Genomic DNA, 72,089 nt, shown 5'->3' on the forward strand with positions numbered 1-72,089 from the left:
AGGATACCAATGGCACAGAGAGGGGAGAAACAGAAACAAGAATAAATAGAAATATTAAACTGATTATCAGCAAATAAAATTAATCAGTAATTAAGGTGCTGGGTGGCTCAGTCAGTTGAGTGTCTGACTTTGGCTTAGGTCATGATCTCATGGTTCGTGGGTTCAAGTCCTGTGTCAGGCTCTACACTGTCAGCATTTGGGTTCTCTGACTCCCTCTCTCTCTGCCCCTGCCCCACTTGTGCTCACTCAAAAATAAAAATTAAAAATTAATTTAATTGAATGAGTAATTAAAATACTACCTATAAGACAGGAGTCCAGGACCAGACAACTTCACAGCTGAATTTTGCCCAACATTTAAGAAGATTTAATACCTATTCTTCTCAAAATATTACCAAAAATAGAAGAGGAAGGAAGGCTTCCAAATTCATTCTGAGTCCAGCATTACCCTGATACCAAACCCAGATAATGAAACTACCAAAAAAGAGACCTACAGGCCAACAACTTTTATGAACATAGATGTAAAAGTCCTCAACAAAATATTAGCAAACCAAATCCAACAGTATATTTTCAAAATCATTCACCACAATCAAGTGAGATTTATTTCTGGGATGCAAGAGTGGTTCAATATTTGCAAATCAATCAATGTTATACATCATATCAAGTAGAGAACAATTAAAAACCATATTATGATTTCAATAGATGAAGACAAAGCATTTGACAAAGTACAACATGTATTCAAGATAAAAACTCTCAACAAAGTAGGTATAAAGAGAACATATCTCAACATAAGAATGGCAAGTATGAAAAACCTCCAGCTAACATCATATTCAATGGAGTAAATAGGAGAGTTTTCTCCTGAGGTCAGGAAGAAAACAAAGATGTCCACTCTCACCAATTCTATTCAATATAGTACTAAAAGTGTGGGCGACAACAATCAAAGAACAAAAGGAAAAAAAGTCATCCAAATTGGTGAGGAAATAGTAAAACTTACTTAATTTGCAGATGATGAGGTCCTACCTATAGAAAGCATAAAAGACTCCACAAAAAATACTACTAGACCTCATAAATGACTTCAGTAAGGTAACAGGATGCATAATGAATGTACACAAATCCACTGCACTTCTATCCTCTCAAAGTGAAGCAGCAGAAAGAGCAATTATGAAAAGAATTCCATTTACAATTGCACCAGAAACCATAATATACCTAGGAGTAAACTTAACCAAGGAAGTGAAAGACCAGTACTCTGAAAACTGTAAAAAGAAGAGGATGAAAAAATTGAAGATGACACAAAGAAATGGAAACATATTCCACATTCATTGATTGGAAAAACAAATATTATTAAAACGTCCAGCTACCCAAATGAATATACACATTTTAATAAAATCTCTACCAAAATGCCAACAATAGTTTTCACAGAATGAGAATAAAAACACTTAAAATTTGTATGGAACCACAAATAGCTGAAGTAATCTTTAAAAAGAAAAACAAAACTGTAATTATCACAATTCCAGATTTCAATTTATACTACAAAATCTTAATAATCAAAACAGTATGGGACTGATACAAAAATAGACACATACATCAATGGAACAGAATAGAAATTACAGAAATAAACCCACAATTGTATGGTCAATTGATCTTTGACAAAGGGAGTAAGAATATTTAATGAGAAAAAGACAATCCTTCAACAAATGCTGCTGGAAAAGTGGATAGCTACATGGAAAAAAATGAAAATAAACTACTGTTTTTCACCATACACAAAAATAAACTCAAAATGGATTAAAGGCCTAAATATTACACCTAAAATCATAAAAATCCTAGAAAAGTGTTCAAGCAGTAATGACATTGCCTGTAGCAAAATTTTTCTAGATATGTCTCCTGAAGCAAAAGAATTAAAAGCGAAAATAAACTTTTGTAACTACATCATAATAGAAAGCTTTTGCACAGCAAAGGAAATAATCAATAAAACTAAAAGGCAACCTACAGAATGGGAGAAATTGTTTGTAAATGACCTGTCTGATAAAGGGTTAGTGTACAAAATATGTAAAGAACTTATGCACTTCAACATCTAAAAATTAAATAACCCAGTTTTTTAAATGGACAGAAGGCATGAACAGACATTTCTCCAAAGAAGACACACAGATGGCCAACAGACACATGAAAAGATTCTCAACATCACTCATCATTAGGGAAATGAAAATCAAACCACCATACAGCAGAAAGAGAAATTAAGAAATAATCCCACTTACAGTTTCACCAAAAATAATGAGACACATAGGATTACACCTAACCAAAAAGGTGAAAGATCTGTAGTCTGAAACTATAAAACATTGATGTTAGAAATTTAAGACAACACAAAGAATGGGAAGACATCCCATGTTCATGGATTGGAAGAAAAAACATTGCTAAAATATCTATACCACCCTAAGCAATCTACCCATGTAGTGGAATCCCTATCAAAACACCAACAGCATTTTTCACAGAACTACAACAAACAATCCTAAAATTTATAAGGAACAACAAAAGATCCCAAATATACAAATAAATCTTGAAACAGAAAGACAATGCTGTAAATATCCCAATTCCAGACTTCAAGTTATTTTACAAACCTGAAATGATCAAAACAGTATGGTACTGGTACAAATATAGACACGTAGATCAATGGAACAGATCAGAAATCCCAGAAATAAGCCACAACTGCATGGTCAACTAATCTTTGACAAAGGGAGCAAGAATATGTAATGGGAAAAAGACAATGTCTTCAACAAATGGTGCTGGGGAAACAGGACAGCTACATGCAAAAGAAAGAAACTAAACCACTGCCTTTCATCATACACAAAAATAAACTCAAGATGGATTAAAGACCTAAATGTCACACCTGAAATCATAAAAATCTTAGAAGAGAGTTTATGCAGTAATGTCTGTGACATTGTCTGCATCAAAATTTTTCTAGATATGCCTCCTGAAGCATAGGAAATAAAAGCAAAAATAAACTTTTGGAACTACATCATAATAGAAAGCTTCAGCACAGCAAAGGAAACAATCGATAAAACTAAAAGGCAGCCTACAGAATAGGAGAAGTTGTTTGTAAATAACCTATCTGATAAAGGATTAGTATACAAAATATATAAAGAACTTTTCCACTTTAACACCCCAAATTAAATAATCCAAGCTTTAAGATGGACAGAAGGCACGAACAGACATTTCTCCAAAGAAGACATACAGATGACCAACAGACACATGAAAAGATTCTCAACCTCACTCATCATCAGGGAAATGAAAATAAAGCCACAATACAGCAGAAAAAGAAATGAAGCAACCAACCCCACTTATAGTTTCACCAAAAATAATAAGACACCTAGGAATAAACCTAATCAGGAAGGTGAAAGATATGTAGGCTGAAAACTATAAGACCCTAATGTAAGAAATTGAAGATGACACAAAGAAATGGGAAGACATCCCATGTTCATGAATTGGAAGAAAAAATATTGCTAAAATATGTATACCATCCCAAACACTCTACACATTTAATAGAATACCTATCAAAATACTAACAGTATTTTTCAGAGAACTAGAACAAACAATCCTAAATTTTTTTTAACATTTATTTTTGAGAGAGAAAGAGACAATGGGAGGAGGTGAGAGATAGAGAGAAAGGAAGACATAGAATCCAAATCAGGCTTCAGGCTCTGAACTGTCAGCACGGAGCTCAACGTGGGGCTCACTCTAACCATGAGATCATGACTTGAGCCCAAGTCAGGCACTTAACTGACTGAGCCAACCAGGTGTCCCTATAATCCTAAGATTTATAAGGAATGACAAAAGATCCCAAACAGACAAATAAATCTTGAAACAGAAAAGCAATGGAGGAAATATCCCAATTCTAGATTTCAAGTTATATTACAAAGCTATAGTGATCAAAACAGTATGGTACCAGTACAAAAATAGACACATAGATCAATGGAACAGAATAGAAATCCCAGAAATAAACCCACAAATGCATGGTCAACTAATCTTTACAATTCAGGAAAGAATATCCAATAGGAAAAATACAGTCTCTTCAACAAATGGTGTTGGCAAAACCGGGCAGCTGCTTAAAAAAAAAAATGACACTGGACCACTTTGTCTCACCATACACAAAATAAACTCAAAACGAATGACAGACCTAAATGTGGGACATGAATCCATAAAAGTCCTAGAAGAGAGCACAGGAAGTAATTTTTCTGACATCAGCAGTATCCATATTTTTCTAGACATGCCTCCTGAGGTAAGAGAAATAAAAGCAAAATTAAACTTTGGGACTACATCAAAATAAAAATCTTCTGCACAGTGAAATAAACAATTAAAACTAAAAGGCAACCTACAGAATGGGAGAAGATATTTGCAAATGATATATCTGATAAAGGGTTATTATCCAAAATAAATAAAGAACTTATAGAACTCAATACCCCAAAAAACAAATAATCTAATTAGGAAATGAGCAGAAGTCATGAACAGACATTTCTCCAAAGAAGAAATACAGATGAGTGACAGACACATGAAGAGATGCTCAACATCACTCATCATCAAGAAAATGAAATCCAAACTACATTGAGATATCACCTCACACCTTTCAGAATGGCTAAAATGAACACAGGAGACGAGTGTTGGCAAGAATGTGGATAAAAGAGAACTGTTGGTGGGAATGAAAACTGGTACAGCCACTCTGGAAAACAGTGTGGAGGTTCCTCAAAAAATTAAAAATAGATCTACCCTATGACCCAGCAATAGCACTGCTAGGAATTTACCCAAAGGATATAGGAGTGCTGATGCATAGGGGCACTTGTACCCCCTTCTTTATAGCAGCACTTTCAACAATAGCTGAATTATGATTTGAGGATTAACACAATCTGCACAACCTGAACCACAGAACTCAGCCAGTGCATAGTGCAGAGAGACGAACTGGGGAAGAGAGAAGCCATAGAGGGCAGGGAGCTGTTTTTGCTTGCACAGAAAGGACGCAGACAGGGGGGAGAGTATGGGAAAATCAACCCCCCCCCCACAAGCAGCTGGAGGGATAGTGGAAAAGTGGAAATAGCTTCAGGGACTGAACTAAAAAGGGAGAAAGGAGAAAGGAGAGGGTTTAAATTCCATTATGACTCTATAAACAGAAGGAGCACGGAGTCTGAATCTCCGCAGCTCGATACCTGGCAGTGAGCAGGTATGAAGCAGGGTGAATCTCCAGGAGCAGAGCGAAGTCTGGGGGTCTTCAGGCCACACTGGGAGAGGTGGTTCCCTGCTGTTAGGACATCTGGTAGAGGCTGTGTGGCCCCCTACAGGCAAAGGTCCCAGCAGACCTCAGAGAACAACTACATTCGCTGTTGCTGGAACAAGAATGTTAAGGGTGAAGCCTTGTTCCAGATGTGCATTGTGATTTTCCATAATCCTTGAAACACTGCTGCTACACATCATGTAAACCTTTTCTGAGGTGGGCTGGCACCCAGAGGCAGTCTCTGGGCATCAGCAGCAGCTTGGTTCTGTGAACATTCCTGGGTGCAGTGAGCACCTGTCCATTGCTCAGTGAGACCCTCCCACAGAGGGGCAGAACGAGTCAAAGCCACAGTCCCTCAGAAATAAGGGGTTGGAAAAAACAGCGGCATCTGAGATAAAACTCAGGAGGGAGGTGCTGCCTGGGGCTTGGTCACGGACAGTGAAAAAATAGGGAGTGTACACAGGCTGAAGACAAAGGACGGATGTGCAATTGCTGATCTTGGAGAACAGAGTTCCAATACTAGAGACTGGGTAGCTGGGTGACGCCATTGTCACCTCTCCCACACATGTGCATAGATGCTCGTAGGCACCACAACAATCCACCTGAGTAAGCTAAGCAGCACTATCTAGGGGAGAACGGAGCCGTTACACTAAGCCCCACTCAACTGGGCCAACCTCACTCTTCAGGAACACAAATCTGTCTGCCTACTTAGTTTACAAACTATAAAGTACTTCATAGTTAGACTTCTAGGGGAAAACGAAGTAATTTCAGTTGTATTTCAGTCTGTTCACTGGTCCATCTGTTCTATTTCTATTTCTTTTTCTTTTTCCTCTTTTTCACTTCTTTCATTTTTCTTGTATACAGAAAGAGAAAAATTTATTTTTATTTTCAATTTTTATTAAAAATATTTTTCTTTAATTTTTTCTACTATATTTTAGACTTTTTTGTAATTTTTTTCAAATTCTATTTCACTTCCATCATTTCATTCTATACTATTTCAGTGTATTCATTTTTTCAAATTTTCAAATGATTCCCCCCACCTTTTTTTTCTCTAATCAAGCCTCTTTCAACAGCCAGACCAAAATACACGTAGGATCCAGCATCATTTATATGATTTGTGTGTGTGTGTGTGTGTGTGTGTGTGTGTGTGTGTGTGTGTGTTGTTTTTAATTTTTAATTTTTTAATTAAAAAATTTTACCTCATTAATTCCTTTTCTCCCTTGAATGATGAAACAAAATAATTCACCCCAAAAGTAAGTGGAGGAAGGAACAATAGCCAGGGGCTTAACCAACACAGATACAAGCAAGATGTTGAACCAGAATTTAGACTCACTATAATAAGAATACTGGCTGGAGTCAATAATAGATTAGAATCCCTTTCTGTGGAGATAAAAGAAGTAAAAGCTAGTCAGGATGAAATGAAAAATGCTATAACTGAGCTGCATCTCAAATGGATGCCACAGTGGCAAGGATGGATGAGACAGAGGGAATCAGTGATATAGAGGACAAACTTATGGAGAATAAGGAAGCAGAAAAAAAAGAGGGAGACTAAGGCAAAAGAGCACAATTTAAGAATTAGATAAATCAGTGATTCACTAAAAAGAAACAACATCAGAATCATAGGGGTCCCAGATGATGATGAAGAGGGAAAAAGGGGTAGAAGGGTTATGTGAGCAAATCATAGCAGAAAACTTTCCTAACCTGGGGGAAGACACAGACATCAAAATCCAGGAAGCAAGAGGACTCCCATTAGATTCAACAAAAAATGACCATCAACAAGGCATATCATAGTCAAAAACACAAAATACTCAGGCAAGGAAAGGATCATGAAAGCATCAAGGGAAAAAAAGTCCTTAACCTACAAGGGAAGACAGATCAAGTTTGCAGCAGACCTATCCACAGAAACCTGGCAGGCCAGATCAACTTGGATTTTTTCCCAGGAGACAAAGTTAGCTTAATATGTCAAAATCAATTGTGAAATTCACCATTTGATATAATAATGAAGAAAAAAACCACAAGACCACATCAGGAAATACAGAAAAATCAGTGGAAAAAAAAATCACACACTTTCATGGTAAACACTCTCAGCAAACCAAGAACAGAAAGAAGTTTTCTGAACCTGATAGAGGACATCAATAAAACACAGCTAATAACATCATTATTGGTAAAAGAGTAAATACTTTCCCCTTAAGATTTCAAACAAGGCAGCACTTTCAACAATAGCCAAATTATGGGAAGAGCCTAAATGTCCTTCAACTGATGAATGGATAAAGAAGTTGTGGTTTATATATACAATGAAATACTATGTGGCAATGAGAAAGAATGAAATCTAGCCTTTTGTAGCAATGTGTGGATGGAATGGGAGAGTGTATGCTAAGTGAAATAAGTCAGGCAGTGAAAGACAGATACTATATGTTTTCACTCATATGTGGATCCTGAGAAACTTAACAGAAGACCATGGGGGAGGGGAAGGGGAAAAAAAAGTTAGAGATGGAGGGAGCCAAACCATAAGAGACTCTTAAAAATGAGAATAAACTGAGGGTTGATGGGGGGGTGGGAGAGAGGGAAAAGTGGGTGGTGGGCATTGAGGAGGGTACTTGTTGGGATGAGCACTGGGTGTTGTATGGAAACCAGTTTGACAATAAATTTCATTTAAAAAGATTGAAACAAGGCAAGAATTTCTACTCCCAGTTCTTCCACTTGTTAGTAACCTAGAGTTCATAGGTGGTGACACGGAAAGATAAAGGAATAGGCATAGCAATTGGAGAAGTGGAAATAAAAGTCTCTATTTGTGGATGACATGATCATGTACTTAAAACATACTAAGTGGTCTATGTAAAAGCTACCAAAAATAATATTTGAATTTATCACAGTCATAGGATACAATGTCAAATAAAAAAAAACTCAATTCTGGAGAAGGAGTTAAAATGGTGGAGCTGTAGGGGGATCCTGGGCTTGCCTCATCTCTCCAACACAGATAGATCAACATCAAATCATTTTTAAAACTAGGAAATTGATGAGAAGATTAAGAGAACAATCTGCATAACTAGAGGGAGAAAATGAGGCAGGTATAGTGCAAAGTGCAGAGTTGGGGGAGAAAAAAGCTGTGGTGCCATGGAAGGGAGGGAGCCCTTTTCTCGAAGAGGAGAAGGAAAGAGGGGGAGAGAGAGCAATGTCTTAGGTTCATGCAAGAAAAGCACTCCCCCAAAACCATTGATTGGGGACTTGAGAGAAACTGACTATGGCAAGTTTTTGCAAATAGTGGAGCTGAATTTGGAAGATTTTTGAGGTCTGCACCATTCGCCAGTCATTCTGGGTGAGCAGCTGTGCTCCTGGGGAGGAGGGTAAAGGCCTGGAGGTGGACAGTGGACAGCATGGTGTGTGGATCCCCCGGGTTGCACTGGGAAAGAATGGTTCTGCTTCCTGCTATGCATTTGGAAGAGGTTATATTGCCTCTGCAACAACAAAAAAACCTCTATGGCACCTCTGAGCAGTTGTTCAACAGCAGGAGACAGAAGCACATGCAGAAAGCATATAACCTCGTTACAACTTTTTGCTGTGCTTCACCATAAACTCCAGGCCCCTGCATGGCCCTGTGACTGCTTTTCAGGTACAGGAAGCACCAGGAACAGCAATGCAGGCCTCTCCTCTGGAGTAATGGAGCAGGCCTGTGACTTGCCAGGTCCTTTATAATTTGGAGGTTTGAATATCAGCAATAAAACACAGAACAGCTATGGTGCTAAGCATGTTGATATTCTAGGCAGAGAAAGGTTGAGGGCAGGGATCTTATGGAAGCCTGAGACACAGAGGGGAGATAGTTCACTGGTCTGTGAGGATTCCCTGAACAGCAGTGGGTGCAAGCTCCCCTCCCAGGAACAAGAGAGCAGGGTGACACCATCTTCCCCTGACACAACAGAACAGCCAGGATTAAGTGAGCAACACAGTACCTTCAGTTGAGGCTGGAGACACTTCCAACATACAGCATCCCACTGTGCCCTGAAAGAGCATCTTTACTAGGGAAGACCTGACTGTGAGTCAGCACAGTGGGCCTCTACCTCCAGAGGACCAACACAAGCCCCCCATCTCCACATGCACCAAGTCTACAGATCATTCAGTGTTCCAAATCGTCAGCTTCAGTTCTGGTGTAAATAGGACTAGGCTTTCCTTTTTTCTTCTTTTCTTTTATTTCTTTTCTATTTTATTCTTTCTTTTCATTCAGAATCAAGTTTAGTTTTTTGTCAGTGTGGGATTTTTTTTTTTGTTCTTTCTCCCTTTCTCTCTCTCTTTTTTTTTTTTTTGAAAAGGACTTTTTAAAACTAGGCTTATTTTAACAAACAAATCAAAGCATAACTAATTGAAGACCCAAACACTCCCCACTGCAAGCAAGGAGGAAACCTGCAGAGAACTGACCTGGGGGAAAGAGCAGCCAATCACAATAGAAGAGTGCACACAACATATACCAGAAACACTTCGTGAAGTGCCAGGCTCTGAACACTGTATGACCCCTTCTTAATATAGCATTACTCTCAGGTGCAGGAAACATAACAATCTTTCATAACATGCAAAAGACAGAAATCTAGACAAAATGACAAGACAGGGTGATTCTCCCCAAAAAAGAGATAAAAAAGAAACCACAGCCAGGGATTTGCTCAAAACAGATATACGCAATATATCTGAACAAGAATTTAGAACAATAGTAATAAGAACACTAGCTGGGACGGCAAAAGGCATAGAAGACACCAGAGAAACCATTGCTGCAGAGATAAAACACCTGAAAAATAGGCTCCCCAAAAAGCTATAACAGAGATGCAAAACTGATGGGATGTAATCACAATGAGGATGGAAGAAGTACAGGAACAAATAGATGACAGAAGATAACGTTATGGAAAATACTAAAGCTGAAATATAAGAGGGAAAAGAACTATTAAACACAAATATAGACTTAGAAAATTCAATGATTTCATGAAACACAATTATATCCATATCATAGCAGTCCCAGAATAAGAAGAGCAGGAAAAAGGGGCAGAAGGCTTATCCGAACAAATTATAGCTGAGAACATCCCTAATATGGGGAAGGAAACAAACATTCAAGTTCAAGAGGCACAGAGAACTCCCCTCAAAATAAAAAAAAACAAAAACAGATCAACATCAAGATATTTCATAGTGAAATTTGATAAATGCAAATATAAACAGAGAATTCTGGAAGCAGCTAGGGACAAAAGGTCCTTAACCTACAAGGGTAGAGACATAAGGTTAGTAGCAGACCTGTCCACAGAAACTTGGCACACCGGAAGTGAGTGGCATGGTATATTCAACATGCTAAACAGGAAAAAAAATATGCCACCAAAAATTCTTTATCTAGCAAAGCTGTCACTCAGAAGAGATGGAGAGATAGAGTTTCCAAGACAAGAAAAACTAAAGGAGTTCATGAACTCTAAACCATATCTGCAAAGATTATTTAAGGGGAATCTTTGAGCAGGAAACAGAGACCTAGAGCAACAATATAGAAAGGAACAGACAATCTACAGGAAGAGCTACTTTACTGGTAATACAATGGCACTAAATTCATATCAATAATTACACTAAATGTAAATGGACTCAATGCTCCAATCTAAAGACATAGGGTATCACCATGGATTTTTTTTAAAAAAGACTGATTCATATGCTGCTTCTAAGAGATTCATGTTATATTCAAAGACACCTCGACATCGAAAGTGAGGGGTTAGAGAACAATTTATCATGCTAATGGACACCAAAAGAAAGTTGGAGTAGCCATGCTTATATCAGACAATCAAAGACTGTATTAAGAGATGAACAAGTGCATTCTGTGATAATTAATGGGTCTATTCTACAAGAATATCTAAAAATTGTAAATATTTATGTGCCTAACTTGAGAGCAGGAAAACGTATAAATCAATTAATAACATGCTTAAAGAAATTCATTAATAATAATACTATAATAGTAGGGAACTTTAACACCCCAGTTACAACAATGGACAGATAACTGAAGGAGAAAATCAACAAGGAAACAATGGCTCTGAATGACACACTGGACCAGATGGACTTAACAGATATATTCAGAACATTTCATCCTAAAGCAGAAGAATACACATTCTTGTCTAGTGCCCATGGAACATTCTCCAGAATAGATCACATACTGAGTCACAGTCAGCCATCAACACACACAAAAAGATTCAAATCATACCATGCTTATTTTCAGATCACAATGCTATGAAATTTGAAGTGACCACAAAAACATAGAGTTTAAAGAACATTCTATTAAAGAGTGAATGGGTTAACCAGAAATTTAAACATACATGGAAGCAAATGAATATAAAAACACAACAGTCCAAAACCTTTGGGATGCAGCAAAGGTGGTCATAAGAGGGAAATATATACCAATCCAGGCTTTCCTAAAGAAGGAAGAAATGTCTCAAATACACAACCTAACCTCACACCTACAGGATCTGGAAAAATAACAGCAAATAAAGCCCAAAACCAGCAGAAATGGAAATAGTAGAGATTAGAACAGAAATAAGTGATATACAACTTTAAAAAAAAAAACAGTGGAACAGATCAATAAATGAGGAACTAGTTTGTTAAAAGACTTAAAATAATTTACAAACCCCAGCCTTATCAAAAAGAAAAGAGAAAGACCGAAATAAAATCCCATATAAAATAGGAGAAATAACAACCAACACCACAAATACAAACAACAGGAATATTATAAGCAATTATACGCCAAAAAAGTGGGCAATATGGAATAAATAGATAAATTCCTAGAACATAAACACTACAAAACTGGAAAAGGAAGACAGAAAATTTGAACACTCATAACCATCAAAGACATTGAATCACTAAACAAAATCTCCAAACACAAAACAAAACTCCAAAAACAAAAGTCCAGGGCCAGATGGCTTCCCAGGGAATTCTACCAAACCTTTAAACAAGAGTTACTGCTTATTCTTCAGAAACTGTTAAAAAAAAGAAATGTAAGGAAAACTTCAAAACTCATTCTATGAGGCCAGCAGTACCTTGATTCCCAAAACAAAGACCCTACTAAAAACCAGAAATATATACCAATATCCCTGATGATCATCAAAGCAAAAATTTTAAACAAGATTCTAGAAAATCTACATAAAAGAACCTTACATTAAAGTACATCAAATGTACATTAAAAGAATTATTTACCATGATCAAGTGGGATTTATTCTGGGGTGCAGGGGAGGTACAATATCTGCAAATCAATAAATGTAAAATGCCACATTAATAAAAGAAAGGATAAAATCCATATGATGCTCTCAATAGATGCATAAAAAGCATTTGACAAAGTAGAACATCCTTTCTTGTTAAAAACACTAAGTAAGTAGGGATATAAGGAACGTACCTGAACATCATAAAAGCCATATATGAAACACCCACAGCTAATATCATCCTCAGTGGGGGGAAACTGAGAGCTTTTCTCCTAAGGTCAAGAACATGACAGGGATGTCCATTCTAACCACTGTTGTTCAACATACTACTGGAAGTCTTCACCTCAGCAATTAGACAACACAAAGAAATAAAAGGCATCCAAATAGTCGAGGAGGAAGTCAAACTTTCTCTTTGCAGATGACATGATATTCTACGTGGAAAACCTGAAAGACTCTACCAAAACAATGCTAGAAATGATACATGAATTCAGCAAAATCACAGGATATAAAATCAACATACAGAAATCAGTTTCATTTCTGTATACCAATAATGAAGCAGCAGAAAGAGAAATCAAGGAATAAATCACATTTAGAATTGCACCAAAAATCATAAAATCCCTAGGAATAAACCTAACCAAAGATATCACAGATATGTTATATGTCTATATTACCCAAAGCAATCTACACATTCAATGCAATCCTTATCAAAGTAACACCAATATTCTTTACAGAGTGAGAACAATCTAATTTAAAATGTGTATCGAACCACAAAACACCCCGAATAGCCAAAGTAATGTTGAAAAAGAAAAGCAAAGTGGGAGGCATCACAATTCTGGACTTCAAGCTGTATTATAAAGCTGTAGTCATTAAGGCAGTATGGTACTGACACCAAAAAAAAAAAACCAAAAAAAACAAAAACACATTGATCAATGGAACAGAATAGAGAACCTAGAAGTGGATCCATGACTATATGGTAAACTAATCTTTGACAAAACAGGAAACAGTACTCAGTGGAAAAAAGACAGTCTCTTCAACAAGTGGTGTTGATAAATCTGGACAGCAACATGCAGAAGAATGTACCTGAACCGCTTTCTTACACCATACACAAAAATAAATTCAAAGTGGAGGAAAGACCTAAATGTGAGACTGAAAACCACCAACATTTAAGAGAAGAACTCAGGCAGTAACATCTTTGACCTTGGCCATAGCAACGTCTTATTAGACATGTTAGAAAAAACAAAAGCAAAAATGAACTATCAAAACCTCATCAAGACAAAAATCTTCACACTAAAGGAAACAATCAGCAAAACTAAAAGGCAACCAAAGGAATGGGAGAAGATGTTCGCAAATGACATAGGATCAAGGGCTATCCAAATATCCAAATATCCAAATATCCAAATATCCAAATATAAAGAATCTCAAACTCAACACCTAAAAAACAAACAACCTAGTTAAGAAATAGGCAGAAGACATGATTGGACAATTTTTCAAAGAAGACATCCAAATGGCCAACAAACACATGAAAAACTTCTCAACATCACTCATCATCAGGGAAATACAAATAAAATCCACAATGAGATAGCACCTCACACCTTTCAGAATGACTAAAATTAACAATTCAGTAAACAACAGATGTTGGCAAGGATGTAGAGAAAAGGGAAACCCTCTTACACTGTTGGTGGTAATGCAAACTGATGCAGCCATTCTGGAAAACAGTATAGAGATTCCTCAGAAAGTTAAAGATAGAACTACCCTATGACCCAGCCATTGCAAAACTAAGTATTTATCCAAAGATACAGAAATACAGATTTGAAGGGGCACATGCACCCCAACATTTATAGTAGAACTATGTCAACAATAGCCAACATTTTTTTATTAAAAAATTTTAATATTTATTTATTTTTGAGAGAGAGACAGAGCATGAGTAGGGGAGAAGCAGAGAGAGGGAGACATAGAATCTGAAGCAGGTTCAAGGCTCTGAGCTGTCAGCACAGAGCCCAATGTGGGACTCAAACTAACAGACTGTGAGATCATGGCCTGAGCTAAAGTTAGACGCTTAACTGACTGAGCCACCCAGGCACCCCAACAATAGCCAAATTTTGAAAAGACCCCAAATGTGCACTGAGTGATGAATGGATAAAGAACTGGTGTATATATATACAAGGGAATATCACTCGGCCATTAAAAAGAATGAAATCTTGCCATTTGCAATGACATAATACACTACTGTGTATTATACTAAGCAAAATAAGTCAGTCAAATAAGACCAATAATATATGATGTTACCCATATGCGAAATTTAAGAAACAAAACGATCATCATATGGTGAGGGATAAAAATAAAATAACATAAAAACAGAAAGGGAGGCAAACATTAAAGGATTCTTAACTGTAGCAAACATACTGAGGGTTGCTGGAGGGGAGGGGAGTGGGAATGGGCTAAACGGATGATGGGCATTAGGGAGGGTACCTGTTGTGATGAGCACTGGGTGTTATATGTAAGTGATTAATCACTAAATTCTACCTTTGAAACCAATACTACACTCTATGTCAACTAACTTGAATTTAAATAAAATCTTGAAAGAAAAAAATAAAAATAAAAATATTAAACAAAATGAGATACTCAATTTTATTTCCATGCCATTCACAATGATATTTGGATACATTGGCATCCAAAAACGGGATGAATTTGCAAGATTTGTGCAAGATCTGTACAATACAAAATTCAAATGATTCTGAGAGAAATTAAGATGTAAATAATTGGAGATATAAGCCTTGTTCACGAATCAGAAGATCTAATATTGCCAAGATGTCAATTGTTCCCAAATTGGTCTATAAATGCAATGCAATCCAGATCAAAATGCCAACAGGCTTCTTTGTAGAAATAACACACTGTATTTCACTAAGGTTAGAAACTTACCCTTTAAAACACACGATTATAAAAGTCATACCATAGCCTAGAAGAATATACTTACAAAACATCTGACAAAGGACTTGAGTCAAGAATATATATCATTTAAAAACTCAATAAAGAAGGTGAATGACCCCATACAAAAGGGTAAAATATTTTAATTAAAACTTCACAAAATAAGATATATCAAGTACAAGAAAGGTTAGTGAACATCCCCAGTCCTCAAGGAAATGCAAATAAAAACACAAAAGAAAGGAACCTCGTGCACTGTAGGTCAGAATGCAAACTGGCACAGCCACTGTGGAAAACCCTATGGAGTTCCCTTAAAAAATAGACTTACCACATGATCCAGTAATTCCACTACTGGGTATTCACCCAAAGAAAATAAAAACACTAAATCAAAAAGATATATACATAACCCTGTGTTTACAGCAGCATTATTTACAGTAGCCAAAGTAAGAAAGCAACTAAAGTATCCATCAATAGATGTATGATGTGGTTGGTATAGAAAGATTAGATATAGATAGATGATAGATTTAGATGGTATAGATAGATTAGATATATAGATATAGATGATGTAGATATAGATATATAGATAGATATAGATATAGATATAGATATAGATATAGATATAGATATAGATTAGATATAGATAAAGATATAGGTTAGATATAGATGTAGATGATATAGATATAGATATGCCACATATAGTTACGGGAAATTGCTCAGCCATGAAAAAGAATGAAAATACCATTAAAAGAAAGAATGAAACTGTCATTTATGATAACGTGGATGGACCTAGAGAGTATTATGCTAACTGAAATAAGTCAGACAAAGACAAATACCATTCAATTTCAGTCACATGTAGATACTAAGAGACAAAACAAATGAACAAACTAAAGAAGAAAGAGAGAAACCGTACAAACACACTCTTAAATACAGAGGACAAACTAGTTGTTGTCAGGGGGGAGGTAGGTGGGGATGGATGAAATAGATAAAAAAAGATTAAGAGACACAAACTTCCAGTTATAAAATAAATAAGCCATGGATATAAAAAGTACAGCATAAGAAATATGGTCAATAAGATTGTAATAACATTGTTTGGTGACAGATGATGACTACACATCTTAATGAGCATTGAATAATGTATAGAATTGTTGAATCATTATGATGTACACCTGAAACTAATATAATATTGTATGTTCATTATGCTTTAATTTAAAAAAACAAAAACAAAAACAAAAAAAAACCACAATGAGATACAACTATAAACCTACTAGAAAAGCTAAAAAAATAAAGATTGACAATACGAGGTGTTACACAGGATGTGGGCAGTTGGAACTCACATATACTACTCTTTGCAGTGATCATGGTACAGACACTGTGAAAACATTCTGACAGTTTCTAATAAATGTGAACGTATACTAAGGACATGATCCATCAATTCTACTATGCACTTACCCACGTTAAATGAAAATTACATGCCCACACAAACACTTGTCTACTAGTTTTCATAATAGTATTACTCATATTAGCCAAAAAGTACTCCCAAAAGACTATTATCAGATAAATGGATATAATGTGTGTTATTCATACAATGGAATTCTAGCCATCACTTAAAAGGAAGGAGCTACTGACACATGCATAAATTTCAAAGACATCTTGCCAAGTGAAAGAAGCCAAACTCAAAGATTACACACTGTATCATTACATTTATATGACATTCTAAAAAAAAAAAATCAAAACTATAGTGAAAGAAAACTGATCGCTGCTTAAGGCTGTAGATGGATGAAGAGAATTAATTGCAAAAGAGCACAGTGTTCTTTCGGGAGTCATGGAAACGTTCTGTGTCTTCAATGTGTGATATTTACATAATTATACGTTTGTCAAAACTCATTGAACTGTACATTTAAATGGATGGATTTTATTGTATGTAAATTATACTTCAATAGACCCGAAAAAGACAGCCATTTATCTGTTGAAAGGCCAGAGTGGGGGAGCCTGGGTGGCTCAGTGAGCTGAGCGTCCAACTCCTTGTTTTAGCTCAGGTCATGATCTCCTGGTTTCATGAATTCACCTCAGGCTCTGCACTGACACTGTGGAGCTGCTTGCAATTCTATCTCTCTCTGTCTTTCTCTCTGTCTATCCCCTTTTCATGCTGTCTTTGAAAATAAGTAACTAAACATTTTTTTAATAAAAGAAAGGCTGGAGCGCTACATGAGGTATTCCAAATGGTAATATTTCCAGGGAGGCATGAGGAGTCCATGTTTTCATATTTTATAAAGTTTGTGTGATAAGTGAAGAGATCCCATCACATGACTTAATATTAAAATTATTATTTAATAAAAATTCTGTTACATGCATGAGCTTGTTGTGGATGGGTTCATGGGATTCTACCTTCTATCAGTGTTCATGTCTAGTAAGAGATTAAAAAGAGGATGAAAGAAGAAAACAAAATACACAGAAAGGGTCCAAGCACAGAAGACCACGTAATGGTAATGCATTCAGGAACTTAGGGGAGATCCTGCACTTTATTTTCTTAATTTTATAATTCACTTAATAGGATCTAGATCAATTACATCTAGATCTTAAAAGAGGTGATAAACTACAACTTTAACATCTGAATTATAGCTATAAAAGTAATGAGTTTCTTTTTTTCTTCTTTTGAAATTTATTTATTTAAATGCAAGGTAGTTAACATTTAGTATAATAATAATTTCAGGAATAAAGTTTAGTGACTCATCCCCTACCTATAACACCCAGTGCTCATCCTAACAAGTGAACTCCTTAATGCCCATCACCCACTTAGCCCATACCCCCACCCACCTTCCTCCAGCAACCCTCAGTTTGTTCTCTGTATTTAAGAGTCTCTTATGGTTTGCCTCCCTTTCTGCTTTTATCTTATTTTTCCTTCCCTTCACCAATGTTCATCTGTTTTGTTTCTTAAATTCCACATATGAGTGAAATCCTATGATTTTGCCTTTCTCTGACTGATGAGTATCTAAGAGACCACCTTAAAATAAATTGTCCCCACTGTCCCTGTATATAAGCTGACTTACTTCAACCGAACATGTCTTCCAATATGAAATAGAATATGCAAAGTAAGTTTATTTCAAGTGATGGTGGGGGAGTGATATATGTAATACATGAAGTCATTACAAGAAAAGTATCATATATTAATACTAAGTAATTGAAAAATATGTATGTTTATTTTTGTAGTATCCATGCTAATGACAAATATTCATATTAAATTAAGTTTTAAAAGCAAAATTAACATGCACCAATCAATTCTTTTAATCAACAATTTGTTCAGATAATTAAGACATCCCTTGGATGAATCATATTATTTTTTCAGAGCCTAGTTCTATCTGCTTCAGATATTAAATGTTCTAATATTACTTCACCTAGTTGTTCAATTTATGAATTCCCATTAGCTGGCAGTCTATAAATCACAATTTTAAAAGTTATTCTAACTAAGGTATACATTTTCAAGTGTCTTTAAAAGTAGAAAATGAAGAGAAGTCTACTGGTACTGTATTACTTAAGAGTGTCTCCCACTCATGACTCATCAGTATTATTATCTACCATTAAGAGTGATAAATTAAAGGATATTGGCCAAGTTTCTTTTTAACATTAAAAAATAATTCTAGTCAACAAGGAATAATGATGTTTAAAAAGAAAAGTTTTGATGTACCTTCAGTATGGCATTAATAAAGCCCAATTAAAACAAATTAAACACATATTCTGTTTTGTTTGGTTTTCTTGAATAGTATCATCCTCCTACAGGAATTAAGAATAGGCGTTTATTGTTCAAGATTCATGGCCAAACTCTTTGTTTTAAATTTTATTTATTTATTTATTTATTTATTTATTTTAATATTTTTAACAGAGACAGTGGGGGAGGGGGAGAAAGAGAGAGACCAAGGATCCAAAGTTGGCTCTGAACTGAGAGCAGAGAGTCCAATGTCGGGCTCAAACTCATAAATTGTGAGTTCATGACCTGTGCCAGAGTTGGACACTTAACCAACTGAGCCCCCCAGGTGTCCCTTGTTTTAAATTTAAAAAGCTACCATAAATTATTAGCACTGTTCCCAGTGACACATTAATTCAAATCAAGATACTTCATTTTTTACCTTACATTGTTATTTCCCCCACCAGAAAATGAATTCAACTCAGGCAAAAAGAGTTTTATTCACCTATTTTAGCAAAATCTGACATCTAGAAGATATTTAGGTATTGAAGTAAATGAATAAATGAATGAGTAGATGCATAATTGGATGGGTGAACAAATGAACCATTTTGAACAGATATTTCTTTATGCTGTTCGATGTGACAAGCATATAGACCCATAGAATAAAACACTCATATAATATAGTATCTTGAAAAAAGTATGCTTAAACCAAAGAAGTGTCATACATCGTTTTACCATTTAACTAAATTGAATGCCTGTCAATGACCAAAAACTCCATTCATCTATGTCTTTGCAATAGTGCCCCCATATTTTTGTAAATACTAATGCTTAGTCCATAATTTAGCATATTATTTTTGTTTTATTTATTTTAGAAGTTTTCATTTATTTATTTATGGAGAAAGAGAGAGCCAGTGGAGGACACACAGGGAGAAAGAATCCTAAGCAGGCTCCATGCTGTTGGCACAGACTCAGATGCGGGGCTTGAATTCACAAACCATGAGATTATGACCTGAGCCAAAGTAAAGATTCCAACATTTAATCAACATGAGTGATCCAGGCACACCTTAGCATATTATTTTTAAAACATAGCCCCTAGGATGTGACTGGGTGGCTCAATTGGTTAAGCATTCAACTCTTGATTTTAGCTCAGGTTATGATCTCATGGTTTCATGAGTTCCACCCCGACATCAGGCTCTGTGCTCTGTGAAGCCTGCTAGGGATTCTCTCTCTCCCTCCCCCTCTTGTGATTTCTGTCTCTCTCCAAATGAATAAAGTTAAAAAAAACAGTTTCTAATTTCTATGGACACTAAATATGGAATTATTAAAAATGAAGTGTTACAAATCAAAAATTTATCTCTAGATAATATTTCAGAATTAGCCAATAAAAACAACCCAAGTTTAAGGCTGGGTTTTAGACTAAAATAAGTATCAAAGAAGCAGGGAAACACCCTCCAAGATGGATCAGACTCTGAACGAAAGTTGCAGCACAAAAATTGTGATCTCTCTGTCATATCTCCCAATCTAGACCCACTTGTCTCCTTGCTGCTTCTCGTACATCTTTGTTTCTGAGAGTGTAGATTAGAGGGTTGAGGCTAGGTGTGACAACAGTATAAAAGAGGGCAATGAACTTGCCTTGATCTTGAGAACTTTCTGATGGTGGCTGCAGATATATGCACGTGGCTGGAATGAAAAAGAGGGACACAACCATAAGATGGGCTCCACATGTCCCAAAGACTCTCTGAAGTCCAGCTGATGACTGCATCCTCAGCACAGCCCAGGCAATGGCGCCATAAGAACTGAGAATGAGGATGAGTGGTATGAGAACAAAAATGGAGCTCGTGATCAGGAGGGTCAGCTCATTAGCATGGGTATCAACACACGATAATCGCAGCAGTGCTGGAACTTCACAGAAGAAATGGTCCACTTGGCGATGTCCACAGAGGGGGACCCAGAAGGTAAAGGAGGAATGAAGTGCTGAGTTGGTAAAGCCACTGACCCAGGAAGCCACAGCCAACAGGTGGCAGAAACGAGGGTTCATGATCACAGTGTAATGCAGGGGTCTACAGACAGCTGCATAACGGTCATAGGACATGACCACCAGGAGGACACACTCTGTGGTTCCCAGTGCGAGGGCAAAGTAAAGTTGAGTCATGCAACCGGCATAAGAGATGGTCTTTTCTGGGCCCCAGAGATTGACCAGCAACTGAGGGATGGAGCTGGTGGTGTAGCAGAGATCCAGAAAAGAGAGGTTTGAGAGGAAAAAGTACATGGGAGTGTGGAGATGGGCATCCAGGTATGACAAGACAATAATAAAAAGGTTGCCTATCAATGTCATCAAGTAGAACATCAAGATAAGCACAAAGAGAACTACTTCCAGATGAGGCCAATGAGAAAAACCCAGTAGAACAAAGTAGCCTTCAGAACTTGCATTTTTTCCCATCATCATTGTTTCTAATACCCGGAGGAAGAATCATAAACTCAAAGGCTGCCCACTCATCATCAAACACCTGTCAGTAGACTGGAGAAGACCTATGCCATTTCCAAATATACTCTTGTTACAGTAACATTTTTATAGTTTTATTTTTATGTTTCATGCATATATTTTTCCTGTTGTGGATAAAATCAATAAGTTTTCAAGTGAATGAGTTCTTTTTTATAAATCCCTAAGTTAGTGTTGGATAAAGATTAAATATTAAGTTCCATAGCCAAGAAGACAATTTTCATAGAAAATATTTTTTAACAAAAAACAAAAGACTTTTCAATGTATTCCTCTTTTATGTATTTTCAGGCTATTTCCAATTTGTTGTTACAGAGAAAGGAATATCTCTACTTTTAATAATCTTATATATAAATGAGTGCTTACCATGAGATGAAAACAACTCAGTAGCAACTTTAAAATGTTAATATTGAGTGAAAAAATTAACTTGAATTACGTTATGATTACAGGAAGAACAAAATATTCTTATTCATTCATGTATTCTAATGACTTATTTATAGACAAAGAAGAAATAGCATGCAACTGGAAGTATAAACAAAGATACAAATGTGCACACATACAACCCCAAAATGAGTATTCACACAATGAGCTGAACTGAAGGTCTTAATCCTAATTTAGAAGTGAAATAGCCTGGGGGATTAAGTGATAGAATACTTCCAACCATAAATGAGACTGGAACTAATTTTGAAAAACCTAAATGAAATCACAGAATTGAAGAATACTACAGAAGGAGCAAGAAGAAAAGGGAGGGTGTATAGATCAGAAAAGTATACGGGAAGCAGTGGTGCTTGAGACTGAATGTGTGTGAATCCTAAGGTGTGAGGCCTGGAAACAGCGTGGAAAGAGTTTCCACAAAATTTCACATGCTTTCGGACAGCAGCTAAGACACTGACATCTGAGTCATAATTTATAATTATTCCACATTTTTATGCTTTCTATAATTCCAAATAGAACCTCTAAATAGAAAATTCATTGATTTTAAATAGGCAAAGATATGTGAATATTGGATAAAATTCAATCATAAGTTTATCTTGTGGTTGTTCTTTTGTGAAAAATAAAGTTATGGAACTCCAATGTGCATTAATAAATTGGTTTTCAGTTGCTTATTTTCTCTTGTGTGTTACCAATCTTTCATAGAAAAAATTAACACTTTACTATATAGTTGTTGCTAAAAGACATAGTCTCCCACATTTATATGTTCCCAGATAGCTTTGCCCTGCTATGTCTCCCCTCACTCTCTGACAGAAGACAGCAATCACAAGTTCATCCAACACAGACCCACATGCAGTCTTTTGAAGAATTTTTACTAGCTCAAATATTGTAATCCTAGAACTTGAAAAAGACACAAAGGATGTCTAATTGGTCAAGTTGCAGCTGGAAAGATAGAAAACTGAATGTGACCTAAGATTGTTAAGATCGATTCACAAATATATCTATACACCATTTTATATTATTCGTAATGTAAGTGTCATTAACCTCATGATGGATGGGGGAAATTTTCCAAGGGATTTCTTTTTTATTTCCCTAAAATGAGAGGTAAAACACCACCAAATATTTTAACTCAAATGCTATGGGTATTTCCTCTGAGGTAGGCACAACTGTCTTGCCTTACAAAGAAAGCTGCCTGAATTCCTTACTACAATAATTAAAAGAAAGGAGCAGTTGTGTGACATTTCTTTAATTGCTATACCAGCCATTGAGATAAAGGACAAACTAACCAGAATTCATAAAAAGAAAAATTCGGAAATTTATGGCTTGATTTTCTTCTAAGTGGAAAAGAGGGAATGAAGACCCTATCAAAGGTAGCTTTAGAATTGTGGAATAAAATATCTCTCTATGCCTTTAAATCAAACATTATAGGGAAAATGGGTGGCATAGCACTCTCTTCTCACCCCAGTGTCACTAACAGGCATTCTCCTAATTCCTTTCATGTCTGTGACTTTGAACTGAACCTAGCTCTTATGCAGTGCTCTCTCAGCTTTTCCATACTGACCTTCCTGTAGTTGTCCACTCTCCCCACTGTTCTCTTTGTGGTCTATGCTTTACCATTTACAAACCAACCAGCTCTCTAGCTGTTATGCAACCTGAGAACATCGACCTAACTGCCTTCCTGTACCAACTGTGCTAATGTTCAAAATCTAACCATGGAAAGCAGAGTCTAAACCAAACTGTGGCTATCATCGTCACATAAAAGAAAGCCTGGGCTTGTCCAGAAGATGTGCTTTGAGCAGAATGCAAGAATTCTTTAGGGCATTTAAGGTATCATGGGATGGAACCCTTATCCCAGAGTAAATAGGGCCTTTAAGGAAACAAAAAGAATAATGTGACCTTCTTTTCTTGACTGACACCATGGGGAAGACAAATCCCAAAATTGCAATTAATACCCTTCAAGGAACTTTCCAGGTTAGAACAGTGTGATGTTCATAAGAAAAAATATGTTTACAGAAATTCCTTCAACTTGATGCTGTCCTTGTACTAGGATGCCACAGAACTTATCACCAACCAACAAGGAAAAAGTTGTCTTGTCAATCTGGGTTCTGCTGATTCACCTGATTTTTTTCCTGCTCCCCATGGCGGTAAAGCCCAAATTTACCAGACAACTGGCTTGAAGTAGGGGAGATTCAGGAGCCGTGAAACAGAAAGATGGAATGCATTAAAACTCACCTTTTCCCTATTAACCTGGTACTCTTTGAGAGTTGACCAACACCATTTATGCCTTCCTGATTGTCTTTTAAACTCAATTCCAAGTTTATGCCTGCAAAAGTTTAGAAAATCTATGTAAGAGCATTTAGAGCCCTAAATCCACTCCTTCCCTCAGCTTAGAGGATAGCTGCCCTGTCTATTCTCACTCCAAAAGAACTCTGGTGTTTCATTCTCTGGAGAGGTCTCTGAACTGCAGGTTGCTAGCTACGTACCTTAATTAAACCCCAAATACCCCAAATCTAGCCCTAACCCTAACCCCAAACCATAATTCCTAACCCCTAATTCAAATCCTAACCTAAACCTAACCCTCTAGAGAGGTCTTTGAACTATAGGATACCAGGCACATGCTATCACTCTGGTGCTAACACTAACATTTTCCCTAAATCTGGCCCTAAACCTTACCCTAATCCTAGATATGAGGGTGGAAATGCAGTATATATATACAATGGAATATTACTCAACTATAAAAAAGAATGGAATCTTGCCATTTACAATGACATGAATGGAGCTAGATAGTATTATGCTATGCAAAGTAAGCCAGTCAGAGAAAGACTAATGCCACATGATTTCAAACATATCTGGAATTTAAAAAACAAAACCAACAAGCAAAGGGGAAAACAGAGAGGCAAACCAAGAAACAGATTCTTAACTATAGAGAACAAACAGGGATAACAGAGGGAAGGTGGGAGTGGTGGGGTGGGTTAAATCAGTGACAGGAATTAAGGAGAATACTTTTTGTGATGAGCACTTGGTGTTGTACAGAAGTGTTGAATCACTACATTCTACACCTGAAACTATTATAACACTGTATGTTAACTAACTGGAATTTAAACAAAAACTTTAAAAATGGAAAATAATCCAAATATCACTCAGACCTTTTATACTGAACATTAAAATGATCTCTACCAGTTTTGTTTATTATTTCAAAAAATGTTCCATTAACAACTTTCCTTGAGTTCCTGTTAAAAACCCTGTGTTAGGAAGGGATTTTCATTTCCTAATAACTAATCACACTGCTAATTCTGTGGTCTGTTTTCTGTATTGCATGTCAACTATTCTGAGTCTAGCAAGAATCACAGACATTCATTTAAAAGTCTTAAGTTTGTATCTCCTTTATTCCCTTCAATCTCTAGCAGTGTTTTGGTTCTACAATGAGCCAAATTTATCTCGCTTGCCTTTCACATTTGAACTCTGTCTGTGAACATTTGGCTTTATATACTGGCTTCCAATTGTACACTGGTTCTTACATGCCCTCCCTAATAAAGATAGCAAACACTTCTAGTGCACTTAATAGGAGTTAGACTATTTTAAACATTTTACATATATTGACTCTTTTGATTCCCACTGTTACCCTAAAAGGAAGGCTAGTCTAATTATCGACTTCTCGAGATGAGGAAATTGAGGTTCAGAGAACTTAAGTCACTCACCCACTACCACAATGTGAGCAGGGAAGGCAGCATTTAAAACGAAGTATGCTGCCCCCAAAGTTAGAACTCTTTGTTGCTTTGATGTAATATTAAAGTTCAGCCACACACATTTTGCAAATATATGTGAGAGATAAACCACTGCCATACAAAGCCATGTTCCATTAACCTAAACCATTAGAGTCTCTTGTGATTTTATAGAGAAAATATGTTATATTCTGTTTGTATAAGGATAGAAAAGTGCAATATATTTTATGTATGTTACATTAAGATTACACAATATTAATCTCAAAATTTATTTTATTATAGAATTTAATCATTTTAAAAAATATTTTAAAACTTCCAAACTCATTCTATGAGGCCATGATTACCTTGATTCAAAACCAAAGACCCCACTAAAAAGAATTACAGACCAATATCTCTGATGAACATCAATGCACAAATTCTCAACAAGATACTAGCAAACCATTTCCAACAATACATGAAAACAATTATTCACCATTATCAATGGTATTTATTCCTGGGCTGCAGGGATGTTTCAACATTTACAAATATTAATGTGACACATCACATTAATAAAATAAAGGTTAAGAACCACATGATCCTCTCAATAGATGCAGAAAAAGATTTGACAAAATACAGCATCCTTTCTGGATAAAAACCCTCAAGAAAGTGGGGATATAAAGAACATACCACAACATGATAAAGGTCATATACAAAAGACCCACAGCTAATATCATTCTCAGTGGGAAAAATCTGAGAGCTTTCCCCCTCAGGCCAGGAACACGACAAGGATATCCACTCTCACCACTTTTATTCAACATACTACTGGAAGTCTTGGCCTCAGCAATCAGACAACAACAATGAAAGTAATAAAAGGCATCCAAATCCAGCAAGGATAAGGTCAAACATTTACTCTTTGCAGATCACATGATACTCCACCTAGAAAACCTGAAAGACTCCACCAAAATCTGATCTAATGGATACATGAATACAGCAAAGTAGCAGGATATAAAATCAACATAGAGAAATCAGTTCTATTTATATAAGCAGTAGAAAGAGAAATAAAGGAATTGATCCATTTAAAATTACACCAGATCAGGGGTGCCTGAGTGGCTCATTCAGTTAAGCATCTGATATTTGGTTTCGGCTCAGATCATGGTCTTGCATTTCGTGGGTTCGAGCCCTGCAGCAGGCTCTGTCCTGCCAGTGCAGATTCTGCTTGGGATTCTCCTTCTCCATCTCTCTCTGCCCCTCCCCCACTTGCTAACTCTGTCTCTATTGAAATAAATAAATACATGTAAAAACAATTTAAAAAAATAAAAATAAAATTACACCAAAACCCATAAAATATCTAGTACTAAACCTAACCAAAGAGGTAAAAGATATGTACTCTGAAAACTCTAGAAAGATTATGAAAGAAATTGAAGAAGGCAAAAATAAATGGAAAAACAGTCCATGCTCATGGATTGGAAAAACAAATATTGTTAAAAGGTCAATGCTACCCAAACCAATCTATGCATTCAATGCAATCCCTATCAAAATACCACCAGCATTCTTCACAGAGCTAGAACAAGCAAACCTAAAATTTGTATGGAACCATAGAAGACCCCAAATAGCCAAAGTAATGTTGAAGAAGAAAACCAGTTAGAGGCATCACAATTCCAGATTTCAGCTGTTTTTTAAAACTGTAATCATCAAAAGAATGAAATCTTGCCATTTGCAACAATGTAGATGGAGCTAGAATGAATTGTGCTAAGCGAAATAAGTCAGTCAGAGAAAGACAAATATCATATGATTTCACTCATATGTGGAATTTACAAAACAAAACAGGTGAATATAAAAAAGGGAAAGAAAAATAGGGCAAAAACATATAGGGAGGTAAAGCATAAGATACTCTTATATACAGAGATCTAAGGTTTGCTGGAAGGCTTGGGGGAATGGGTTAAATGGGTGATGGCATTAAGGAAGGCACTTGTTAGGGTTATCACTGGGTGTTATATGTAAGTATGAATCACTATATTCTAGTTCTGAAACCATTATTACACTCTAAGTTAGGTAACCTGGATTCAAATTTTTAAAAATTGTATATTTTATACAGTTTTATATACATATATGACACTTATATAACGTTACAAAAACATTACATAATAACATATAAACGTATAATAAATACATGTAAATATTATATTATATATAAATGTATATGTAAACATTATATAATAATATATACCTAAATATGTGCAATATATGCATGTATAAATACAAACATTATATCATATAAAGTTTATATATGTATAAGAAATAAACTTTATATAATAATTACACTTGATCACCTGTAGAAGAGTCACCTGTCCCATCCTTCTCTTTCCCTGATGCCTTTCATAAGTAAGCACCCACTCTGAAATATTTTGGCTGTTTCTTTTAGCATTTAACTATTTCCAAATAATATACTCAAACTTCTAATTATTCTTTTGTTTAGATAATATCTACTAAATCCAACCTGCGCAGGCCTATCACCTTCTTCTCCTTTATGTATCTGTAATTGATTAACAAGCACACTTACTCTCCTCAGTGACAACATCTTTTGCACATGGGTGCCATCATGGAACCCCCCTCCCTTAATCATCATCCTAAAAGCAATCTGTAGTGGTCTCTGTTAGTGGATCGCATGCCTTCATCTTCCTTGTGAAACACATTCTCTTTTGGTAATTTTCTAAGTGTAAGAAATATAGTTTTATTCCATGAGTGTCTGGTTGAGAGAAGTGTTTTCCATTTGTGCACTGATCCTGGCTTCCTGATCAATGGATTGCAGACAGAACAATATGTTCTTGAGATCAGTAAACCTGGTGACAGTTTACCATTTCTGTCAGTAATTCTCCTGCCAGTCAGATCTTCAGAGAAAGTCCAGCCTAGAGTTTTTCCTCCACTCTTTCCACTGCTTTTATAATGAATTAGTTGTCTATATTATGGCCCTTTTTGTCTAACATGTCTCTGCATTTATGTACTAAGCTCTGAACAAAATTTATGTGTTTTTTAATGAAATGATTATAAAGAATAGATCCTCGGGAATAGAAATCCAAGGAGAGTAACATCAGCATTATGGTGGCATAAAATACCCACAGGCACCTCCAGTGCCCTGTGTGCCCCACCACCACACATACACGCACACTCTGTCACCAGCTCCTGGTGTATGCTCCTGAGGACAGTAGCAAGAGTGATCTCCAGTGGATTACTAGATAGAAGCTCAGAAAGCAGGCCAGGGCCTGCTGACCAGCCAGAAATCACATACTTAATCTATGGCATCACCTTCAGGAAAACAAAAGAGAGTCCATCAACAGCCAGCCTGGTGCATGGAAAAGTCAACTGAAGACATACAAGCTTGAGATGTGTGCCAGCATGGAGTGGGTATACTTGCACAAGATCTGAGACAGTCTCAGAATCTTTTCCAGGGCTGAGGAAAAGTATTTCTCCCCTGAAGGCATTTGTTAAAAATTGGAAAAAGTGACGGATACTTCAAAAGCAAAGCAAGTAACACAAAACTTCAAAGAAGATGAAAAATCAGGAAGATATGAGACCACCAAAGTGACACAGCAATCTTCCAGTAATGGAACCCATAGACATAGAGACCTACAACTTACCCAATAAAGAATTCAAAATTTAAGGAAATTTGATGTGCTACAGGAAAACACAGAAAGACAAGTCACCAAAATCAAGGAAAACAATATATGAACAAAGTAAGACTAGCAAACAGATATATGTCATTAAAAGAGCCAAACAGAAATTCTGGAGCTGCCGAATACAATAAATGAAATGAAATATGCTATAGAGTATTAATATCAGATACATCAAAGAGAAGGAAGAATCTGTGATTTGGAAGACAAGAAGTTTGAAATTGCTGAGTTAGAAAAGAGTAAAGAAAAAAAGAGTGAAGAACGCCAATGAACTATGGGATGCCATCAAATAAAACAATTATAATTACACTTGATCACCTGTAGAAGAGTCACCTGTCCCATCCTTCTCTTTCCCTGATACCTTTCATAATTAATTAATGCATTTCCAGAAAGACTAGAGAAGGAGAAAGGAGAAGAAGGTTTACTTAAAAAAAAAATAATGGCTGGGGGTGCCTGGGTGGCTCAGTTGGTGAGCGCTGACTTTGGCTCTGGTCATGACCTCATCTGTGTGCTGACAGCTCAGAGCCTGGAGCCTGCCTCTGGTCTGTGTCTCCCTCTCTCTCTGCCCTTCCTCTGCTCATGCTGTGTCTGTCTGCCTGTCTCTCTCTCTCTCTCTCTCTCTCTCTCTCTCTCAAAAATACAATAAAATAACATTTAAAAAGTTTTTAATAAATAAAAATAAATGAAAATAATAGCTGAGAAATTCCTAAACCTGGGGAGAGATTTGAATATCCATATTCATCAGGCTAATAGGTCAGCCCATAATTTCAATACAAAATTAGCTTCACTGGTGACTCAGTCAGTTGAGCACTTGGTTCTTGATTTCAGCTTGGATTATGATCCCAACATCATGGATCAAGCCTCACGTCAGGCTCTGCACTGAGTTGGAATCTCCTTAAGACTCGCTCCCTCTCTATTGCCCCCCTGCCCCTCCTGTGCTCTCTCTCTAATTTTTAAAACTAAAAAAAAAAAAAAAAAAAAAAAATTATCGTCTCCAAAACACATTATAATAAAACTGTCCAAAATCAAAGACAAGTTGGGGCGCCTGGGTGGCTCAGTTCGGTTAAGCGTCCGACTTCGGCTCAGGTCACGATCTCACGGTCCCTGGGTTCGAGCCCCACATCCGGCTCTGGGCTGATGGCTCAGAGCCTGGAGCCTGCTTCCGATTCTGTGTCTCCCTCTCTCTCTACCCCTCCCCCGTTCATGCTCTGTCTCTCTCTGTCTCAAAAATAAATAACGTTAAAAAAAATTAAAAAAAAAAAAAGACAAGTAGAGAATCCTAAAAGCAGCAAGAAAAAAAAATATGGTAACCTACAATGAAACCTGCATTAGGCTTTCTGCAGATTTCTCAGCAGAAAGCCTGTAGGCCAGGAGAGAACAGGATAATATCGTCAAAGTGATGAAAGAAAACAAAAAGCTAAAGAGTACTCTATCCAGCAAAGTTATCTTTTAGAAATAAAGAGAAATAAAGACTTCCAGAAAAACAAAAGGTGAGGAAAATCATCACCACTAGACTTGTCTTCCAGATGAAATTTATTCAAGCTGAAGTAAAACAACACTAATTAGTGACATGAAAACATGTGAACATATGCAGCACACTAGCAAAGGTAAATATAAACTAAAATTCAAAATACTCTAATAATGTAATATGGTGGAGTGTTATTAACAACTATAGTAGAAAGACTAAAAGACAAGGCTATTAAAAATAACTATAGCTACTATAACTTGTTAATAAACAATACAAAAAGCAATAATTTGTGACATCACAGCATAATAGGAAAGAAAAGCGGTAAAGAGTTTTTTGCAATTGATGTTGTTATCAGCATAGAGTGTTCTATATAATATATACACATATATATTTATGTAGTATTTACATACATATATGATGATTTATGTAAATATCTAGTAACTGCAAAGCAAAAACCTATACTAGGTTTCCAATAGATCCAATAGATAAACAGAAGGGATTCAAAGCATATCACTATGGAAAATCATCAATTCACAAAGGAAGGCCATAAGAGAGGAAGGAAGGAGCAAGATAATTACAAAAAAGTTGGAAAAAAATTAATGAAACGGCATTATCAAGATATTACTAATCAGTAATTACTTTAAATGAATTAAATTATCCAATCAAAAGATACAGAATAGCTGAATGGGTTTAAAAAACAAGATACAGAAATATGCTGCCCAGAAGAAACTCACTACAAATTTAAGGGCACACATAGACTTGTGAGATGATGGAAAAAGATGTTTCAACCAAAGATAATCAAAGAAAGCAGGTTATATACTTACATCACAAAAATATAAGCTTTAAGCTAAAAATTGTCAAAAGAGACAAAGAAGGTCATTACATAATGATAAATGATCAATTCATCAGAAAGATACAAAAATTGTAATAGGTATACATCGGAGCACCTAAATACACAAAGTTCATACTAATGGAACTTAGAGAAGAAATTAAACAGCAATACAATAATATTGGAAAGTTTAATTTCCCACTCTCAGCAATGGTTAGACCATTAGAGAAAGAATCAATAAGGAAACAGAAGATTTTAACACATTAGACCAAATGGACATGACAGATACACACAGAACATCCCATTCAGCAATAACAAAACACACATTCTTCTCAAGTGGAGATGGAATATTTTCTAGGACAGATCATACAGTAGGACACAAAACAGGTATCAACAAATTCAAGAAGATGGGAATAATATCAAGTATATTTACTGACTACAATGGTATAAAAATAGAAATCAATAACAGTAGGAAATCTTGAAAACTCACAGCTACATGGAGATTAAACAACACACTGCTGGATCAAATGGATCCATTGGATTGAAGAAGATATCAAAGGGAAATTTAAAAAATATCCTAACACACAAAAAAGTGATATGTACATACCAAACCTATATAACAAGAGCAGTTCTAAGAAGTTTATAGAATAAAGATAAAAGAAAAATCTTGAATAAAAAAACCTAAATATATACCTCAAGGAACTAGAAAAAGAAGAACAAACTAAACACAGAGTTAGCAAAAGGAAGGAAATAAAAATTAGAGCAGAAATAAATGAAATAGAGAACAGGAAAACAACATAAAAGATTAACAAAACTATGAGTTGTTTCTTTGAAAAGACAAAATTTACAAACTATTACCTACAATAATGGAGAGAGAGGGGATCCAAATAAAGAAAATTAAAAATGAAAAGGAGTCATTCAGCTGATGCCATAAAAATATAAAGGATCATAAGAGACTATTATGAACAATTACATACCAACAAACTGGACAATCTAGAAACATACAATCTCCAATACTGAATCATGAGGAAACAGAAAATCTGAAGGGCCCAATAACATGACTGGAAGTCCTAACTAAAGCAATAAGACAATAAAAAGAAATGAAAGGCATCCAAATCAGACAGGAAGAAGTAAAATTATTTGTTTGCAGGTGACATTATCATGTATACCAAAAATCCTAAAGATTCCACCACAACTTTTTAGGGGGGAACTAATAAATTCAGTGAAGTTGCAGGATACAAAATCAACATACAAATATCAGTTGCATTTCTATGCAACAACAGTGAATCATATGAAAAAAACACAAGAAATAATCCCATATACAGTAGCATCAATAGCAATAAAATGCTTGCAAATAAATTTAACCAAGGAGCTAAATTATTTTCACACTGAAAACTCTAAGACATTGATGGAAGAAATTGACAAAGACACAAACAAGTGTAAAAATATGTCTTTCTCATGGATAAAAATATATATATTGTTAAAATGTCCATAATGCCCAAGCCATCTACAGATTTAATGCAATGCCTTCTAAATTCAAATGGAATTTTTCACAGAAACAGAAAAAACAATTCTAAACTTTGTATGAAACATCAAAAGACCCTGAATAGCTAAAGCAATCCTAAGAAAGAAGAAGAAACTCCAGTCATCTCATTCCCTGATTTCCAAATATATCATAAAGTTACATGGTTTTGATTATTATTCCAAGCAAATCAGAATGTATGTTGACTTATCTTGTACTACTTATACTTTTTAAAAAAGGCAAATTTGGTAGACCACTTACAAATTTGAAAGTCAAATATTCCTAATGTGGGTATGAAGCTCCAACCCATTTTTAAATAATCCATGAGGCTGGATGGTGGGGGTGGGTGGAACTGGAGCAAGAGAAGGCTCTACAATAGGTCCAGGCTGTGGCGCAAGGAGATCCATTACATGACAGCTATGACTAGGGAGGCCATGTTGTCCCAGTTTATGCATAATTTTCAATAATGTTCCCTTTTCTGTTCAGAAGTGTCCTAATTTAGCTAATAAATCACATGGTCATGCTGACTGTGTCCTAAAAGTTACAAGGCCCACCAGCATCTGTGGAACAAGAATGCTGTGTGGAGTCTCTGGAAAGCTCCAGTGGGGAAATGTGAGTGCATGCTGACAATTCTTTACGTGAAAGGGGCTTCTAACTTACTGTTCCTCTCTGCTCAAAGAAGCTGATTATAGGCCACAAAGTAACTAGATAACTAAATCTGCCTATCATGAAATGAGTATTATGTGATCCACCAAAATCATAAAGTTGGAAATTCCAGGGGACATTTCATATTTAAATATGCATGTCACCCTTAGGACTAGCAGAAGACAACATGTAATTCATTTGAGGGTTGTGTTCCAATCCACTTTTAGACACAAGTGAAATTCATGTGTCAGGCTCAAGCCCCTGTGTTGTCTTACAGATTTACTGCTTCTCCCTCAACCCACACACACAGCCTTAGGAGACATTCCCTGTGGTGTGAGAGGACACTTTTAATGTCCTCTATTAAAAGTGGACATAGGATTGAAAGGTCCAGACTTGGTTAAAACCGAGACAGCATCGGGGTGCCTGGGTGGCTCAGTCGGTGGAGTGTGTGACTTCGGCTCAGGTCATGATCTCACGGCTCATGAGTTCGAGCCCCGCCATGGGCTCTGTGCTGACAGCTCGGAGCCTGGAGCCTGCTTCGGATTCTGTCTCCCTCTCTCTCTGCCCCTTCTCCACTCATGCTCTGTCTCTCTCTCTCTCTCAAAAATAAATAAACATTCAAAAAATAAAAATAAAAACTGAGACAGAATCAAAGTGGTCTGTTACTGAATCTAAGGTTTGGACTTGCAACCATTCATTCTTCTTGAATACACACCTACCCACACTGTTCAAATCGCAAAATAAAGCACAGTATCATCAATACAGCAGAAACATCATGTTTACTCCTGCCCAATTACAGTAACCCTTTTCAGTGATGATCATTAATTTGAAATTCATTTTATCTTTATTTTTTATTTAATTATATGCTTATTTATTTACTTATTTTATTGTTCTTTACATTTTTTTACATAGTGTATCTTACATCATATAAAATAAGACGCTACAGGTATTTAAACTTGAAGTACATAGCAATATATGTATTTTTCTGCAGCTTGTTTTTTCAAGCCCTGTTACACAGAATGATTATGTATTTGCAATCATTGTAATCATTATCTCTGGAATGTACAAAAACATATTGCCCCTTTTAGGACCTATTTCTCACAGAGGTTCCTACCAAATTCTGCACCCGCTGCCATTCTGGGGGAGTGAATGATGCTGTTTACTGACAACATCTGAGAACTGAGGTGGCAGCAGCATTGAGGGGATGATCCAGCAGCCCCACTGCTCAAGGCAGGGCCAACAAGGGCAGGACACAGGGAAGGGTGACCTACTCACTTAGCCTTCAACAGTAAACAGTTCTTAATTGCTTCTTTCTTCCCTGAAAGAGATGACCCCAGAGATTACCTCGCTGTGTGAACAAAAATGAAATATTGGAAACTTCAATAGCTGACTGAGCATGGGGACAAAACACCTCCTCAGGTCTCTCTTCTGAGTATGAGAGTCCATGGAGACCAAGAGAAAATGAGATCCTCACTATCAGTCCCTGTATTCAGCCAGCTCAATAATTAGATCCCAAGGGTTTGCCTTCCTACCTAAGAAGAAGTGGATACTTTGAATATCTCCCTAACTACATTTCTGACTTTAAACAACTGCTCTTTAACCAGGTCTACAGAGATGTCCACACCATTGTAGGAAAAGGATGAGCAAGTGCAACAAGCCTAAAATCTCTCAGAACAGAGTGGGACCACCATCAATAAATCAAACGATAGTGCCTTGATCATTCCTCACTATCCTTCTAGATCATAATTGCCCTATGGGTAATTAAGATAGTTAATCAAGGATTAATGAAAAAAAAACCTCTTTATTTTTCACTTAAAAGAAAGTGAAAAAGGCAAGAAAAGTTCAAGTGACCAAAACTCTGGAATGCGTTTTTTAAGTATAGTTGACATCCATATTAATTTCAGGTGTACAACCAGTGATTCAACAATCATATACACCATGAAATGCTTATCACAATAGATGTAGTCACTATCTGTCATCGTACAATGTTATTATGATATTATTGACTATATTCCCTTTGGTATGCTTTTAATTTCTGTGACCTATGTATTTATAACTGAAAATTTGTACCTCTTATTCCCCTTCTCCTATTTCACCCATCCCCCTACCTGCACCCCTGGCAACTACCAGTTTGTTCTCTGTATTTATAAGTCCCTGTCTGGTTTTGTTTGCTTATTTTGCTTTTTAGATAGAAATCTTGCCATTCAAAACAATATGGTTGGACCTAGAGGGAAGGACGCTAAATGAAATACGTCAGACATATACCATATACTTTCACTTACATGCAGAATGACATTTATATTTAGATTCATATATGCATCAATCATACAAGGAATTACCTGAACATTTAAACATTCATATATTTTTTGTATCTACTCTGTCTTTTCAATCCAAAACCATGTGCTTGTTATGGCTGAGCAATATTCCACTGTGTGTGTTTGTGTTTGTATATACATACATACATACATACATACATCTTTATCCATTCACCTATCGATGGACATTGGTTGTTTCCATATCTCAGCTATTATAAACAAGGCTACAATAAACATAGAGGCATATATTAGTGTTTTTCTTTTCTATTTTTTGTACCTATGATGAGCACTGAGTGATGTATGGAATTACCGAATCACTATATTGTACATATGAAATTAATGTAACACTGTATGTTAACTATCTAGACTTGATAAAATAAAAGGAAATGTTTTTGTTTTCTTTGGGTGAATACCCAGTCATGCAAATATACTATTTCTATTTTTAACCTTTTGAGGAACCTCCATACTGTTTTCCACAGTGGCTGCACCAGTTTGCATTCCTACCAGCAGTTCACGAGGGTTCCTTTTGCTCCACAAACACTTATTTCTTGTCTTTTTTATTTTAGCCATTCTTAGAGCTGAAAGTGATATCTTATTGTGGTTTTGATTTGCATTTTCCTGAAAAAAATTTGTTCAGTGTTGTTTGAACATCTTGACATGTGTCTGTTGGCCATCTGTATGTATTCTTGGAAAAGTATCTATTCAGGTTCTCCACCATTAAAAACAATGGTATCTTGACATTTGCAACATGGATGAACCTAGAAAGTATAATGCTGAGTGAAATAATTCAAATACCATATGATTTCACTCATAGGTGGAATTTAAGAAACAAAACTAATGAACAAAGAAAAAAAAAACAAAAAAAATTAAATACAGAGAACAAACTGGTAGTTGGCAGAGAGAAGGTGGGTGGAGGGATGGATAAAATAGATATAGGAAATTAAGAATACACTTCTCTTGAAAAGCACTAAGAAATGAATAGGACTGTTGAGTTATTATATTGTACACATGAAACTAATAAAACTGTATGTTAATTATACTTTAATTTAAAAAGGAAACCAAAAACAAAAAAATAAAACTATTAACCTTGAAGCAGGAAAAAACAGACTTTTCAACAGACCAGTATCTTGTGTTTGTGAATATACATTTGAGTGGTGCCAAGATTGCATCTTAAATAAAGCACATGCAGCCAACTAACCTAATAGAAACTATCCTGAATTTTATCATCAAATTCTTATTTGGTTCCAGCACCCCAAAAGCTTTGGTGTTTGATCATTAAAAAACAGTTTAGTTATTTTTGGTTAAGTGTTGTAAAAACGGCACTGTTATGACTGCTAATTTTTTTAAATGTTGTGAGAAATCAGTGAGGTGCTGTATTGAGCTGTGGTGGTTTTAGTATGAGATAAGAAACCCGAGTTGCTAGATGGGACGCCTGGGTGGCTCAGTTGGTTGACCGTCCAACTTCAGCTCAGGTCATGATCTGACCAGTTGTGATCTCACCAGTTTGTGAGTTCCAGCCCCGCGTTTGGGTCTGTACTGACAGCTCAGAGCCTGCTTCAGATTCTGTGTCTCCTCCTGTCTCTGCCCCTCCCATGCTCATGCTCTGTCTCCCGATAATAAATAAACATTAATTTTTTGAAAAAAAAGAAAAGAGGGAAAGAAAGAAACCTGAGTTGCTAGAGAGCAAAAATGTCAGGGAATTGGTGGGGCCGGTGTCAAATACAAAATCTCAGGCCTCATTAACCAGGTTAGTAATTGGTTATGTTAAGTTTAATGTTTGGGGAGAATGAGATTTTAAAACAGTACTTACCTTGTGGAATTCAAGTTATTTTGTAGATAAATCTGAATAGAAAAATCAAACTAAAATTTCAAAGTTTACTTTCGAAACTGTATTTTCTTTTAATACATGAGTCTACGTATTCAGTTTTTTAAGTGACAAATGAGAAAGTGAAAATGAAAGTCCTACACCCTCAATCCTTGTCTCATGTCCCAAAGACAACCACTATCACTGCATAGGTGCAGTGTGTCCTGCATACACATATGTTACAAGAGGAAGCCCACCACGTATGGGATTCTGCAAGCTGATTTTGATCAGCTTATAATACTTACTTACGTTCCTCATCACTACATATTAATCAACTTTATTTTTGTGAGATTACCTATGCACATTCACACGTTCCTGTTGATCATTTAGATCCTTCACCATTTTTCACATTATAAGCAACATAGTGCCCATGGTTTTATACATTACGCAAGTATACCTATAAAAGTATTTCCTAGAAGTGCAAATATTCAAGATTAAAATACTTGTGTGTTTCGGTATCTGATAGATGTCAAGAAATTGTTTCTCAAATGTTTACACCAATCACATTCTGGCATCTCTCCCAGAAAGCCTGTTTCCTCATCATCTCTTGAGCCTGGCTTCTCCCCATTGCCTGCTCTAAAATACCTGCCGGGAGGACCCAAGAAAAACAGAGTCTCATTGTCTTAGTTTACAAATCGAATTGTAAGAGAAGTAGAAGCCACTTTCACATGCTTGAGGGCTATTTATATTTTCTTTTAAGAAAACAGCTTCCACCTGACCTTTGCCCACATCTCCCACTGTTTTATGCTGGAATGCACATAACTGATTTGAAAACTCCTGTTATTTATTAAGGAAATTGGTACTTATATACAATGGAATATTACTCAGCCATCAAAAAGAATAAAATCTGGACATTTGACATTTGCAGTGATGTAGATGGAGCCAGAGCTTATTATGCTAAGCAAAATAAGTCAGTCAGAAAAATACAAATACCATATGCTTTACTCATATATGGAATTAAAGAAAAAAACCATGAACATATGGGAAGGGGGAGAAAAAAAAGAGGGAAACAAACTACAGAAGACACTTTTTTTTCTTTATGGGCATCTTTTTCTTTCTTTTTTTTTCAGAATAGGATTTAGTAATTCATCACTTACATGTAACACCCAGTGCTCACCCCAAGTGCCCTCCTTAAGGCCCATCACCCTACCCACGAGCCCTCCAGCAAACCTTAGTTTGTTCTCTGTATTTAAGAGTCTCCTATGGTTTCTCCCCCTCTCTGTTTTTATATTATTTTTGCTTCCCCTCCCTTATGATCACCTGTTTTGTTTCTTAAATTCCACATATGAGTGAAATCATATACTTGTCTTTCTCTGACTCACTTATTTCGCTCACAATAACAAACTCTAGTTCCATCTACATTGTTGCAAATGGCAAGAATTTAATTCTTTTTGATCGCTGAGGAATACTCCATTGTGTATATATACCACATCTTCTTTATCCATTCATCAGTCAATGGACATTTGGGCTCTTTCCATACTTTGGCTATAGTTAATAGTGCTGTTATAAACATTGGGGTGAAAGTGTCCCTTCGAATCAGGACTCCTGTATCCTTTGTATATGTACCTACTAGTGAAAATTCTGGGTCATAGGATAGTTCAATTTTAATTTTTTTAGGGACCTCCATCCTGTTTTCCAGAGTAGCTGAACTACTTTGCATTCCACCAGCACTGGAAAGGGGTTCCTCTTTCTCCATATCCTCACCAATATCTTTTGTTGCCTGTGTTGTTAATTTTAGCCATTCTGACAGGTGTGAGGTGGTATCTCATTGTGGTTTGGATTGGTATCCCCCTGATGATGAGTGATGTTGAGCATCTGTTCATGTGTCTGCTAGACATCTGGTTGTCTTCTTTTGAAAAACTGTACATTCATGTCTTTTACCCATTTTCTCACTGGATTATTTGTTTTTTGGTGCTGAGTTTGGTATGTTCTTTATAGATTTTGGATATTAACCCTTTATCTGATATGTCATTGGCAAATATCTTCTCCCATTCCTTCAGTTGCCTTTTATTTTTGCTGATTGTTTCCTTCACTTTGTAGAAGATTTTTATCTTAATGAGGTCCCAATAGTTCATTTTTGCTTTTGTTTCCATTGCTTCTGGAGATATCTAAAGTCAGAAGTTGCTGCAGCCAAGGTCAAAGAGATTGTTGCCTGTTTTCTCCTGTAGGATTTTGATGGATTCCTGCCTTATGTTTAGGTATTTCATTCACTTTGAGTTTATTTTTTGTGTAGAGTGTAAGAAAGTGTTCTAGGTTCTTTCTTCTGCATATAGCTGTCCAGTATTCCCAACATCATTTGTTGAAAAGACTGTCTTTATTCCATTGGATATTCTTTCCTACTTGTCAAATATTAGTTAGCTATACATTTGTGGGCCCATTTCTGGGTTCTCTATTCTGTTCAATTGATCTGATTTTCTGGTTTTGTACCAGTATCATATTGTCTGAATGATTACAGCTTTGTAATACAGCTTGAAGTCCAGAATTGTGATGCCTCCATCTTTGGTTTTCTTTCCCAGGTTTGCTCTGGCTATTAGGGGTCTTTTGTGGCCCCATGTAAAGTTTAGGATTGTTTGTTCTAGCTCTGTGAAAAATGTAGGTGTTATTTTGATAGGGATAGCATTGAATGTGTAGATTGCTTTAGGTAGTATCAATATTTTAGCAGCATTTGTTCTCCCAATCCATAAGAATGGACTGTTTTTCCATTTCTTTGTGTCCGTTTCAATGTCTTTAATAATCTTTTCAGAGTTTTCAGAGTATATATCTTTTACCTCTTTGGTTAGGTTTATTACTAGGAATTTTAAGGTGTTTGGTGTAATTTTAAATTAGGTCAATTCCTTTATTTCTCTTTCTACTGCTTATAGAAATTGAATGGATTTCTCTATGCTGATTTTACATCCTGTGACTTTGCTGTACTCATCTATCCATTCTAGCAGGTTTTTGGTGGAGTCTTTCAGGTTTTTTAGGTGGAGTAACATATGATCTCCAAAGAGTGAAAGTTTCACTTCTTCCTGCTGATTTGGATGTCTTTTATTTCTTTTTGCTCTCCGATTGCTGAGGCTAGGATTTCCCGTACTGTTTTGAATAACAGTGGTGAGAGTGAACATCCTTGTCGTGTTCCTGACCTGAAGGGGAAAGCTCTCACTTTTTCCCCATTGAGGATGATGTTAGCTGTGGTTCTTTCATATACGGCCTTTATGATATTGAAGTATGATCCTTACAGCCCTACTTTCTTGAGGGTTTTTATCAAGAAAGGATACTGTATTTTGTCAAATTGTTTTTCTGCATTTATTGAGATGATCATGCGGTTCTTATCCCTTATTTTATTAATCTGATGTATCACATTGTTTGATTTGCAGATATTGGAAAAGACCACATCCCATGAATAAATCCCACTCGATCCTGCTGAATAATTTTTTAACATATTATTGGATCCAGTTGGCTAGTATCTTGAGAATTTTTGCATCCATGTTCATCAGGGAAATTACACTGTAGTTCTTTTTAGTGGGGTCTTTATCTGGTTTTGGAATCAAAGTAATGCTGGCCTCATAGAATGAGTTTGGAATATTTCCATATATTTCTGTTTTATGCAACAGATTCAGAAAAAAATAGGTTTAACTCTTCTTTATTTTTGTAAATATGAAATTTATTGTCAAATTGGTTTCCATACACCACCCAGTACTCATTTCAACAGGTGCCCTCCACAATACATATCACCCACCCTCCCCTCCCTCCCGCCCCCCTATCAACCCTCAGTTTGTTCTCAGTTTTTAAGAGTCTCTGATGGTTTGGCTCCCTCCCTCTGAAACCTTTTTTTTTTCCTTCCCCTCCCCCGTGGTCTTCTGTTAAGTTTCTCAGGATCCACATAAGACTGAAAACATATGGTATCTGTCTTTCTCTATGACTTATTTCACTTAGCATAACACTCTTCAGTTCCATCTACGTTGCTACAAAAGACCGTATTTCATTTTTTCTCATTGTCACATAGTATTCCATTCTGTATATAAACCACAATTTCTTTATCCATTCATCAATTGATGGAAATTTAGGAATTTTTCATAATTTGGCTATTATTGAAAGTGCTGCTATAAACATTGGGATACAAGTGCCCCTATGTGTCAGCACTACTGTATCCCTTAGGTAAATTCCTAGCAGTGCTATTGCTAGGTCATAGGGTAGAGCTATTTTTAATTTTTTAAGGAACCTCCACACTGTTTTCCAGAGTGGCTGCACCAGTTTGCATTCCCACAAACAGTGCAAGAGTGGTCCCGTTCACCACATCTCACCAGCATCTGTAGTCTGATTTGTTCATTTTAGCCACTCTGGAGTGAGGTGATATCTGAGTGTGGTTTTGATTTGTATTTCCTCATCAGGAACGACAATGAGCATCTTTTCATGTGTCTGTTGGCCATCTGGATGTCTTCTTTAGAGAAGTGTCTATTCATGTTTTCTGCCCATTTCTTCACTGGATTATTTGTTTTTCGGGTGTGGAGTTTGGTGAGCTCTTTATAGATTTTGGATACTAGTCCTTTGTCTGACATGTCATTTACAAATATCTTTTCCCATTCCATGGGTTGCCTTTTAGTTTTGTTGATTGTTTCCTTTGCAGTGCAGAAGTTTTTATTTTCATGAGGTCCCAATAGCTCATTTTTGCTTTTAAATCCCTTGACTTTGGGATGTGTCAAGTAAGAAATTGCTGCAGCTGAGGTCAGAGAGGTATTACATGATCTCTCCTTTAGAGTTTTGATGGTTTCCTGTCTCATATTCAGGTCCTTTATCCATTTTGAGTTTATTTTTGTGAATGGTGTAAGAAAGTGCTCTAGTTTCATCCTTCAGCATGTTGCTGTGCAGTTCTCCCAGCACCATTTGTTAAAGAGGCTGTCTTTTTTCCTTTGGATATTCTTTCCTGCTTTGTCAAAGATTAGTTGGCCATACTTTTGTGGGTCTAGTTCTGGGGTTTCTATTCTATTCCATTGGTCTATGTGTCTGTTTTTATGCCAATACCATGCTGTCTTGATTATTACAGCTTTGTAGTAGAGGCTAAAGTCTGGGATTGTGATGTCTTCTTCTTCAAAATTACTTTGGCTATTCGGGGTCTTTTGTGGTTCCATACAAATTTTAGGATTGCTTGTTCTAGCATTGAGAAGAATGCTGGTGCAATTTTGATTGGGATTGCAATGAATGTGTAGATAGCTTTGGGTAGTATTGACATGTTAACAATATTTATTCTTCCAATAATGAGCACAGAATGTTTTTCCATTTCTTTATGTCTTCTTCAATTTCCTTCATAAGCTTTCTATAGTTTTCAGCATACAGATCTTTTACATCTTTGGTTAGGTTTATTCCTAGGTATTTTATGCTTCTTGGTGCAATTGTGAATGGGATCAGTTTCTTTATTTGTCTTTCTGTTGTTTAATTATTAGTGTATAAGAATGCAACTGATTTCTGTACATTGATCTTTTATCCTCCAACTTTGCTGAATTCATGTATCAGTTCTAGCAGACTTTTGGTGGAGTCTATTGGGTTTTCCATGTATAATATCAAGTCATCTGCAAAAAGTGAAAGCTTGACTTCATCTTTGCCAATTTGGATGCCTTTGATTTCCTTTTGTTGTCTGATTGCTGATGCTAGTACTTCCAACACTATGTTAAACAACAGCTGTGAGAGTGGACATCCCTGTCATTTTCCTCATCTCGGGAAAGCTCTCAGTTTTTCCCCATTGAAGATGATATTAGCTGTGGGCTTTTCATAAATGGCTTTTATGATGTTTGAGTATGTTCCTTCCCTCCTGACTTTCTTGAGGGTTTTTATTCAGAAAGGATGCTGAATTTTGTCAAATGTTTTTTCTGCATCGATAGACAGGATTATATGGTTCTTATCTTTTCTTCTATTGATGTGATGTATCACAATGATTGATTTGCGAATGTTGAACCAGCCCTGCAGCCCAGGAATCAATGCTACTTGATCATGGTGAATAATTCTTTTTATATGCTGTTGAATTCGATTTGCTAGTATCTTGTTGAGAATTTTTGCATTGATATTTATCAGGGATATTGCCCTGTAGTTCTCTTTTATTTCTTGGTCTCTGTCTGGTTTGATAATCAAATAACGCCGGATTCATAGGATGAGTCTGCAAGTTTTCCTTCACTTTCTATTTTTTGGAACAGCTTGATAAGGATAGGTATTATCCCTGCTTTAAATGTCTGGTAGAATTCACCAGGGAAGCCATCTGTTACTGGACTCTTATTTGTTGGGAGATTTTTGATAACTGATTCAATTTCTTTGCTGGTTATGGGTCTGTTCAGGTTTTCTATTTCTTCCTGTTTCAGTTTTGGAAGTGTGTGGGTGTTTAGGACTTTGTCCATTTCTTCTAGGTTTTCCAGTTTCTTGGCATATAATTTTTCATAGTATTCCCTGATAATTGCTTGTATTTCTGAGGGATTGGTTGTAATAATTCCATTTTCATTCATGATTTTATCTATTTGGGTCATCTCCCTTTTCTTTTTGAAAAGCCTGGCTAGAGGTTTATCAATTTTGTTTATTTTTTTTTCAAAAAACCAACTCTTGGTTTCATTGATCTGCTTTTACAGTTTTTTTTTAGATTCTATGTTGTTTATTTCTGTTCTGATCTTTATTATTTCTCTTCTTCTGCTGGGTTTGGGGTATCTTTGCTTTTCTGCTTCTATTTCCTTTAGGTGTGCTGTTAGATTTTGTATTTGGGATTTTTCTTGTTTTTTGAGATAGGCCTGGATTGTAATGTCTTTTCCTCTCAGGACTGCCTTCGCTGCATCCCAAAGCGTTTGGATTGTTGTAGTTTCATTTTCATTTGTTTCCATGTATTTTTAAATTTCTTCTCTAATTGCCTGGTTGACCCATTCACTCTTTAGTAGGGTGTTCTTTAACCTCCATGCTTTTGGAGGTTTTCCAGACTTTTTCCTGTGGTTGATTTCAATCTTCATAGCATTGTGATGTGAAAGTATGCATGGTATGATCTCAATTCTTGTATACTTATGAAGGGCTGTTTTGTGACCCAGTATGTGATCTATCTTTGAGAATGTTCCGTGTGCATTCGAGAATTAAGTATACTCTGTTGCTTTGGGATGCAGAGTTCTAAATATATCTGTCAAGTCCATCTGGTCCAATGTATCATTCAGGGCCCTTGTTTCTTTATTGATCCTGTGTCTAGATGATCTATCCATGGTTGTAAGTGGAGTATTAAAGTCCCCTGTAATTACCATATTCTTATCAATATGTTTGCTTATGTTTGTGATTAATTGTTTTATGTAGTTGGGGGCTCCCATATTCAGCACATAGACATTTATAATTGTTAGCTCTTCCTGATGGATAGACCCTGTAATTATTATATAATGCCCTTCTTCATCTCTTGTCACAGCCTTTGATTTAAAGTCTAGTTTGTCAGAAACAAGGATGGCTACTCCAGCTTTCTTTTGACTTCCAGTAGCATGATAGATAGTTCTCCATCCCCTCAATTTTAATCTGAAGGTGTCCTCAGGCCTAAAATGAGTCTCTTATAGACAGCAAATAGATGGGTCATGTTTTTTTAATCCATTCTTATGCCCTATGTCTTTTGGTTGGAACATTTAGTCCATGTACATTCAATGTTATTCTAGAAAGATATGGGTTTAGAGTCATTGTGATGTCTGTAGGTTTCATGATTGTAGTGATGTCTTTGGTACTTTGTGATCCTTGCAACATTTTCCTCACAGAATCCCCCTTAGGATCTCTGGTAAGCATGGTTTAGTGGTGATGAATTCCTTCAGTTTTTGTTTGTTTGGGAAGACCTTTATCTCTCCTTCTATTCTGAATGACAGACTTGCTGGATAAAGGATTCTCGGCTGCATATTTTTCTGTTCATCACATTGAAGATTTCCTGCCATTCCTTTCTGGCCTGCCAAGTTTCAGTAGATAGATCCATCATTAGTCTTATCTGTCTCCCTTTATATGTTAGAGCATGTTTATCCCTAGGTGCTTTCAGAATTTTCTCTTTATCCTTGTATTTTGCCGGTTTCACTATGATAGGTCCCGCAGAAGATCGATTCAAGTTAGGTCTAAAGGGAGTTCTCTGTGCCTCTTGGATTTCAATGCTTGTTTCCTCCCCCTGATCAAGGAAGTTCTCAGCTATGATTTGTTCAGGTCCACCTTCAGCCCCTTTCTCTCTCTCTTCCTCTTCCGGAATCCCTATTATACAGATATTGTGCTTGATTGCATCACTTAGTTCTCTAATTTTCCCCTCATACTCCTGGATTCTTTTAACTCTCGTTTTCTCACTTCCTCTTTTTCCATAATTTTGTCTTCTAATTCACCTATTCTCTCCTCTGCCTCTTCAATCCATGCTATGGCTGCCTCCATTTTATTTTGCACCTCATTTATACCATTTTTTAGATCCTCATGACTGTTTCTTAATCCCTTGATCTCTGTAGTAATAGATTCTCTGCTGTCCTCTGTACTTTTTTCAAGGCCAATGATTAATTTTATGACTATTATTCTAAATTCATGGTCCGTTATATTGCTTAAATTGTTTTTGATCAATTCGTTAGCTGTCACTACTTCCTGGAGTTTCTTTTGAGGAGAATTCTTCCATTTCGTCATTTTTGATAGTTCCCGGAGGGGGGCAGAACTGGGGGGCACTTCCCCTGTGCTCTCTGGAGTTGTGCTCAACTTGTGTTGGTGGGCGGGGCCACAGTCAGTCCCGATTCTGCCCCCAGCCCACTGCTGGGGCCACAGTCAGACTGGTGTGTACCTTATCTTCCCCTCTCCCAGGGGCAGGACTCACTGTGGAGTGGTGTGGCCCCTGTTTGGGCTGCTTGTGCACTGCCAGGCTTGTGGTGCTGCTTTGATGGGATCTGGCATATTAGCTGGGGTGGATCAGCAAGGTGCACAGAGGTGGGAGGGGTAGGCTTAGCTAGCTTTCCCTTTGGTGGTCCCCTGTGGGAGGGGCCCTGCAGCACCAGGAGGAAGGCCGACCCATCAGAGGGATGGATCCAAAGAAGCACAGCATTGGGTGTTTGCACAGTGCAAGCAAGTTTGGTGATGGGAACTGGTTCTCTTTGGGATTTTGGCTGGGGGATGGGAGAGGGAGGTGGCGCTGGCCAGAGCCATTGTTCCCCGCTGAGCTGAGCTCTGTCTTCCAGGGCTCAACAACTCTCCCTCCCATTGTTCTCTCGCCCTTCTGCTTTCTGAGCAGAGCTGCTGACTTTTAACATTCCAGATGTTAAGTCCCACTGGCTGTCAGAACTCATGTAGTCTGGTTCCTCCGTTTTTGCAAGCCAGACTTCAGGGGCTCTGCCTTGCCCAGTGGGCTGCCCCTCCACCACCCGGCTCCCTCCTGCCAGTCCGTGTAGTGCAGATCCGCATCTTTGCCCTTCCTACCCTCTTCTGTGGGCCTCTTGTCTATGCTTGGCTCCAGAGAGTCCATTCTGCTAGTCTTCTGGCAGTTTTCTGGGTTATTTAGGCAGATGTGGGTGGTATCTAACTGATCAGCAGGACATGGTGAGCCCAGCATCTTCCTACACCACCATCTTCCATACCCTCCAGTTTAACTTTTCTTTAAATGTCTGGTAGAATTCCCCTGGGAAGCCATTTGACTGAGGACTCTTTTTTTGGGAGATTTTTGATACTGAATCAATTTCTTTGCTGCTTATTGGTCTGTTCAAATTTTCTATTTTTTCCTGTTTCAGCTTTGGTAGTTCATTTGTTTCTGGAATTTGTCCATTTCTTCCAGATTTCCCAATTTGTGGCTTACAAGCACTCTTAATATTCTCTTCTTGTATTTGTGTGGTGTTGGTTGTGATATCTTCTCTTTCATTCATGATTTTATTTATTTTGGTCCATTCCTTTTTCTTTTTTTTCCTATTTATTTATTTATTTTTATTTTTAAATTTACATCCAAATTAGTGTATAGTGCAACAATGATTTCAGGAGTAGACTCCTTAATGTCCCTTACCCATTTAGCCCATCCCCCCTCTCACAGCCCCCTCCAGTAACCTTCTGTTTGTTATCCATATTTATGAGTCTCTTCCGTTTTGTCCCCCTCCCTCTTTTTATATCATTTTTGTTTCCCTTCCCTTATATTCGTCTGTTTTGTTTTTGATCGACCTGCCTAGGGGGTTATCAAATCTGTTAATTCTTTCCATATCCAACCTCTCGTTTCTTTGATCTGGTCTACCGTTTTTTTGTTTTTTTTTTTAATTTGATAGTGTTGATTTCTGTTCTAATATTTATTATTTCCCTTTTTCAGTTCTTGGGATTAATGTGCTTTCCTTTTTTCAGCACCTATAGGTATAAGTTTAGGTTGTGTATTTGAGGCCTTTCTTCCTTATTTAGAAATACCTGGATTGCTATATACTTCCCTCTTATGACTGCCTTTGCTGCATCCCAGACGTTTTGGGCTGTCATGTTTTCATTTTCATTGACTTCCATGTACTTTTTAATTTTCTGTTTAATTTCTTGGTTAACCCATTCATTCTTTAGTAGTATGTTCTTTAATCTCCAATTATTCATGGTCTTTCCAATTTTTTTTCCTGTGTTATTTTTTTTTTCAAGTTTCAGAGCATTTTGGTGTGAAAGTCTGCATTGTATGATCTTGATCTTTTTGTATTTGTTAAGGGCTGATTTGTGTCCCAGTATGTGATCTATCCTGGAGAATATTCCACGTGCACTCCACAAGAATGTGTATTCTTCAGCTTTAGAATGAAATGGTCTGACTATATCTGTTAAGTCCATCTGGTCCTGTGTGTCATTCAAAGTCATTGTTTCCTTGTTGATGTTTTGCTTACATGATCTGTCCTTTGCTGTAAGTGGGATGTTGAACCTCCCCTACTATTATGGTATTAGTATAAATGAGTTTGTTTATTTTTGTGATTAATTGATCTATATATTTGGGGTGTCAAGTTGGGGCCATAAATAATTACAATCGTTAAATCTTCTTTATGTTAGATCTTCATCATGATTTAATGCCTCTTCATCTCTTGTTACAATCTAATTTTAAAATCTAGCTTGTCTGATATAAGTATGGCTACCTCAGCTTCTTTTGGTGACCATTAGCATGATAGATAGTTCTCCATCCCCTTACTTTCAATCTGCAGGTGTCTTTACGTTTAAACTGGGTCTCTTGTAAGCAGTGTATACATAGGTCTTTTTTTTCTGATCGATTCTGATACCTTATGGCTTTTGATAGAAGCATTTAGTCCACTGACATTTAGAGTGAGTACTGAAAGATATGAATTTAGTGTCATTGTGTTGCCTGTAGAGTTGGTGTTTCTGGTGAAGTTCTCTGGTCCTTCCTAGTCTGTTGATTTTGGTCTTCTGTTGTTTTGTTTTGTCTTTTCTCTGCTCAGATAGTCCTCCTTAAAATTTCTTGAAGGGCTGGTTTAGTGGTCATGAACTCCTTTAGTTTTTATTTTTCTGGGAACATCTTTATATCTCCTTCTATTTTAAATGAGAACCTTGCTGGATAAAGAATTCTTGTCTGCATATTTTTCTGATTCAGCATGCTGAATATATACTGCCACTACTTTCTGCTTGTCAAGTTTCTGTGGCTAGGTCTGCAGTGAACCTAATCTGTCTTCCTGTATAAGTTAATGATTTTTTTTACATTTATGCTTTCATAATTCTTTCTTTGTCTGTATTCTTTGTGAATTTGATTTCAATATGCCTTGGTGAGGGTTGTTTTTTGTTGAATCTAATAGGAGTTCTCTGTGCTTCCTGGACTTTGATGTCTGTGACCTTACCCAGTCTAAGGAAGTTGTCCACTATAACTTGCTGACATAACCCTTCAGCCCCTTTTTTCTCTCTCTTCACCTATGATTCAGATGTTATTCCTTTTAAATAAGTCACTGAGTTCTCTAAGCCTTGTATTTTGTCCTTTTGCCTTTGTTTCCCTCTTTTTTTCCTGCTTCATTTATCTCCATAATTTTATCTTCTATATCGCTGACTCACTGCTCTGCTTCATCCTTCCTTGATGTCGTGACAACCATTTCAGACTGCATATCAGTTATAGCCTTTTTTATTTGGGACTGACTAGATTTTATTTATCTCTTCAGAAAAAGGATTCTGTGGTGTTCCCCATGCGTTTTTCAACCCCAGGCAGTGTTCTTATCATCATGGTTATAAATACTACTTCAGACATCTTGCTGATATCTGTGTTTATTAAGACTTTGTCTGTCATTTCTTCCTGTTTTTTTTTTTTTTTTTTTTTTTTTTTTTTTGAGGAGGGGTAAATTTCTTTGTTTTGTCATTTTGGAGGTAGAAAAAAAATTAATAAAATAAAAAATAAAAACAAAACAAAAATAAGATAAAGGAAGGTAGATCATAGGTGTGTTTTGGTCTGCTTGTTGGAACAACATTCATAGAAAAGAGAAAAGAGGGAAGGAAAAGAAAGGGGGAAAAGGTAAGAAAAAAAATTTTAAATAAAAAATTGAAGATAATAAAATAGAATAACATAAAGAAAATGAAATAAAATAAAAAAATTTAAATACAAAGTAAGTAAAAAAATAAAAATAAAATTTTCTCTGTGTCCAAGGGGAAGAAAGAAAAAAAAACAATTTAAGCAAAACATAAGGCAATAAAATGAATAAATGAAATAGCAAGCAGAATAAAATCTGAATGAAGTTACATGCTTTCCCCTAAAACTGAAGCAGGTGCAGTGACTTGTGCTCGTTTTATAACGGATGTGCAATTTGGGCAGGGTTGGTACAACAGCTCATTCTCCACCAGGTGGCGCTGACTGGCTTATGGGGGTGGCTTACTGGGGTGAATCAGTGTGGCACTACTGTGCAGAGGGAAATGACTTCACCCAGCTCCCTAGTCTCTGGTACAGGAACTTTGTGCTCTCACCGACCCACGATCAAGCACCCTTCCTTTGTCTCAGTCCTCTGTCCACTTCCCACCTCTACCCTATGCCCAATCCACCTGCCAGAGTTTATCTCAGATGTGGCTGTGTTTTAAAACCCCACACTTCAGAGACCCCTGCAGCTTGGACCCATGCCTACTTTCTAGGGGAGGGTCTCACTGGTCTCAGGTGTTGGCCTGCCCCAGAAAACATTTATGGGATGGTGCAGCAGCCAAAGTTCAGGGATTATGGAAAATCACAACACATAGCCAGTGCCAGGTTTCACTGGACTCTGGCAACTTTGTCCCAATAATAGCAATCGTGGCTGCTCCCCAGGGTCCGCTGGGACCTTTGCCTGTGGGGAGGCCATATGGCCTCTACCAAATGCACTCCAAGCAGGGGAAAAACTTCTTCCCTCAGACCCTGCTTCCTGTTCCTGAGGATTCACCCTGCTTCCTCCCCAGAACACCACCAGGCACTGAGCTCCAAAACTCCAGACTCTGTGCTCCACTATTTATAGAATCGTGGTGGTTGTGAAATCTTCTCCTTTCTCCCCATGAATGATATGGGGGAACAGATTTCTTGTTCAGTCCCCTATGAATATTTTCACTCATTCTCTCCAGCTACTTTTGGCGGGGGGGGGGGGGTGTTTTTCTTGCATGATCCTGATGAGCCACACTCTCACCCTTTCTCATTCTTTGTCCTCTCTTCATAAGAACAGCTCCCCAGACTCTGCAGCTTTCTCTATCCCAATTCACCTATCTTCACCATGTGCCTGCTGAGTTCTGTGTCTTGAATTATGCAGATTTTTGTGTTAATACTCAGATAAATTTCCTAGGGGTTCAAAAATGTTTAGGTGCTGATCTAGCTGCCTTTCAGGGACAAGAAAAGTCTCCATGATGCTTTGCCATCTTAACTCCTCCCTTTAGGACTCTTTTTTTTTTATTTTTTCATGTTTATTTTTTTAGAGGGAGACACACACAAAACTCAAGTGGGGTAGGGGCAGAGAGAGAGAGGGAGACAGAATTTGAAGCAGACTCCAGGCTCTGAACTTTCAGCACAAAGCCTGACATGGGGCTTGAACTCACAGACCATGAGATTATGACTTGAGCCAAAATTGGACATTTACCCAGTTGAGCCACCCAGGCACACCACCCCAGGAAAGTCTTAATGATAGAGAAAAAACTGGATTTTCAAAGGAAGGTGAATGGGAGATGGGCTACATAGGTGATGGGAACTAAGGAGGGCACTTTTTGGGATGAGCACTGGGTATTCTATATAAGTGATGAAACACTGAATTCTATTCCTGAAACCATATTGCACTGCATATTAACTAAAATTTAAATTTAAAACACATAAAATTATGTTAAATTTAAACAGAAAATTGGTACTTGACCTCATATTTGACAATGTTTTTCTTTTTCAAAACTGCTTGCAGGTGTTAATTTCAGACCGTATTTAACTGTTGCATTTTATCCATTATCATATTTTTTGTAGAACTTGCCCCTTAAACTTTCTTTGTTCACTTCTTATTCTGATAACATTTGCAAAACAGTCCCTTTTAAATGTAGAAAGTTTGTGATCATTTCTGCTTCAGAAAAAAAAAGTGTCAATGTTAGCTATAAGTTTCAACTGAACTGTCTGAGAGCTAGGGAAAACACTTTAAAATGGTATTGGAGACACATCAATGAGGTTGACTAATACTTGTGACTTTACTGTCCTCACCACCCTATTAATTTCATCCTTCTTAAAGGCATCTACATAGTCATACCCAGAGGTTTGACCACCCCCTTGGATTTGAGTTGGCCATGTGACAAGTTTTGGCCAAAAGAACTATAATAAATGTGACAAAACCACAGGTTTTTTTTTAAATGTTTACTCATTTTTTAGGGAGAGAGAGAATGCAAGTGGGGAAGGGGCAGAGAGTGAGGGAGACACAAAATCTGAAGCAGGCTCCAGGCTCTAAACTGTCAGTACAGAGTCCTATGTGGCATTCTAATGCATGTACCATGAGATCATGACCTAAGCTGAGGTCTGACACAACCAACTGAATCACCCAGGTGCCCCCCAACCACAAATTTTAAGAGCCCTTGCACACTGCGGCCATCTCAACTTTCTGGACCTAAACCCTGGGATCACAATGTTAATGAGCTAAAGCCAAGCTCATGTGAGAGGACAAGAAGGAGGGACACACTACCAGCTGCTTGTTTTGGAGCATGTCCCAGAGGGGCAGCATACACAGCAAGACCCCTCCTAGAACAAAGGAACTGACAGGCACCATTTCCCTCCCTGCCCCTCAGTATAAGCAAAGGGATACTTATGAAAATGAGCACAGTGCCTCCAGTAGCTGCCTAACTTGCTGTCACCAAGGCCCACCCCCACCATGTTCTGGTGGAACTGCCCTTCCCCATTACACTTGCCTCAGTTCTAGCATGATGAACACCCTTCCCCAGGAGACCAGCCCAAACCCCTACCTACACCATATCTCCCACATTGGGAGTTTTACAAGGAATCAGTTCCAGTAGTGGAGACAATAGGTCTCATTTCACAAGCAGATCAGAATATATCTAGTTAAAACCTGCCACATCCATGACAGGGACCATACACGGACCACAACAGGCAAAGAGAGCCTATATAGACAAATGGCCTGAAATATTAATTAGCCAACACAACAAAAGGGTGCATACAGGACACATTAAAGATACTCCCTGCAGTGCCAGGCCCTGGGGAACAAGGTAAGGCTCAGCAGACAACTGGCCTGAAGGATAAAGGAGCCAAAACACAACTATAGAGTGTACCCAGAACACGTTAGAAACAAGTTCTGAAGGAACAGGTCCTAGACACTACATGATATCTTCATGATGTCATTATCAGGAGCAGGAAACATAACTAGGTGTTCTAACACAGAAGACAGAGACGTAGACAAAATAGCAAAACACAGGAATTCATCCCAAGTGAAAGAACAAGATAAAGTCACAAACACAGAGAGCTAGCAAAACAAGTAGAGGTAAAATGCCTGATGGAGAATTTAAAGCAACAATCATATGGATACTCACTGGACTTTCTCAGACAAACAAAAACTAAAGGAGACAATGACCACTAAACAACCCCTGCAGTAAATATTAAAGGGGATTATTTGCATGGGAAAGAAATATAAAATAATACAAAAGCTAGAAAGGAACAGAGAAAATCCTTGGAAACAGTGGTTTAACAAGTAATACAATGGAAGTAAATTCATATCTATCAATAAACACTCTGAATGTAAATGAATTAAATGTTCCAATCAAAAGACATAAGGTGTCAGAATGTATAAAAAAAGACCCATCTTTATGATGCGTATAAAAGACTCATTCTTGACCAAAATACACCTGCATATTGAAAGTTTGGGGATGGAGAAATATTTATCATGCTAATGGATGACAAAAGAAAGTTGGGGCATGCATATTTACATCAGACAAACTATATTCTAAACCAAGACTCTAACAAGAAATGAAGAAGAGCACTATATTATAATAAAGGGGACTATATAACACGAAATTCTAAAAATCGTAAATATTTAGGCCCTCAACATGGAAGTACCCAAATGCATAAAACAATTAATAACCACAATAAAGGAACTCATTGATAATCATACAATAATAGTAAGGGACTTTAACAATCCACTTACTGGAATGGGCAGATCATCTAAGCAGAAAATTGACAAAGAAACAATGGTTTTGAATGACCCACTGGATCATATGGACTTAACAGATACATTCAGAACATTTCATCCTAAAGCAACTTTGAAAAATAAAAGCAAAGAGGAAGCAAAACAACTCCAGATTTGAAGTTGTATCTCAAAGTTGTAAGGATCAAAACAGTATGGTCCTGGAACAAAAACAAATACATAGATCAATAAAGCAGAATATAAAACACAGAAATGAGCCCACAGTGACATGGACAATTAATGTTTGACAAGGGAGGAAAGACTATCCAATGGAGAAAAGACAGTCTTCAACAAATGTTGTTGGGAAAACTGGACATTGACATCCAGAAGAACGGACTGAACCATTTTCTCATATGATATACAATAATAAATTCAAAATGGAAGAAAAACTTAACTGTGAGACAGGAAATAATAAAAATCCTAGCAGAGAACACAGGCAGTAATCTCCTTGATGCTGGCCATACCAGCTTCTTACTAGATATGTTTCCTGGGGCAAGGGAAACAAAGGTAAAAATAAACTACTGGGACATTATCAAAATGGCTTCTGCACAGTGAAGTAACAAACAAAAAAACTAAAAGGCAACCTTGGAATGGGAAAAGACATTTCCAAATGATATATTGGATAAAGGGTTAGAATCCAAAATATATAAAGAACTTATAAAACTCAACACTCAAAAAATGAATAATGCAACTAAAAAATGGGCAGAAGACATGAATAGAGATTTTTCCATACAAGATATATAGATGGCCAACAGACACATGAAAAGACGTTCAATTTCCCACACCATCAAGGAAATACAAATTAAACCTACAATTTGGTATCTCCTCATACCTGTCAGCGAAAATAAACAAAAGAATCAATAGGTATTGGTAAGGATGCAGAGAAAGGGAAACCTCTTACACTGTTGGTTGGATTGCAAACTGGTGCAGAAATTCTGGAAAACAGTTTTGAAATTCCTCAAAAAGTTAAAAATAGAACTACCCTATGATCCAGCAATTTCACTACTATGTATTTACTCAAAGAATACAAAAACACTAATTCAAATGGATATATGTTTGCAGCAGCATTATCTACAATAGCCACCTATGGAATTAGCACAAATGTCCATCAACTGATCGATGGTACAGATAATGCAGATGTGGTGTAAACATACAATGGAATAATATGTAACATTAAACAGAATAAAACCTTGTCATCTGAAACAATGTGGATGGAGCTAGAAAGTATTAAGTTAAGCTAAATAATTCAGAGAAGACAAATAGTAAATGATTTCACTCATATGTGGAATTTAAGAAACAAACCAAATGAGCATATAGAAAAAAAAAAAAAGAAACAGAGAAGCAAACCAGGAAACAGACTCTTACATATAGAGAACACAATTATGGTTACCAGAGAAGAGGTGGGTGGGAGAATAGGTTAAACAGGTGATGGGGATTAAGGAGGCCACTTGTTGTGATGAGCACCAAGTGTTAGATGCAAGTGATGAATCACTAAATTCTACACCTGAAACTAATATTACACTGTAGGTTAACTAACTGGAATTTAAAAAGCACTTTAAAAGTAGCTGTGAAATTTTTTTAAAAGCTTATAGGTCAGAGAATAATTTTTTTATGTGATTAAAGGTAAATTGTTATCAGCATAAAATAAACTATTTGTGTGGGGGGGGGGCGGTGTATACACATGCATACCTCATGGACACGAAGAAAAATTTATGGTAGATATATGAAGCAAAGAGAACAAAACCAAAGAACACCACTACAGAAATCATCAATTAACAGAAGTCTGTAAGAAAGAACGAAAAGGAAATAGAACTACAAGACACCAGAAGACAATTAATAAGACAACAGTAAGCCCATACCTGTCCCCAATTGCTATAAATGTTCATGGATTGAATTCTCCAATTAACAAGTATAGAGTGACTGGATGGATTTAGGAAAAAAATATTCAACCATTTTCACCCACATCGGAGCACCCAAAAAATTAAGCAAATATTAACAAATCTGAAGTGGAAAACAGCAAAAGATACTAATAGGTGATTTCAATACCCATCTTTAACAATAGAGAATCCAGATACATACAGAATGTCCCATCTAACAACAACAGAATATACACATTTCACAAGCACAAATGGGACATTCTCTTGTATACATTATATGATAGATTATGAAATATATCTTAGCAAATTTAAGAAGATTCAAATAACATCAAGTATCTTTTCTCCCAAAAATGTTGTGAAACTAGAGGTGACTAAGACTAGAAAAGCTGGAAAATTCACAAAGGTATGGAGATTAAACAACATGCTCTGGAACAACAAATTGGGTCGAAGAAGAAATCAATAGGGAAACCGAGAAATACTGTGAAACAAACAAAAATGGAATCACACGTATCAAAACAAATGTGTTGCTTCAAATGCAGTTACAAGGGAAAAGTTTGTAGTAATAAATACCTTATAAAAATAGAAAGATGTCAAATAAACAACCTCAATTTATACCTCAAGAAACTAGACAAAGAAGAAAAATTTGAAGCTCAAATTTAGGAAAAAGAAGGAAAAAGTAAAGATAACAGAAATCAATGAAATAAAGATTTAAAAAATCAAATAGAAAATACCAATTAAAGTATGAGCTGTTTTTTTAAAACCAAACAAATTGACAAATATTTAGCTAGATTAACCAAGAAGACAGATGACTGCAATAAATAGAATAAGAAATGAAAGATGAGACATTATAACTGACATGACAGAAATACAAGGGATGAGAGGCTGCTATGAACCATTATATGCTAACAGCTTGGACAACATAGAAGAAATGGACAAATACCTAGAAACATGCAATCCACCAAGACTGAAGGATTAAGAAATGGAAAATCTAAACAGATCAATAGGTAAGAAAATTGAATACATAATCAAAAATTCCTCCCAACATAGAAAAGTACAGGGCAAGATGGTTTCATGGAACACACTACCATTTTGAGCAGAATGAATGCCAATCCTTCTCAAACTCTTCCGAAAAAATTGAAGAGGAGGAAACACAGACTCATTTAGGAGGCCAGCATTACCCTGATACCAAAATCAGATAAAGACAACACAAGAAAATTACCAATTATCAATATTCAATATCTTTGATGAAAAAATGTGAAATATGTTTGGTAAAATATCTTTGATGAGTATAGGAGGAATTAAGATGGCAGAGGAGTAGGGGGATCCTGAGCTTGTCTTATCCCTGGAACACAGCTAGATAGTTATCAAATCATTCTGAACACCCAAGAAATAAATCAGAGGTTTGAAAGAACAAAAACTCCAAGTCTATAAGAATAAAAGTGACGAACTTTTGGAAGGTCAGAGGTACAGAGAGTTGATTGGGGGAGATATAACTGTGGCTATGGTTGCAGGGAAGGAGCCTGCTCAGGGGGGGTACTACAAAATGTTACTCTAATTAAATTTCTAAAAATATACTGATAAAGGAAAAATCTTAAAAGAAGCAGGACAAAAGAATTCCCTAACTTACAAGGGAAAACCCATAAGGTTACCCGGAGATTTCTCAACAGATATTTGGTAAGCCAGAGGCAGTGGCATGATATATTCAAAATCCTGAATGGGAAAAAAATCTAAGAATGACAGCAAGGCTATCATTCAGAATAGGAGAGATAGAGTTTCCCAAACAAAATGTAAAGGAGTTTGTGACCACTAAACCAGCCCCGCATGAAATACAAAAGGGGGCTCTGAGTGCAAAGGAGAAACCGAGTGTGACAAAGGTGAGGAAAAATCAAAGAAAATCTCCAGAAGCAATGACAAAATAATTAATAAAATGGCAATAAATTCATATCTATCAATAATTACTTTGAATGCAAATGGACTAAAATGCTCCAATAAAAATCGGTTGTCAGAATGGATGGGAAAAAAAAGGCTCATCTGTGCGATGCCTACAAAAGATTCATTTTAGAGATCAAGACACGTACAAATTGAATATGAGGGAGTGGAAAAACATCTATGATGCAAATGAAAGTCAAAAGAAAGCCATGGTAGCAATTCTTATATGAGACAAACTAGACACTTTTGATCTTGTATTGTTTTTATCCTGTTCTAGTATCAGGGTAGTACTGCCCTCATGGAATATATTTTTTTAACATTTATTCATTTTTGAGAGTGAGCGAGACAGAGCATGAGTGGGGGAGGGGCAGAGAGAGGGAGACATAGCATCTGAAGCAGGCTCCAAGCTCTGATCTGTCAGCACAGGGCCGGACACGGGGCTGGAACTCATGAACTATGAGATCATGACCTGAGCTGAAGCCGGATGGTTAGCTGACTGAGCCACCCAGTTGCCCCCCTCATGGAATAATTTTTAATTTTCTCTCTCTACTCCATTATTCATCAGATTTTGATGAAGACTGTCATTAATTATTTTTTTAATGTTGGTAGAATTCACCAATGAAGCCATGGGTCTTGGGCTTTTCTGTGCTGGGATATTTTTGACTCCTTATTCAACTTTCATTCTTGTTATGATGATTTCCTATTTCTTGGATTCAAGATCCATGATTCAATCTTGGTAACTTGTGTGTTTTTAGGAGTTACTGGGTTCTTTTCTAAATTATCTGAATCATATAAACGTTTTAAATAATTATAAAAGTAAAAATACACACACAAAAATGTAACCAATAAAAAAATAATGGTTTATCAAGTTTGTGGCTTATCCACAGAAGAATTGGGATTTTTTTTTAGTTTTTAAAGAAAATTTAATGTTTATTTGTTTTTGAAAAGAGACAGAGACAGAGTGTGAGTGGGGGAGGGCAGAGAGAGGAGACAAAATCTGAAGCAGGCTCCAGGCTCTGAGCTGTCAGCACAGCGCCAAATGCGGGGCTCGAACCCACAAACCATGAGATCATGACCTGAGTCAAAGTCAGATACTTAACCAACTGAGGCACCCAGATGCCCCCAGAAAGAATTATTACAAATGATTGTAAACACAGTGATTGACTTACCTAAATGAGATAAATCTCAAAGGCAGAATTAACTACAAAGAAATTTTGTATTGCTTTTATGTTGCATTCAGTAATCACCATGTTTAAAGTAACAGTATTCTAAAAGTATAGTTTGGACATGGGTGGAGCTAGAGAGTATTATGCTAAGCAAAATAAGTCAGAAAAAGACAAATACCATATGATTTAACTTATATGTGCAATTTAAGAAACAAAACAAATGAAGTTGAGGGAAAAAACAGAGAAGCAAACTAAGAAACAGACTCTTTTTTATTTATTTTTTTAGAGAGAGACAGATAAAGTGTGAGTTGGGGAGGGGCAGAGGGATAGGGAGAGTGAGAACCTCAAGCAGGCTCCATGCTCAGTGCAGAGCCCAACACGGTACTCAATCTCAGGACCATGAGATCATGACTTGAGCCGAAACGAAGAGTCGTACACTTAACCAACTGAGCTACCCAGGCGTCCCTACACAGACTTAACTACAGAGAATATATATATAATATATATTATAAATATAAATATATATATAATATATAATAATAATATATAATATATAACTATAATATAACAATATAATCATTATGTTATTATATAATATATACAATTATAATATTATATTATATATTATAATATTATATATTATATTACATATACATATATATGTGTGTGTGTGTATATATATATATATATACATATATACATATTTGCCATCTGAATAACTTAGTTAAGAGTCCTCAGGTAGGACCACATAATATACACATTGCAACATAAAGTGGGAGGTTGGGGTTGTTGCATCCCAGCACAGGATGTCAGAGGCCTCAGAGGATGAGAAGAGGAATGTATGGGGCAAAGAGGCCGTGGCTGTGACACAGTCAGGTGTGCTAAAGACTGTGCAGGACAGGAGAGAAACTGAACAGGCAGACAGGATAGCAGGGGTCCCATGAAGTATCCTCACCTCAGTAACATGATAAAAGATTTTGCTTTAAAAGCAGCAGCAGCAACAGAAAACTGGTTGCATAAGAAGATTCTTCAGTAAGTACATATATCGAAGACAATGAGACCCAGATTTTGACTTTGCAATCAGAAGAATGAATTTAAAATATGGAAATGGAGAAGACAAAAAAAAAAAAGCAAAGGAGAAAACAATAATGCACCTTGTATTGGGTTGGAATTGACTGAGTCAGAGTCAGAACAGATAGAAGATACAGATGTGAATAAGAATGTAGTAGAGTGCATCACTGTATACACATATGTATGTTTGCTTTTGTGTAGGTATACATATGTATATATATTCATTCCCTAGCTCTGTTTGCAGCTCCACCACATCCCAGTAGCAACAAGCATTTCTCTTACCAAGATCTCAGTTTGTAAATTACTTCCTCACAAAGCAGAGATCTTTATACAAATGACTAGGGCTGGCGTGAGGGAAGGCAGATGACCCTTGGAAATTCTTCTTTATGTCAGAAAGTAATGCTCAAAAGATGGGAACATAAGCAGCAAAACAGAAACTGGCTTCAGATGCTCCCAGTGATACAATCTTAGACAGTTTCCACATCAAAATAAATAATGATAGTCACCGCTTACAGCACACTAAATAAGACAGGATTTCATCAGTCTACACTGATATAAAAAATGAAAGTCACAGATTATACCTCACTAAGTAAAATAGGAATCTATCTGTCTACACTAATATAAATAAAAAATGATAGTCACAGCTTACAGCTCATTAAGTAAAATAGGAGTCCCTGAGTTCACACTAATATGAGTAGATGCCAACTGATAAATGTAGAAAGAATAAAGGATAGAATACAATTGGAAAAATCACCATTTGGAACCCATAATAAATAATTCAAGCAAGAAATATAAACGGATGTTTAACAGGCGGTTGAGTTTGTTGAGCACTGGGATATTTACACATTCTGAAAGTACCTCCCCACAAAATACATATTGATTATTAAAGCTGATTAACTTTGTATGCAGAAAAACATCAGATATCACTTAACTAAATGATCATGTTTTACATAAATAGTATAAAAATCAAACCTGTGTACAAGCTGCTACAATACACAGAAAGGAAACCAGCATCACAGTTGTGACGTTACTGACAAAAATGCATAACATGAATCTAATGAGAAAACATCAGACACACAGAAATTGAAGGGAATAGTACAAAACAAAGTGCTAGTAATCTTCTAAAGTTTCCAGGATATGAACGTCAAGGAAGACAGTGGAATGTTCCAGAGTGAAATTAAAAGAGATGTGACAATTAAATGTGGTCCATGCTCTTAAATTGGATCCTGTTATTAGGAGACATTAATAGGCAAAAAGTTGAATAAGGTCCATGGATTAATTGGTAGTAATGTACCCATGTTGATTTATTGGTGTGGGTGATTATGTGAGAGAATGCCTTTATGTCAGGAAATACATGTCAGCTGTTTAAGTGTGATGAGGGAGCAATTTGTTCTCCAATAATTCAGGAAAACATAAAGCTCATTGATCTGTAGAAAAAGTAAGGGAGGAAGGTGGAAAGGAAGGAAAGAGAGAAAGAAACAAAGAAAGAAAGAAAGAAAGAAAGCCATGAAAGGAACCATTTTGAAGAGCTTTCAACTGGCCAAAGAGGAGGCATCTGAGCATCAGTAAAATAATGATTGAACCACAATAAAAGCATCAAATCTTTCCATTTGCAATGATATATAGATATAGAGCTACAGAGTATTATGCTAAGCAAAATAAGTCGGAGGAAGACAAATATGTCATTTCACTCATATAGGGAATTTAAGAGGCAAAAAAAGATGAACATGGTGGGGGAAAAAGAGGCAATCCAGAAAACAGAGTCTTAACTAAGGAAAATAAACTGAGGGTTGCTGGAGGGGAGGCAGGCAGGTGGAAAGGATGAAATGGGTAATGGGAATAAGGAGGACACTTGTGATGAAAGCTGCGTGTTATAAATAAGTGATGGACCACTAAATTCTACTTCTTAAACCAATGTTACACTATAAATTAACTAATTAGGATTCAAATAAAAACTTGAAACATAAAAAAAGACACATAGATCAATGGAACAGAATAAAAAAAAAACAGAAATGAACCCACAACTATATAGGTAATTAACTTTCAATGAAGCAGGAAAGAAAATCCAATGGAAAAAAAGACTCTCTTCAACAAATGGTGTTGAGAAAACTAGACAGCAACATGAAGAATGAAATTGGACCACTTTATTACACCATACACAAAAATAAATCCAAAATGGATAAAAGAACTAAGTGTGGGACAAGAAACCATCAAATCCAAGAAGAAAACACAGGCAGCAACTTCTTGGAAATCAGCAATAGCAACTTCTTACTAGACACATCTCCGGAGCAAGGGAAACAAAAGCAAAGATGAACTATTATGACTTCATCAAGATAAAAAGCTTCTGCACAGTGAAGGAAACAATTAACAAAAGTAACGTGCAACCTTCAGCATGGAAGACGGTATTTGTAAATGACATATTGGATAATTAGTTAGTATCCAAAATCTATAAAGAACTTACCACATTCAACTGCCAAAAACAAACAATCCAGTGAAGAAATAGGCAAAAGTCAAGAATAGACATTTTTCCAAAGAAGACATCCAGATGGCTAACAGACACATGAAATGATGCTCAACATCACTCTTTGAAGGGAAACATAAATTAAAACTACAATGAGGCATAACTTCACACTGTCAGAAGGGCTCAAATTAATAACAGGAAACAACAGATATCAGTGAGGATGGAGAAAGAAGAAGTCTTTTACACTGTTGGTGGAAATGCAAATGAGTGCAGACACTCTGGAAAAGAGTGTGGAGGTTCCTCAAAAAATTAAAAATGGAGCACTCCACAGTTCATCAAATACACTACTGGGCATCTACCTGAAGGATATAAAAATGCAGATTCAAAGGGACACATGCACCCTGATGTTTATAACAGCATTATCAACTATAGCCAAATTATGGAAAGAGGCCAAATATCTTTTGAACAATGAATTAATGAATACATATATCAATATATATATATATATATATAGAAATATTAGTCAGCCATAAAAAAGAATGAAATTTTGCCATTTGCAATGATGTGAACAGAGCTAGAGTGCATTACGCTAAAAAACATGTCAGTAAGAGAAAGACAAATACCATATGATTTCACTCCTTTGTAGAATTTAGGAAATGAAACAGATCAACATATGGGGGGAACAAAGAAAGAGGGAAGCAAACTATAAAACAGACTCTTAACTACAGAGAACGCACTGAGGGTTACTAGAGGGCAGTTGAGGGAGGGAAATGCGTTGAACGGGTGATGGATATTAAGGAGGGTACTTGTGATGAACACTGAGAGTTATATGTAAATGATGTATCACTAAATTCTACACCTGAAACTAATATTGCACTATAGACTAACTAATGGGAATTTAAATAAAAACTAGAAACAAACAAAAAACTTTAAACAGGAAAAAAAATAGAACTATTCCACAATCCAGAAATTCCTTTACTATGTATTTACCTAAAGGATACAAAAATACTGATTCACAGGTACACAAGCACCCTGAGGTTGGTAGCAGTGTTATCAACAATAGCTAAATCATGGAAAGAGCCAAAATGTCCATCAACTGACAAATGAATAAAGAAAGTGTGGTGTGTGTGTGTGTATATGTGTGTATATACATATATATGTGTGTATATACATATATACATATGTATATATGTGTGTATATACATATATACATATGTATATATATACACACACATATACACACACATATATATACATACATATGTATATATATACACATACATATGTATATATGTATACATAAGAGCTGGCATATGTGTATATATATATATATATGTATGTATACATACATATACATATACATACATACAATGGAATATTTCTCAGCCATAAAAAAGAACTAAATATTGTCGTTTACAACAACATAGATGGAGGTAGAGTGTATTATGCTAAATGAAAAAAGTCAGTCAGAGAAAGACAGCTACCATATGATTTCACTCATATGTGGAAATTAAGAAATCAAACAGATGAACATGGAGGAAAAAAGAGAGGGAGACAAACCATAAAACAGACTCTTAACTATAGAGAACAAAGTGAGGGTTGCTAAAGGGGAGGTGAGTGTGGGGGTGCGTATTAAGGAGGGTACTTGCTGTGATGAGCACTGGGTGTTGTATGTAAGTGATGAATCATTAAATTCTACTCCTGAAATTAATGTTACACTATATGTTACCTACTAAGAATTTACATAAAACTTGAAACGTGTGTGTGTGTGTGATGTGCGTACATATATATCTAATTGCACTGTAATTTGACTCAGTCAAGGAAAATCAACAACTGAAGACAACTGGATTTCATCAACCCAAGGAAAAGCAGAGACCAAGAGTAAGAATGTGTCTGTGTCTCTCCATCCCTCCAGCACCTCTTTCATGGGACTAAGAGCTCTTATTCAAAGAAACATAAAAAGAGACTGCATTCCTAGATTATATGATTTGAATATTCCTTTGACTGAAAAGCAGCATTTCTTATATTATATATATCTGAAGCATAAAAATAAGACATGGCTGCCATTGAGAAGGATTATGAGGAGGTTGATGTAGATTCTCTTGAAGGAGAGGGTGAAGAAGAACTAGAGGAATGTTAATTACCATTACCAGCCTGTAAGCAGGACACACTCAGAACTTAAGCTTCAAAATTAGCTGACAGGCTAAACATTAAAATCAAAGAGGAAATGGGATTCTCTCTCTCTCTCTGCCTTTCCCCAGCTTGGGCTCCCCCTCCTCTCAAAATAAATAAACATTAAAAACTGGCTGACAAGCACACAATATTTCTGGTTAGAATGTCTTCACTTTCACTGTGATAATGTCTTACTTTCCATGTGTACCTGGAACATTTCTCCATCATGTCTCAAATGCTTTAATTAAAAAAAAAAATCATGCTTTATGGAACAAATGTGTTCTTTGTAGAGGACTAATCCCAGTGCTTGATCCAGACATTAATATAAAATTTCTATGAATATAATAAAATAATATAAATTTAAAAGTTTAAAATTTAAAAATAAAATAAAAGTGATCATTCAGAATGTAGGATGTTCCATAAGACAATTTGCCTGGACTCTTTAAAAAGTCAGTTCCATGAAAGAAAAAGGCGAGTAAATTGTTCCACATACACAATATCTAATAGAAATACCATGTAGGAACATACACAAGCTATATGTGTATTTAAATTTTCTGGTAGTCACATTTAAAAAGGAAAACTGGGGGAGGAGTCAAGATTGTGGAACAGTAGGGGGACCCTATGCTTGTCTCTTCCCTCAAACACACCTAGATAAATCAGCAAATCATTCCAAACACCCAAGAAATCAATCTGAATACTCAGACAACAAACTGCAGAACTAGAAGGAGAAAAGAATCCAGCCACATTATGGAAGGTAAGAGGTGCAGAAACATGATGCCAGGTAGAAAAGAATCACAGGTGCTGCGGGTGGGAGGGAGTTCAAATCACAGAGAGAGGAACAAGAGAGATAGAGAGTGAGAGTAATAGCATGAGAGAGAAAGTGAGTTAAAGCAGTACACAGAAATTACAAAAGAAAAATTTCTCCCAAACTATTCACTGGGAAAAGAAAGGGGCTGATGACCATAGGTTTTTATAGGTAGCAGAGCTCAAAGTCTGAACTTTTAGAAATCCACCCCATCACGGAAATCTTGCCTGGTGGGATTAGAGGTGTACCTGTGACAAGGAGGGCAGAAGCCTGGGAGCAGACATTATGATTAGGGGATAACATGATGGCACTGGAAGACACAGGTCTCCTTCTTGGAGTGCATTTCAGAGAAGTGGCACAGCCTCTCAGGGGACAAAAGAGCTGGTGGGCTCTAATGTGCTGCCCCATTCCTTAGCATAGGAACAGAGACACCTGCTGAGGAGAGCACACCTTGGTGCCAGCTTTTTACTGACTTTACCATAGACTCCAACCCCTGCATGATCCTACGGCTGCTTTTCTGGGACAAACTGGCACCAGCCACAGAGTGGTGAGACTCTCCCCCAGAGGATCCGTGTGGGTCCATGCTGCCCCAGTTCTCTAAAATTTGGAGTTTGAAACCCAGCCAAGCACCTGACATAAAACACAGGAGTACAGTACTGTCTGGCAGGCAGACAGCTTGAACACAGACAGAGTGAAGGCAGAGACCTGATGGAAGCTGGGGACGCAAAAGGGGAGACTGTTTTCTCTTCTCTGAAGACTTCCTGAAACAGTGTTGGGTGAAAACTCCCCATTCCAGGAACGAAAGAGGGCAACATCGTTTCCCCCCGGACCATCATCAGTGACAGACTTCAGTGAGCAACACAGAACCCCCAGTGGAGACTGGAAACACTTACAACAAGCCCTACACTCCCACACCCATGCGCCTGCAGGTGCATCTTTACTGAGGCAAGTTGCTCTGAAAACCACCACAGCAGGATCCTCCCCCACCACCACAAACCCCTCACACTCACCAAACTTAATGACCCTAGGATGCTGTAAAGTTTTGGCTCTAATGCAAATAGAATTAGGCTTATTTTAACAAGCAAACCAAAGCACACATGATATAAACATCACACACCAGACCAGGTTAAACACTCCCCACTTCAGGCAAGGAGAAACCCTGCAGTCACAGGACTGACCTAAGGAAAAGAGCAGCCAAAACTCAAGAGCAGAATGCACACTCTGAAACACTTTCTGAAGCACCAGGACCTGGATGGTAAAGGGTTTCTTCTTAATATAACCATTAGTCTCAGGAGCAGGAAACATAACAGGTTTTCTTTACACACACAACAACAACAACAAAAACAGTGACCTAGACAAAATGACAGGATAAAAAAATTCACCCATAAAGACAGAACAAAAAGAGGTCATGGCCAGAGATCTAATCAAAACTGATGTAAGTAATATGTATGACCAAGAATTTAAAACAACAATCATAAAGATACTATCTAGGCTTGGGAACAACATAAAGACACTACAGAATCCTTTACAACAGAGACAAAAGACCTAAAAACTAGTCAGGCGAAAATAAAAAAAAAAAATGCTATAACAGAGACACAAAACCGACAGATTGCAGTGACAACAAGGATGGACAAGGCAGAAGAATGAATCAGTGATATAGAAGATAAAACTATGGAAAATTATGAAGCTGAAAAGAATAGGGAGATAAAAATATTAGATCACAAATGTAGATTTAAGTAACTCATTGTCTCCATAAAGCATAATAACATTTGTATGATAGGATTTTCAGAAGTGGGACAAGGGAGCAGAAAGTTAATTTCAGAAAATTAGAGCTGAAAACTTCCCTAATCTGGGAATGGAAACAGGTCAAAATTCAGGAAGTACAAAGAACTCCCATCAAATTCAACAAAAGCCAGACAACACCAAGACATACCATAGAAAAATTTGAAAAATATAGAGAAAAGGAAAGAATCCTGAAAGCAGAAGGGAAAAGAAATCATTAACCTAAAAGGGAAGACAAATCAGGTTAGCAGCAGATCTCTACACAGAAAGCTGACAGGCCAGATGGAAGTAGCATGATATAGTCAAAGTGCTGAAGGGGGGAAATATGCAGCTGGGAATACTTTATTCAGCAGGACTCACTGAGAAAAGAATGAGAGATAAAAAGTTTCCCAGAAAAACAAAAACTAAGCCATTTGTGACCACTAAACCAGCATGCAAGAAATATGAAAGGGTAATCTTGGACTGTCAAGTGTTACGGAACCAGGCTGGAATGCTGGCAGAAAAACCAAGTGGCACTCAGAGATCTTGGTGGATTGGAGATTTATTTAACACCGGCGGACTCAGAGGAGACCATTTCTCCAAAGATCTGAGCACCGAATGCAAGTGGGGAGGGTGATTTATAGTCATTAGCTTCCATATTGGTGGGGGTGTTCCCACATGCAGCAAACAAAGGAAGAAGAACCCGGAGAAGGGGTCTCTGAGCTAGAGGTCAGAGCTTGTCGGGGCGCCTGGGTGGCGCAGTCGGTTAAGCGTCCGACTTCAGCCAGGTCACGATCTCGCGGTCCGTGAGTTCGAGCCCCGCGTCAGGCTCTGGGCTGATGGCTCGGAGCCTGGAGCCTGTTTCCGATTCAGTGTCTCCCTCTCTCTCTGCCCCTCCCCCGTTCATGCTCTGTCTCTCTCTGTCCCAAAAATAAATAAAAAACGTTGAAAAAAAAAATTAAAAAAAAAAAAATGTTAATGTTAGAGGTCAGAGCTTGTTTTAGCCCCATAGGCCATCCGTGGCAAACTTTATTCACCTCTCCAACATTCCCTCCTTTGATGCCTTTAAAAAAAAAAAAACTTTTAGGGAATTAAAAGCAAAAATGAACTACTGGGACCTTATGAAGATAAAAAGCTTCTGCACAGCAAAGGAAACAACCAACAAAACTAAAAGGCAACCAACGGAATGGGAACAGATATTTGCAAATGACATATCGGACAAAGGGCTAGTATCCAAAATCTATAAAGAGCTCATCAAAATCCACACCCAAAAAACAAATAACCCAGTGAAGAAATGGGCAGAAAACATGAATAGACACTTCTCTAAAGAAGACATCCGGATGGCCAACAGGCACATGAAAAGATGCTCAACGTCGCTCCTCATCAGGGAAATACAAATCAAAACCACACTCAGATATCACCTCACGCCAGTCTGAGTGGCCAAAATGAACAAATCAGGAGACTATAGATGCTGGAGAGGATGTGGAGAAACGGGAACCCTCTTGCACTGTTGGTGGGAATGCAAATTGGTGCAGCCGCTCTGGAAAACAGTGTGGAGGTTCCTCAAAAAATTAAAAATAGACCTACCCTATGACCCAGCAATAGCACTGCTAGGAATTTACCCAAGGGATACAGGAGTACTGATGCATAGGGGCACTTGTACCCCAATGTTTATAGCAGCACTCTCAACAATAGCCAAATTATGGAAAGAGCCTAAATGTCCATCAACTGATGAATGGATAAAGAAATTGTGGTTTATATACACAATGGAGTACTATGTGGCAATGAGAAAGAATGAAATATGGCCCTTTGCAGCAACATGGATGGAACTGGAGAGTGTTATGCTAAGTGAAATAAGCCATACAGAGAAAGACAGATACCATATGGTTTCACTCTTATGTGGATCCTGAGAAACTTAACAGAAACCCATGGGGGAGGGGAAGGAAAAAAAAAGATGTTAGAGTGGAAGAGAGCCAAAGCATAAGAGACTGTTAAAAACTGAGAACAAACTGAGGGTTGATGGGGGGTGGGAGGGAGGGGAGGGTGGGTGATGGGTATTGAGGAGGGCACCTTTTGGGATGAGCACTGGGTGTTGTATGGAAACCAATTTGACAATAAACTTCATATATTGAAAAAAAACTTTTAGTAGGCATTACCTTTCAGTTTTACAGATTGGTACTCTTGGAATGCTAAGATACATGCTGTAGTTTGACGAGCAACAGTGTTTTCAATAAAACATACCACGGCATTCAGTATACAGGGGCCAATGGATATAAGTAAAATTATGGAGGGGAGGGGCCCCACCAGGGCAGAAAGCCAGGATGCCCAATCCGTAAGATCCCATCCTTTCCATTGATTGATACTTTCCTGTTGTCTATGTTGAATTCTTTCCTTGAGTTCCTTAACCTTAGTTGTAACTCTTCCTGACTGGTTTATGAAATAGCAACATTTCTCCCCCAGAAAGATGCAAGTCCCTCCTTTTTCTGAAGTGAGGAGGTCAAGGGCTCTTCTATTTTGGAGGGTCACTGCCGCCAGAGAGTTTATTTGGCTTTGTAAGGTTACCACCGAATCTGCCACCTGTTCCATGTCTTCATTTAGCTCTTGAGATAGTCTATGGTATAATCCTACAGATGAATCTATGCCCCCAATTCCAGTTACTATTCCTGTTGCAATTCCTGCTCCTATCAGAACGGGTAGCAGGATTGCCCATTTAGCCCAGGACTTGGGGCTAAAGGCTGTTAGGAACTGATCTTCAGTGTATAAGGATATCTCTGTGGTTAGGAAGACAGAATAACATATCCGAGTCCAGTTGGCCTCTAAGCATAGGTAGGCTGAATTAGAACACAGATAGAACACACCAGGGGTTGAATATAGGGTTGTATTCCTCTTTAAAGTTATATTTCTTCTGCATAGAGAGGTACCGTTCATACCTTCAGGGACTGTACATATTATATTGTCGGAATTTGTTAGATGAATCCCAGTGGCCAGGAGTCCAATTAAGACAGAGGTGTTGGTTTTGAGATTTTCAGGAGCTCCCCAGGTCAAAGAGATGGGAGTGGCTAAGTAAGCCCTCCGGCTGAGGGGTAAGCACATCCAGCAGGTTTGGGTGTGATTATCTATTTTATGGAGGACTTGTAGAGTAGTATTGGCTCAACACTGGAGTGGGGAATTTGTAAGCATCTAATTGAGGGCTGAAAGGTTCAAACCCTGGTAGGCTGCCAAGAGAGTGGCCGCCTTTATGGCTTGTATTACCCAATGCTGGGTATCCCTTATAACCTTTTGAAGATCCCTGTCTTGCACCCCTCCCCATCCGAGATCCCCCATTAAGGAAGGTAAGTGTAGCAAGCTCGCTTCCCTCTCTGGAAGCCCTTGTTGTGACATGGGTTCCTGACATTTTGGTTTATCTCTATGGTCCAATACTTAGTTCTTGAGGCACCGGATGACTGACAGAGAGTGGGTGTTTTTCCCTTGTAGCAATCTTTGTGGAGGGAGGTAAAGGCGCTGAATGCCCTTGACCCCCTTATTGTCATATAACAATCCTGGGGGCAAAGTGGGTAAACAGTAGTTGTGAGAGGGAGAGAGGTTATCATAATATACAGGCAGTAATTAATAATCCTACCATCCAGAGGAGGTATGTGAGACCCAGCATGCATCTTTTGTCCCATGTACAGCTTGTTGTTGCAGTCTCTATCAGCCCAACAAGCCCAACAACAGCCCAACAAGAAGTAAGATCAGGGCGATGACACCAATAAGGGGCAAGGGCTGACAGAGTTGCATCCAAACCCCTGTGCTAGGTTCACGTGTTGATTCCTCAAGCTTCTGCCATCAGGCCAGCCAGCTTCTGGGGTGTGGCTGGAGCAAGGCTGGAGGTCTCAGTGGCAAGTTTCCCTTTTGAGGGTCAGTTTAAGCGGGTTGACTGGATCTGGATCACTTCACCAGGATATGGGTTCTTCTGAGTTGGCCTTACTAACTCTGGAGTGATGGACCCATGGAATGATACCTGAAACTTTAAGGGCTGTAGGAGTTGTTATAATAACAGTATGAGGCCCAGTCCACCATGGTTTAAGAGGTTCCCTTTTCCAATATTTGACCCACACAGAGTCTCCTGGCTGAAAGGGGTGAGCGGGGGTCCCTAAAGAAATTGGGGCCCTCTCTATGGTGTATCTCTGTAACTTGTTTAGGACTGCCCCCAAGATCTAGAGCTGTTCTCTTATTTCCTTGTCTCCAATCTGGTGTAGGTATCCTGGGAGTTTCCCTAAACATGGCAAAGGGGAGGTCGTCCATATAATAACTCAAAAGGGGAGAATC

At 37.1% G+C, this 72,089-nt stretch overlaps 1 protein-coding gene across 1 annotated transcript; it reads right to left on the reverse strand.

Moving 5' to 3' along the window:
* Positions 1-20,552: 20,552 nt before the first annotated feature.
* On the reverse strand, positions 20,553-21,491 carry LOC132666376 (olfactory receptor 2J3-like). Its single transcript, XM_060614489.2, has one exon. The coding sequence runs from the start codon at positions 21,489-21,491 to the stop codon at positions 20,553-20,555; it is 939 nt and encodes a 312-aa protein (XP_060470472.2).
* Between the last annotated feature and the right edge of the window lie 50,598 nt (positions 21,492-72,089).

This window comes from Panthera onca, chromosome B2 (assembly GCF_046562875.1).
Source record: "Panthera onca isolate mPanOnc1 chromosome B2, mPanOnc1 haplotype 2, whole genome shotgun sequence".
NCBI lineage: Eukaryota > Metazoa > Chordata > Mammalia > Carnivora > Felidae > Panthera > Panthera onca.

Bases quoted from the DNA above. Each gene is read 5' to 3' on its own strand.
- LOC132666376 (XM_060614489.2), bottom strand. From the start codon at position 21,491: ATGATGATGGGAAAAAATGCAAGTTCTGAAGGCTACTTTGTTCTACTG.